The sequence below is a fragment of the Moschus berezovskii genome, chromosome 3 (assembly GCF_049115385.1).
Source record: "Moschus berezovskii isolate FMDL1 chromosome 3, NW_MosBer_1.0, whole genome shotgun sequence".
Lineage (NCBI taxonomy): Eukaryota > Metazoa > Chordata > Mammalia > Artiodactyla > Moschidae > Moschus > Moschus berezovskii.
The window spans coordinates 87935728-88007816 of record NC_142462.1 but is presented as its reverse complement, the minus strand read 5'-3'; positions in this window follow the sequence as shown (position 1 = coordinate 88007816).

Genomic DNA, 72089 nt, shown 5'->3' with positions numbered 1-72089 from the left:
ATGTAGTGCTAGCACACACTTAATAGGCCACAATAATAGTGTAAGCCTAACTTTTATATGCAGTGGGAAACCAAAAATTTCATGTGACTCCCTTTATTGTGGTACTTGCTTTATTGTGGTGGTCTGGAACTGAACCCACAATGTCTACAAGGTATGCCTGTATTATTTTAAAATCATACATATGTATTTTATATAAATACATATGCATATGCTTTACTTTACAGTAAAGCAAGTGAAAATAAAACTTTGAAAGATCAGATTCAGTAGTTAGGTAGTTGCTGTTACCCTTTGCAGGTCCCTTATAGCTGTAAATCGTAACTAGCCAAATATTTTAGACATTAAATATTTCCAGAGAAGCTGAAATGAAAGTCATTTCTCAAACACCTCAGTTTTTCTGTTTTTGCTGCCAAGTTCAGACCAGACACAGGGATAACAAATATGGACTCTGTCAAGTAAGTTCACCTAAAGTGTTTATAAGACCAAAATTCGAACAGCAAAAACAAAGAAGTGCTCACTCAGCCAGATTTCCTCAGCAGATCTACTTCTGGCAAAGTTATGGAGCCAGTGAATTGTCTCAGGCACATGGTTTTTGCAGTCCTCAGTCCCTTCACACACATACATACACCTGTCTGTCCTTTTGTCCTTTGCCTTTTTGATCTGTAAGTTCCACCCCTGAACAATGATCAATCCTGATTTCTCCATGCATGATGAAAAAAAGCCTGATAAAATAATTCACAGTGGAATGTGAAAAAGGAGGGATTAGTCTATATTTCCAGAAGCTGTCTACATTTTACAAGGGCAATGGTAAGGGGAAAGTTATCACAAAGAAGAATCAGCCATGGTGATAGACTATTAGGGGAGATTTTGGATGAGCTTTTTACATCAAATTAAGATGGCATTACCCAAGTTTTCTTGCAGTGAGCAGACCCAAGACCTTCTGCCCTGGAAGGCTTTGTCTATTCTAGGCAAGGGGACTTCTGAAGGCAGGAAGAAGTCTTTAACTTTATCCCTGTGGCCTCCAAACCAGAAACCACAATTCAAAGATGAAAGCTAATCTTCACAGCAGAAAATTTTTTTCTTAGCTGCTGCCACTGACAAAAGCAAGAAGTCAGCCTCAGCAGAGGCCACAATGGGAAAACATCCAAGCACTGCTGGCTCTTCTGACCAGGCTGAGCAATGCCTGGAAATGCCTGCATCTTTAGTCGTGTTTGAGGATGGAAATTTATTGGTCTAGTAGGAAACAGGTTTGGGAAGAGCTACCTGAAGTTAGATTCAGGCTCAGCTATAACTGAAGCTGTTTTCCTGAGGATGCTACCTTCAATCTATTCTTCTCTGGGGTTGATGTTCATACTTCCACAAATGTGACCTTACTTTCTGATCTGCCTCGTTGAGTCCTGGTTTATGACTGCCGTCTTGGATTCCAAATCCCTTTTGGTTTTGCATTTGTCCTGGAATTTTCATTTTCTAAGAAGATATAAATAGTAGTAACTGCATTAATGTATCTTTCTACTAGATTGGATGCAAGGTTGAATATACCTATACTTTTATCTCCAGCTTCTGCCATGGTCCCATCTGGGAGTGGAGGAGTTACATGATTAGTGAGCAGAGTTCTCACATTATGGCCTGGTTAAAGCAGAACACAATCGGTGATAAACGTCTCTCTAATCTCTAGCTTTCCCACGTGAAACACTTCTTTTGTGAGACAGCATGCAGGATAGTGGCTGACAGACCAGTTTGGTCAGACACCAGTTGTTAAAAACAACGTCCTCTCTCTCATTTCAGTGATATGGTGAGGGAAGCATTCTGGGCCATCTGGTCTATCAGTTTGTGATTCCTTGGTCAGCACCACATGCTGTGAGGCACAAGAAGCCATAAGGCCATTAGCGTAGATCTTACACTTGATAAGTGGTTGAACTGGTACACAAACCCGGATGTATTTATCTTGAAAACTCTTGCTCTTAAACATACTACAGAACACTCCCTCATTTTCACTAAAGACAATGGCAAAAGACTCAGCCTCTCTGTTTATTCCATGTTTCTTTCTTCCCAGGTAAAATTCATATTCTTGTGGTTAGTTACACCATCATTTCAAGTTCACAGGTCCAAGCCTACTGGTGTCTTGATTGGTTTAGAGCTGAAACTCTGGGCATTAGTGTAGTTACAATATCCCAGTAATTCTAGGAACAAATTCCTAGTTCTCCTAGTAATATCTTCTGACAACTCCTTCGCTAGTCTTTGATTAGCTTAGTCTTCACCTAAGCAATATTTTAATGGACTCACAGCTTTTCTCAAGCCCTCAGCCCTATACTTACCCTTCTTTCCAAAGGTGACATTGTATTCTATAACATTTTTGGAGGATATTAAGGGGCTTGACTATGGATTTTTCAATCTTTATCAAGCTCTCCCTCCCACCTAGTCTATTAACAGCCACCTTAACTCGATCTTCTCTGCTTTTGTCTCCCAAAGACCTGACTCCCTCGCTTATCACTATACTCTTTTGCCTTCAATCTATCCTATTCTACTGTCTCATTTCTTCTTGTTTTTAAACTTCATAAAGTCTCCCTCATCAAAACAAACACAGAAACAAGTAAAAACCTTAAAACTTAAACCATTTCCTTAACAGTATACTTTTACCCTTGACTCAGTCCACTTCTCTTGTAAGTTGAAGATCCTGAAAAAGTAGAATATATTTCCTCACTAAATTTTTTAATTGCCCAGTCTCACCTCAGAGTCTCATAATAAGCTTCTCCCTCACTAAAACCCTAAAACTCCTCCAGAAAAAGACACCAACTTTCTCTTCATTGATATTTCAATTAAAAAATAATTATCTTTTGCTACTACAGAACTTGATTATCTGCATAATTTGATTCATTCTACTATTATACTTCTTGGAATATTTATCCCAAATGTTTTTCAAAATGCCTCTCATCTTTTATATCTTCTGTTCTCAGGCTCTCAATCCTTAATCTTTCTCTTGTTTCTCCTCTTATACTCTCTTTACACCATGCTGTTAGCTTAGTGCTAACATTTCATTCAAATTTTTAAACAAAACTTTCCATGGGTTCCCTGTTGGCACAGGGTCAATTCTGGGCTACCTAGATGGTAGACACAGCTCTCCATGGTGTGCATGCTGAGGTTAGAAGTGCACAGAAGCATCTTCTCTTCCCTGCTGAGGTGAAATTTGAACATGCATAAACCAGCGGCAAGGTGATGTAATCCCATCCAATTTCCACAGATAATATCCAGGGTAGAAATGTTTCCAAACCACAGCTGAAAGACACATGTGGTTTTATTCGGCATGAAATTCAGCAAGTAATTAATACTCAACTCTGTCATGCTCCTGGAAGCAGGGTTTCTCTTGGGGCTATGGAGAGTGAGAGTGAGACCCTTGCCCTGGTCTATATGGACTCCCTCTCTCCTACCAGGGCAGGCTAAAACCTCTCATACCTGTTGCTGTGTAATCACACACCTGTGTGGCTGCTTCTTGGGGTGCTTGGAGGAGTGTCAGCTTTCTGGATGATTACACAGAGAGCACCCAGAATCAAGTCTATTTTAGGAATTATCTGAGGCTATTTCTGCTGAAACTCCAATAATTTGGCCACCTCATGCGACGAGTTGACTCACTGGAAAAGAGTCTGATGCTGGGAGGGATTGGGGGTGGGAGGAGACGGGGATGACAGAGAATGAGATGGCTGGATGGCATCACTGACTCGATGGACATGAGTTTGGGTGAACTCCGGGAGTTGGTGATGGACAGGGAGGCCTGGCGTGCTGTGATTCATGGGGTCGCAGAGAGTTGGACATGACTGAGTGACTGAACTGAACTGAACTGAACTGAGGCTATTTCTGAGGCTGATTTTCCTGTCAACACTGCCCAGCAACTATACACAGCTAAAGACATCTAGGAAAAAAAAAAATCTAACTAAGGTGTTATACTATTGGGTTGGCCAAAAAGTTCATTATGGTTTTCCATAAGATGGCATGGAAAAATCCAAATGAACTTTTTGGCCAACCCAATATTCTAAAAGACTCAGATGCTAGAAGACTTAAAGACTAGCTGAAGGGAACCATAGGACCAAACTACAGGAGTGGTCAGGCTTCAGCAAAATGAATGTAAAAATACCTCATCTGGAAACCTCCCTTCAAGAGCATTTTTATAAACATTTGCCCCATAACCAGTAAGGAGTTTTCCTTTTTCTTCAGTGCTTTCCTTTGCTCTTCTCCTGACGGACATATTCACTTCCTATTTGATCATGCCTTGAATCTGTCTTCAATTCTGCCTGATAACAGACATCAATGGCTTTAAAACTTTTTTGCCTTTCCATCATATCTTGTTTTTTTAATATTTTGGGGACCTCTTTGAGAAACAAGGAAAATCTACAGGCTGAATGTATACATACATATATGACAGATGTTTTTCAAATACCTAGAGCTGCTGTTTGATGAATAAATTCAAATTGATATAAAATGTCTTAATTTCTGAATTCACATTAGCATTTTGCTCTTGTACAGTTTCTCAGTCATTCGATACTAATTTTGCAACCTTAAACGGGGAAGAAGTATCTGATAATTTTTGATGTTTATAAAGCATTTTGAATTGGAGCCATTTAAAAGTCATAAAGTATAATATATTTATATGCTAAAATACTGCAGTGTTACCAAAAAATATAAAAATATGTGTACCTTTTGGATTTGTATAGATAAAATTCTAGAATGATAGTAAACATTAGTTAGTTACTCTAACTAACTAATGTTTACTAACTAACTAAGTATAATTGGGGATAGAAGTAGGAGCTTATACTCTAAATTTTATATTCTTTATAAACAGATATTACTTTTGTGGTTAAAAGTAAAAAAAAAAAAAACACTACAGGATTTCTCTTCAGGAAGAAAAATGTACCTACAATTGAAATTTTGCTTATAATTCAGAGAGTTTATGAACCAACCTCGTCCCATCAAGGCACATTTGTATCCCTCATTGGGCTTATTAGGCTTTCAGATGACAAGTTTCACGTATCTAAAGAGAGCTCTTAAGCATCATTTTCTCTTCTCTATCTACAACTTGACTTATGTAAGTCTTTCCTCAATTTTCATGTTTCTCTCCCAAATTGAATCCATTTATTTCCCTCTTTGGGAATGTGCTAAACTGAGTTTGGCTCTATAGGTCTGGTATCACGTATGCCCAGTAGGATAGGTGATTACCTCCTCTTTATCAGAAGAGCAGTACAGGAAATGTAGACTCTAGCACTTGCTTCCTCAGCACTTCCATAGCAGATGCACACAGAGTGTGCTGGTAGTTAAAATTCTGAGGCTGTTTCTTGATATACTAAGTTGTATTTCTATCAAGCTCCATTCGTTGGGTCTACAGGTACACCCTATGGCCAGACCCAGTCAACTATCACCCAGTGGAGCAGATTAGAAGAGGCCAGGACCTGGAATTAGAATTCCGCATGGGAATGACGGAGGTGTTGTGTTGGAGCCAACTGACAATTTTGGAGATGGTCCAGGTTAGCTGCCACCACACGGCACCTTGCATTAGAGCATCCATTGTTACAGATGGGTGGCTGATGCAGAGACTATGATGTAATCTCAGCCAACCCCTGGAACTAATTGCAAAGTGCATTCATTCATTCTTTCATTGAATGAATCAGCTTTCACTGCGCTCCTACTAAGTTATAGGCTCTGCTAGTGCTTGGAACATAATGATGAGAAAAATAGTTATGGCTCTACCTTCCTGGAACTTCCCATCTAGCGGGTGATTCAGATATGATGGTGTAACCGTTAAACAATGAAGGTAAAAACAAAGTTTTAGAGAGGACCTAAGAGAAGGCAATGGCACCCCACTCCAGTACTCTTGCCTGGAAAATCCCATGGAAGGAGGAGCCTGATAGGCTGCAGTCCATGGGGTCATTAAGAGTCGGGCACAACTGAGCAACTTCACTTTCACATTTCACTTTCATGCACTGGAGAAGGAAATGGCAACTCACTCCAGTATTCTTGCCTGGAGAATCCCAGGGACAGAGGAGCCTAGTGGACTGCCATCTGTCGGGTCGCACAGAGTCGGACACGACTGAAGTGACTTGGCGGCAGCAGCAGCAGCAAGGGGTCAAGAAAGGCTTCTAAGTGCAGTGACATTAATGCTGATTTGTAGAGGCAAATATGTGCTTGCCAGGTGGTATGTGTGTGTGTCTGCATGTGTGCTGTGGTGTAGGGGTGTCAGTGTGGAAAGGACCAATTTAAGAGTGGACACTTGGGAGAAAATCAGTGGTGAGGAGCAGCAGAGAACAAATCATCAAGAGATGTTACAAGAGAGGTTGGAAGGGCCCACAAGGGCCTTTTACATTATTTTAAGAACTTTACACTTTATTCCAAAGGGTTTTAATCAGGGCATGATCAAAACTGATGTGGGTCCTGGAGTAGTGCCAGTGGAAGTCTGAGCATTTGTCAGTTTGTAGCAAGGCCATTCTTGTGAGCTGGCTGGGGAACCCCTGTAGTTGGCAGACAGTGTCCCAGAGAGTGAACAAGGTCCAGGCCTGCCCTAGGGGCCAGCTGACAACTTGGGGGGTGAGACCAGAGCACAGAAGATGTTTATTAAGCCTCTGACACCTTGTCTCTCATCTAGACCTTTGCCCCTTGTGCCCTTAGAGTGGCAAAGACTGTTCGTCTCTGAGCCTCCTTTCTTTCCGATTTGTCCTTAGCAGAGGAGCAGGGATAAGGATGAGGAGCAGGGATAAGAATGGGCTCAAGGCCATAAGGAGGACCCGGAATAAATAAGTGTGCTAATCACTTTTGCCAAATCTCAGGTTTCCCTGATGGCCCAGAGGGTAAAGAATCTGCCTGCAATGAGGGAGACTGAGGTTCATCCCTGAGTCAAGAAGATCTCCTGAACAAGGAAGTGACAACCCACTCCAGTATTCCTGTGCACGGCAGAATCCCATGCACAGAGGACCCTGGCGGGCTACAGTCCATGGGGTCACAAAGAATCGACATGACTGAAGTGACTTAACACACACCCAGGGCTATGCAGCATCCAGGTCTCCCTAAGTTCAGTTCACTTCAGTTCAGTCACTCAGTATGTCCGACTCTCCGCGACCCCATGAACCACAGCACGCCAAGCCTCCCTGTCCATCACCAACTCCTGGAGTTCACTCAAACTCGTGTCCACAGAGTCGGTGATGCCATCCAGTCATCTCATTCTCTGTCGTCCCCTTCTCCTCCTGCCCCCAATCCTTCCCAGCATCAGAGTCGTTTCCAGTGAGTCAACTCGTCACATGAGGTGGCCAAAATATTGGAGTTTCAGTTTTACCATCAGTCCTTCCAATGAACACCCAGGACTGATCTCCTTTTGGATGGACTGGTTGGATCTCCTTGCAGTCCAAGGGACTCACAAGAGTCTTCTCCAACACCACAGTTCAAAAGCATCAATTCTTCGGCGATCAGCTTTCTTCACAGTCCAACTCTCACATCCATACATGACCACTGAAAAAACCATAGCCTTGACTAGACGGACCTTTGTTGGCAAAGCAATGTCTCTGCTTTTTAATATGCTATCTAGGTTGGTCATAACTTTCCTTCTAAGGAGTAAGCGTCTTTTAATTTCATGGCTACAATCACCATCTGCAGTGATTTTGGAGCCCCCAAAAATAAAGTCTGACACTGTTTCCACTGTTTCCCCATCTATTTGCCATGAAGTGATGGGACCAGATGCCATGATCTTAGTTTTCTGAATGTTGAGCTTCAAGCCAACTTTTTCACTCTCCTCTTTCACTTTCATCAAGAGGCTTTTTAATTCCTCTTCACTTTCTGCCATAAGGGTGGTGTCATCTGCATATCTGAGGTTATTGATATTTCTCCCGGCAATCTTGATTCCAGCTTGTGCTTCCTCCAGCCCAGCGTTCCTTATGATGTACTCTGCTGCTGCTGCTGCTGCTAAGTCACTTCAGTTGTGTCCGACTCTGTGTGACCCCATAGACGGAAGCCCACCAGGCTCCCCCGTCCCTGGGATTCTCCAGGCAAGAACACTGGAGTGGGTTGCCATTTCTTTCTCCAATGTGTGAAAGTGAAAAGTGAAAGTGAAGTCGCTCAGTTGTGTCTGACCCTTAGTGACCCCATGGACTACAGCCCACCAGGCTCCTCCATCCATGGTGTTTTCTAGGCAAGAGTACTGGATGCATATAAGTTAAATAAGCAAGGTGACAATATACAACCTTGATGTACTCCTTTTCCTATTGGAACCAGTCTGTTGTTCCATGTCCAGTTCTAACTGTTGCTTCCTGACCTGCATACAGGTTTCTCAAAAAGTCAGGTCAGGTGGTCTGGTATTCCCATCTCTTTCAGAATTTTCCACAGTTTATTGTGATCCACACAGTCAAAGACTTTGGCATTGTCAATGAAGTTTTTCTGAAACTCTCTTGCTTTTTCCATGATGCAGCAGATGTTGGCAACTTGATCTCTGGTTCCTCTACCTTTTCTGAAACCTGCTTGAACATCTGGAAGTTCACGGTTCACGTATTGCTGAAGCCTGACTTGGGGAATTTTGAGCATGACTTTACTAGTGTGTGAGATGAGTGCAATTGTGCGGTAGTTTGAGCATTCTTTGGCATTGCCTTTCTTTGGGATTGCAATGAAGACTGACCTTTTCCAGTCCTGTGGTCTCTGATGAGTTTTCCAAATTTTCTGGCATATTAAGTGAAACACTTTCACAGCATCATCTTTCAGGATTTGAAATAGCTCAACTGGAATTCCATCACCTCCAGTAGCTTTGTTCGTAGTGATGCTTTCTAAGGCCCTCTAGACTTCACATTCTAAGATGTCTGGCTCTAGGTGAGTGATCACACCATCATGATTACCTTGGTCATGAAACTTTTTTGTACAGTTCTTCTGTATTCTTGCCACCTCTTCTTAATATCTTCTGCTTCTGTTAGGTCCATACTATTTCTGTCCTTTATTGAGCTCACCTTTGCATGAAATGTTCCCTTGGAATCTCTAATTTTCTTGAAGAGTTCTCTAGTCTTTCCTGTTCTGTTGTTTTCCTCTATTTCTTTGCATTGATCGCTGAGGAAGGCTTTCTTATCTCTCCTTGCTATATTTTGGAGCTCTGCATTCAGATGTTTATATCTTTCCTTTTCTCCTTTGCTTTTAGCTTCTCTTCTTTTCACAGCTATTTGTAAGGCCTCCCCAGACAGCCATTTTGCTTTTTTGCATTTCTTTTCCATGGGGATGGTCTTGGTCCCTGTCTCCTGTACAATGTCACGAACCTCCGTCCATAGTTCATCAGGCACTCTGTCTATCAGATCTAGTCCCTTAAATCTATTTCTCACTCCCACTGTATAGTCATAAGGGATTTGATTTAGGTTATATCTGAATGGTCTAGAGGTTTTCCCTACTTTCTTCAATTTAAGTCTAAATTTGGCAATAAGGGGTTCATGATCTGAGCCACAGTCAGCTCCTGGTCTTGTTTTTGCTGACTGTATAGAGTGTCTCCATCTTTGGCTGCGAAGATATTAATCAATTTGATTTCAGTATTGACCATCTGGTGATGTCCATATGTAGAGTCTTCTCTTGTGTTGTTGAAAGAGGGTGTTTGCTATGACCAGTGCATTCTCTTGGCAAAACTTTATTAGCCTTTGCTCTGCTTCATTTCGTGCTCCAAGGCCAAATTTGCCTGTTACTCCAGGTGTTTCTTGACTTCCTACGTTTGCATTCCAGTCCCCTATAATGAAAAGGACATCTTTTGGGGGTGTTAGTTCTAAAAGGTCTTGTAGGTCTTCATAGAACCATTCAGCTTCAGCTTCTTCAGTGTTACCGGTTGGGGCATAGGCTTGGATTACTGTAATAGTGAATAGTTTGCCTTGGAAACAAACAGAGATCATTCTGTCGTTTTTGAGATTGCATCCAAGTACTGCTTTTCGGACTCTTTTGTTGACCATGATGATTACTCCATTTCTTCTCTGAGCGCAGAAGCTACCAACCACGCACAGAAGCGTGGCCGAGAGGAGCTACCCCACATCCAGGGTCAGGGCCGGCAGCCGAGAGAAGTAACCCCATGTCCAAGTGGCAGCAGCTGTGCTGGCGCAGGAGGGCCTAGAGGAGCTACTCCTCGTTCAAAGTCAGGAGGGGCAACCGTGAGGAGATACCCTTCGTCCAAAGTAAGGTACAGCAGCTGCACTTTGCTGGAGCAGCCGTGAAGAGATACCCCACAACCAAGGTAAGAGAAACCCAAATCATAATCATAGAAAACTAGCTGATCTGATCACACAGACCACAGCCCTGTCTAACTCAATGAAACCAAGCCATGCCATGTGGGGCCACCCAAGACGGGCGGGTCATGGTGGAGAGGTCTGACAGAATGTGGTCCACTGGAGAAGGGAATGGCAAACCACTTCAGTATACTTGCCTTGAGAACCCCATGAACAGTATCAAAAGGCAAAATGATAGGATACTGAATGAAGAATTCCCCAGGTCGGTAGATGCCCAGTATGCTGCTGGAGATCAGTGGAGAAATGACTCCAGAAAGAATGAAGGGATGGAGCCAAAGGAAAAACAATATCCAGTTGTGGATGTGACTGGTGATAGAAGCAAGGTCCGAGGCTGTAAAGAGCAATATTGCATCAGTTCAGTTCAGTTCAGTTCAGTCACTCAGTCGTGTCCGACTCTTTGCGACCCCATGAATCACAAAACTCCAGGCCTCCCTGTCTATCACCAACTCCTGGAGTTCACTCAAACTCATGTCCATTGAATCGGTGATGCCATCCAGCCATCTCATTCTCTGTCATCCCCTTGTCCTCCTGCCCCCAGCATCAGAGTCTTTTCCAGTGAGTCAACTCTTCTCATGAGGTGGCCAAAGTATTGCAGTTTCAGCTTTAGCATCAGTCCTTCCAATGAACACCCAGGACTGATCTCCTTTAGAATGGACTGGTTGGATCTCCTTGCAGTCCAAGGGACTCTCAAGAGTCTTCTCCAACACCACAGTTCAAAAGCATCAATTCTTCGGCGATCAGCACATAGGAACCTGAAATGTTAGGTCCATGAATCAGGGCAAATTGGAAGTGGTCAAACAGGAGATTGCAAGAATGAACGTAGACATTCTAGAATTCAGTGAACTAAAATGGACTTGAATGGGTGAATTTAACTCAGATGACCAGCTCTCCCTAAAATTTCTCAGATCCTCACAGAGAACCTGAAACTGGAAGTCTTCCTGAAACATCTGGGTTTCAGGGCCGTGCGTGGCCCACCTTCTCTTCCGGGTGTGTTGGCCCTGCCTCCTTGGTTTCAGCCTTTCTGAGAGGCTGTCTGGGTGGTTGTATGAGGCCAGGAGCGGCTCAGTCTCTGCCTTCCTGATTATATTCCCAGGGAAAGGACTCAACTGTTAAGTAAACGGACAGTCTCGTAGGAGCAGAAGAAACAGGTGGGGCTTGTCTCTTAAGAAAACTTCTCGTTAAAACAACAAACTTTTGATGTCTGTTTAAAGCCCACTAGACACGATATGCACAAAGGAAGAGCCATTTGCGCTTCTGGCATGTGCGTTCCTAGAAGGTGGTGTCTGCAGCCTGTGCTTCAGACCTCTGGTCCCAGCCTCGAGGGGATGCAGTGAGCAGCACTCCTTTCATCCTGGGAAATAACCTGCTTACCAGGCATCCAGGCCCAGCTCTCCTGATGAAACTTGTTCTAAGAACAACATCTGCTCCTAGGGGTGAAACTGAGGGTCACAGGGGCCCGCAGCCTGCCTCCTTGGTTTCAGCCTTTCTCTGGGGTGACCTTTTGCTGACCCCTCCCCCTAGGGGCAAAATCCAGGCGAGGCAGCTGCTGGTTCATTCTCGGTAGTAATAGGACCCCTTCTAAATGCTTATCAGCGTGCCAGGCGCTGAATGTGAGCTCTGGAAATTACTTTCGCTGAAAGATCCCTGGTGCCTGCCCCTGCATTTGGTTTCCAAAAGCTCTGACACCACTGGGTGCTTTACTGTGCTTTCTTTTTGTGGTCAGCTTGTAAGTCCTGGATGACACTGATTCCAGGGCTTTCTGAGGACTTGTATACTGCCTGTTTATGAGCCAAGCTGGAAAGCTCAGCCTTTCCGGGGGAAGATTCCCACCCGGCCTTATGTGGGTGAGTGTCAGAGGGCATCCGGGATTAGTTGAGCCTAAAAGCTGGAGGAACGATTGTCGGGTTGTTGAAAGGGCTGATGGGATGCATCTGAGGCTGGGAAGAAAAGCCCAAGGGTTGCTATCTATCCCTCAAGGCCGAGGTTACAAAGAACAGGAGCCAAACTTTGAATTGAATCCAGCAACCCTTGAGCATTTCACCACACCAAGCCCCTCACTTGGGCAATCCACCTCCCTCTGCTTGGAGAATTTACTTTTCCTTGTCTCATATATCAAAGCAATTGGCAAAATCTAGTTGGTTCACTCACTAGTAGATATTTATTTTTGGTGAGAGATAGAATCATGAAATAGATACCTCCCATGTCTTAAAGAAGCATGATTATAAAAGAACAGAAACAGACTCTCAAGGTTGGAAAGGTCTGAAGGGTTCTCTAGGCCAGCCAGTCCTGGGAGCTCAGATCTCCTGGCTTCTCTCCTTATTGGGCAGACTTCAAGCCCAAAAAGAAGGCCCCTGGTGACTCACTGTGCCTTAAGTGAAAGGCATTGGTTCCTCTTCCAAGGAGCAGCTCATCATTTTATCAAGCTCAGCGTCCTCTGTCCCTCCTAGCACTGTCTCCAGCGCCTTCAATCATGTCTCTATGATGTGGTCCATGGAGGAAACTCATCTACTCCTAGGCTGTGCTTGCGAGACTGATTATTTTTAGGTCTAATGTCATCATCCTATTTTCAGTCTTTAATAACTTCATATTTTATATTCACTCCAATATTTTGCTCTAAATCAGTGGTTGACAATAGTGGCCTATGTGCTAAATCAGACCCACCCCCTGTTTTATATTGCCGACCATCTCACAGTCATTTTTATATTTGTAACTATTTTGGTAAAAAAAGAAAAATATTTTAATGACACATGGAAATTATGTCAAAGTACCTGCATAATATCCTCAATTTTACCTCTTGGATCACAAAGCCTAAAATATTTACTGTGTGTCCATTTACAGGAAAAATTTGCCAAATCCTTATCTAGATTTTTAATTCTAGAATTAAACATAGACTAACCCACCCCTTTTACACAAGGGCTCCATTCTTATAAGGATAATGTTTTATTTCATTTATGAAATCTGAAATGAATAGTCCTGTACAGATGTGAGAGTTGGTCCATAAAGAAAACTGAGCACAAAGAACTGATGCTTTCAAGTTGTGGTGATGGAGAAGACTCTAGAGAGTCCCTTGGACAGCAAGAAGATCAAACTAGTCAATCCTAAAGGAAATCAACCCTGAATATTCATTGAAAGGACTGTTGCTGAAGTTAAAGTTCTAATCATTGGCCACCTGATGTGAAGGGCCGATTCACTGGAAAAACCCTGATGCTGGGAAAGACTGAAGGCAAAAGGAGAAGGCGGAGGCAGAGAATGAGATGGTTAGATAGCATCACCGACTCAATGGACACGAATCTGGGCACACTCCGGAAGATGGAGGAGGACAGAGGAGCCTGGCATGACACAACTTAGCAACTGAACAACAACAAAATGGATACAGAGTAGAATGAGGTTAAGAATAGTTTTGGGTCCTGCCATGTACTGCTAATGCCTCCTCCAGGTAATACCAATCATAGCCAATGGACCCCTCTAGTTCAGTTCTTTACAAATTTGTCTTGTGTCCAAGGATATCAAGAAAGCCATGTCAGTTTTCTTGTTTACATCCAGAAATAACAAATGCACTGGTATATCTCTTGTTTCAATAAGAAGTTCTTTCAATCAGGACTGCAGTTAGTCTCACATAACTTATTTTTGGATACTAGTCTCCTTTTCTAACATAAAAGATTTGGCACAAAATTTTTCTAGGATTTCATGGTACGCTCTCTGACCTGAGCTTGAGAAACCTGTCTGAACTGGTAGGGTACTGCTGGCTACCATAACAGGTAAGCTCTACAATTCTCAGAGGATTAATGAAATAAAAGTTAATTTCATTCTCAGAGTAGTTATGATTCTTATAATGTCTATGTCATGGGTTAGGGACTTAATTCCTCGTGTCTCTGTTGTCCACCAGGGCTTCCAACAGAAAGAGAGCTGAGAAGGTACACCTGCTCCTTAACTTTCTGTCACCTTTACCCATGTCACCTTTATATGACTTGGGTGACAACCAGTCACCTCACTTTACCAAATGGGAGTGTTGCTCCAATCTCTTCCAGACACACTCTAAGCTATGGAAATGGAAAGAAAATCTTTGGTGGGCAGCTGGTCATGTCTGCATATATTTCCTGTCTTTCCTTCTGAAAATTGTAACTCTATTTGCAATTATCCATATCTCTCTTTTCTCTCATTTTTTTTTTTGTCCTTGAGAATTGCTAACATGGCATCCAAACAATTTTTAGAAAGTTCTGTTAAAATTACTTCACTCATTCATTTACTCTTTCTATTTTTTATTTTTTATTGGAGTGTAGTTGCTTTACAATGTTGTGTTAGTTTTTACTGTACAACAAAGTGAACCAGTATATCCCTCTCTTTTTTGGATTTCCTTCCCGTTTAGGTCACCATGGAGCACTGCTAGAATTCTCTGAGCTAAACAGTAGGTTCTCATTAGTAAACTATTTTATATATAATATCAATACTGTATATATGTTGATCTCAATCTCTTAATTCACCCCACCCCTCCTTTCCTCTCTTGGTGTTCATATATTTGTTCTCTATATCTGTGTCTCTATTTTGCAAATAAGATCATCTATATAATTTTTCTAGATTCCATATATATTCGTTAACATATGATATTTGGTTTTTGCTAAGTGATTCTCTTTTGGTTTGTTTCTTACTCATTCAGGTTTTAAGATCATTCTCTTTAAGATCAATTTAGTGAAGATATTTAACAGCAAGTGTTATAAAGCCAACTTAAATTAGCACAAGCAAACAAAAAAGAAAATACTAGGGTATATATCTTGAAACAATAAACAGAAGAAACTGTAACATTGGGGGTTGGAACCAGGATGAAATATATCCTGGTCTCTTTCTCCCTCCATCTGCTTCTTCCCTTGTCCATCTGACTTCACTCCAGCAACCCCCATCATAGCCCCAAAAGCTTCTTACCTAATTACATTAAGCAATTTTGGTTCTGATAGGCTGGACCTGAGACACCTGCCAGTTCTAGACCAATCATGTCCCCTGAAATGGGACTAGAGTAATGGGTCAAGCCCAGGCTGGTTCTATATGGCCATTCCCCTGCTCCTTACCACTCCATCCTGACTGTGGATGGCTAAAGATCAGGGTAATGGAAATGCTTGTCAGGCAAACAGAAACAATTCCCATTCTCTATGAAGAGACTATGGGAATAAACTAAGAGATGAGGGTTCCTCTGTTATCTGTATCATACCAGGGCCACACACATCCTACCCTAACACTCGGGTTTTTGGTTTGTTTGTTTGTTTTTTAAGTTGTTCAGTTTCATCTTTTTGTTTTTGCTGTTGTCCATCCTAAAGGAAATCAGTCCTGAATATTTGTTGGAAGGACTGATGCTGAAACTCCAATACTTTGGCCACCTGATGCAAAGAACTAACTCATCTGAAAAGACGCTGATGCTGGGAAAGATTGAAGGTGGGAGGAGAAGGGAATGACAGAGGATGAGATGGTTGGATAGCATCACCGACTCAATGGACATGAGTTTAAATAAACTCCAGGAGTTGGTGATGGACAGGGAGGCCTGGCATGCTGCAGTCCACGGGGTCACAAAGAGTCAGACACGACTGAGTGACTGAACTGAACTGAAAAAAAATGTTTACTGAAAACAAAGAAAAGTATATTACATAAGATGATTGAGACATGAATAGAGCGCTAACAAGTTTGGAGGCAAGAGAGATGCTTCGTGATATCTGGATTCAACTTGAAGGCTGTATAGGATTTCAACTGGCAGCATGAGGGAGGGCAGTGAGGAGCTGGGCCGGCATTCCAGGCCAACTAAAGGTTCTGAGAAAACCCTCAGGGGTGATCCGTATTAGAAAGGGTGTCAGGCTGATGGGCAGAGTGGAAGAGTTCCAAAGAGTGTTTTGAGAACAAGGAGTTTCTGGGTTTGGCTGAGTCCTGTGAAGGCCAGAGTATCAGAATACATCAATTCTGGTCTGTCTGTGTGAGAAACAGTCCCGTTTCCTTATCGTTTCTCATTGTAGATTCCGTTTCCCTCATTAAATTTCCAGCTCCTTGAATCCCGGGGGAAAGAAGCTCCTTTATAGAAAGTCAGCTGTGTGCTGATGTTTTTTTAAGTCTTCATAAATCATGTGAGCTCTTTCATAAATCACATGGAGCTGCTTTCGCGGTGCAGCTGCACTGCACTGATACTTCAGGGTAATGCTTCTATTTGTCCCAAGCAAAACTATCAAACTTGGGCAGTCCCAGATCCTCTCTGCTTCTTGATGGTACCTCTCCCCCTTGCCCTCCCTTTGCCTGAAGGCCTCTTACTGTCTTCACTCCCTTTCCCACTCACCACACACCTATGAAAACAGGAAAGACTCTGTTATCGGTCACTTACCCTTGATGATGGATTGATTAATTGCACTTTAACTGAAATCTAGTCACACAAGTATAACCTGTACTTTCAACTGTTCATTTGCATTTTAATCCTTTTATCTTCCAATGTGGAATGAAAGGCTATTTTCTGTTACAAGGCTTAAACTAGCTCACAGTTAGATGGTAGTGGTAAAGGAAAAAGAAGGAAAAGACCAGAAATAAGGAGGGGAAAAGGGACCAGTTGAAAAGCAGAAGATATGCAAGAGATTGAAGAGGCATATGAACTGATATAGAGTATAGTTGATAAATCAGATGCTCATTAAATATTCATTGAATAAGTGCTCGTGGAATGCGTAAATGGTTGAGTACTAGATTCAGAGAAATAGATTAGAAGAATTTTCTCTTCCAATTGGACAGAAAAATTCCTCAGGGCTGGGAAATGTCACTTATTTTTCTTAATCCCATGGCATCTACGATATACTACCCTACTCAGTAAGTAGTAGAGATATTTGTTTTTGTTGTTAAGTCACTAAGTTGTGCCCAACTCTTTGCAACCCCATGGACTATAACATGCCAGGCTCCTCTGTTCTCTACTATCTCCTGGAGTTTGTTCAAATTCATGTCCGTTGAATTGGTGATGCTGTCTAACCATCTCATCCTCTGTCATCCCCTTCTCCTTTTGCCTTCAATCTTTTCCAGCATCAAGGTCTTACTTAATACTTAATAAATACATGTCATTTGAGGTGTTATATATATATTTAGCATACACTGCCAGAAAAGAAGTCTCTCAATAAAATAATTTCACAAAACCCCTAAACCTCAATCTTTTACTTCTAGACACTTGGCTTTTCAATCAATTAGATACTCCTCTTTAGTTCACTGGTTGACCTCTCTGGACCTGGTTGTCTCGTCTGCTAAACAAGGAGTTGAAGTTGATCAGCAAATTTGAACCTGTACTCTATGTAACCCTAGAGGTTTTGAAAGCACGCCCAAAGCAATCATGAAGTAGACAGGTGCAAGGAAAAAATCAGATGGTTAGGGCAGAAAGCCCTCCACCATAGTTCTGCCTCAGTTACCTCCTCCCCACCCCTACCACCTGCAGTGGCTCCATGTCAAGGAAAGCAGACCTGCTCTTACCTTTTAATACTTTAGCGTTCTGAGTAAATATTTATTGGGGGGATGAGAAAAGTTTTAAGACCACTGCACTTGATCTTTAAAATCATCATTTCCTTAACTTTTTCATTTATTATTTTTAGGATATTTTTCCTAGCAGTAGTGCCTAATTAGAGCAGCTTCTCAACTTTTTAAGATTAATATCTTTAAAATTAGGAATTCAAAGCAATTACAGTTTCACGGCATTTGCCAAATACCTTCACATACTAGATGTTAGAGTGAAAATAGATTTAGACATAATGTTGAAATTACTATTGGGACATTTTGAAGCGCTTTCCAAAATAGTTGCAAAATCCTCATGCTATCTTCAAAATATTCACTGAATGGACAGATATTAAAATTAATTCTTTAAAACATCTCTTTTTCTAACCAGAATGCTGAATCAGATTTTGTGAATTCCTAGAGGGGAGGTGGTTTCCAACTAATGATTTCTCTGGTGAGTTGTAATAGAAAAATATAAAATGTCATGCCAATGAAAAAGAGAGCAGAAATAAATTATCAATTGGATAATGATTGGTGGATTAACTAGCTTATGAAAATACAGGAATAAAAGGAAAATATAGTCCAACCACTGGCTTGATGATAACCATAATCAAGATGTTCATATGTTTAACCTAAACTAATATCTGTTCACAAATACAAGGTGGAAGAGCTGGGTCAGCATATTACATGAATAGCGCTTCCCAGGTGGCTCAGTCAGTGGTAAAGAATCCATTTGCCAATGCAGGAGATGCAAGAGATACAGGTTTGACTCCTGGATTGAGAAGATCCCCTAGAGGAGGAAATGGCAACCCACTCCAGTATTCTTGCCTGGAAAATTCCATGGACAGAGGAGCATGGTGGCTATAATCCACTTGATGACAAAGTCGGACACGACTGAGCACACACACACACACACACACATATGCACACACACATTACAAGAATTGCAAGTGATTTTAGAATTCACAGACACCTCCATGCCAGGGAGGAATTATTGGAAGCCAAGCTTTAAGTAATTAATGTAGGTATGCAATTATATTGGAGAAGGAAATGGCAACCCACTCCAGTACTCTTGCCTGGGAAATCCCATGGGCAGAGGAGCCTGGTAGGCTGCAGTCCATGGGGTTGCTAAGAGTCGGACACGACTGAGCGACTTCACTTTCATTTTTCACTTTCATGCATTGGAGAAGGAAATGGCAACCCACTCCAATGTTCTTGCCTGGAGAATCCCAGGGACGGGGAAGCCTGGTGGGCTGCTGTCTATGGGGTCGCACAGAGTTGGACACGACTGAAGCGACTTAGCAGCAGCAGCAGCATGCAATTATATGTGTGGTTGTGTTCTTACAGTTTATCACATAAAGCTAACAAACAGAAAGTTTGTACTTCCTGACTTCCTTGAGGTGAGATGGCATCATGTGACTTGTTCTGGCCAAAATCTGAATTGGGGCAGTAATGAGCTAAGCACTTAATTGCTAAGGCAAGACCTTCCAAAGCAGTCTTTCAACCCATCTTGACTCTCAGCAACTGGGTCCCTGTGTGCCCATAATGACCATGATGGTTGTGTAGTTGTGTAACATGAATGAAAAATAAACCATTGTGGTTTAGCCATTGATATGTGAGAGTTCATCAGTGAAGCCTAGTCTGATAAAATATGTGAAAGAGAAACCTGTTTCAACCAGGAAATAGTCTTTCTCTTCCAGGCACATTGGGAAATTTGGATGAGACCAGACCATAGGCAAGAATTTGTGGGATAATGTAGCACATCCCTTCTGAAAAAAAAGTATAAAACTGCACTGATTTCTCAGGCTCCCATGGAATACTTAAATACTCTCTGGGAGACAAAAAGAACCTATTTTAATTGAAAGCATATGACTTTTCTTCTCCCATCTTGAAGTTTTTAAGTGGCATGTGTCATGTTTTCTTGAAAACAAAACCAATTGAGGTAGGAAAAAAAAAATCCCCGTAATGTTTCTCATTTGAACAGGATTCAGACGTTTTTCCATAAAACTTTATTTTTCCAATTTTTCCAACTAAGATTTTTAAAAATTTTGCAATAAATGCTACAAAAAGAAAAAAATTCTTTAGAGAATCTGACTCTCACAGTCTTTGTGTCTTCAAATACAACACAGGTACGTATTGATGTGATGGACAACACATCAGCACATGATTTTTTCTAGGCAATTTTGGTGGGTCTTAATATGATTAAAAAGCTGAGCTAATAGCTGATGGACGAGGTCGAATCCCCTTCAGAGAATGGCAGAGGAAAGTTCTTTCCCGGAATGAGTCACACGGTCCTCACAGCGGCTGAGTTCAACGGTTCCTGTTAGTCAGAGTGCCAGGGTTTATTCCCCCCACTCTTTGTTTTTACAGCAATATTAATTCCATTCCTATGAACTGAGGTTTGGACAAGTTCCTCCTTGATTTTTAAAAACATATTAGTAGTGAATCAGGATGGGCCCCAAAATAAGAAAACACACACACGCAAAACTTCTGCATGATTCCACTTATATTAGGTCATAAATTCATCCATTTCTTATGCTTTATCCTTCTTTTCCATCATGTAGTCTTACCAGAAAAAAAAAAAAAAAGAGTGGAATATTCTCAAATATGTCCTCTAATTAACCAATTAGTCCCTGAAAGTTTCATTGGTAAAGCAGAATGAGACTTAAGTAATTTATTTGAGAGGTACCCCTCAGGAATTTTTTAAGTTCATTGCCCTCCTCCCCTTCAAATGCTCACAAATGCCAAGGACAATCTGTATTTTTTGTGTGTTTGTTTGTGTTAGTCACTCAGTCGTGTTGACTCTTTGCGACTCTGTGGACTGTAGCCTGCCAGGCTCCTCTGTCCATGAATTCTCCAGCCAAGAATACTAGAGTGGGTTGCCATTTCTTTCTCCAGGGTATCTTCCTGACCCAGGAATCGAACCCGGATCTCCTGCATTGCAGGCAGATTCTTTACCATCTATGCTATTAGAGAAGCCCAGTATTTCATGGTCTCACTCAAAAAGTAAGAAAGCAAGGCATTTAATATTCATGGATACTTAATTAATGTTGGTAATTATTAAGCATATCTCTCTAAAATATAGTTTTTGAAACCATAATACATATAATTTTAGTTCTGAACTGAGATGTATTTTCCACATTTAACCATGGAATTTTATAAATTACCCTTTTAACAGTTAAACTTCACAAGGTTTTGAAAATTCAGGTTGATGATAAACACAATGGCCTAATATAGTCCACTTACAATAATTGATGGTAAGTTATCAGTTTATAAATTGAAAAGCAGACATTTTTGCTTGAGGGTGATAGTATTCTTATATCGCTTAGGCTTTTTCTGTTCACAGATTGTGAAACTGATATTAGAACCTGTATCTCCTGAATTCAAATGGTTTCTTTGAAAAATAGTACAAAACAAACATGGTTACAAAAGGGGATGGTGACAGGAAGAGATAAATTAGGAATCTAGGACTTCCCAGGTAGCAGCAGTGGTAAAGAACCCACCTGCCAATGCAGGAGACATAAGAGACGTGGGTTCGATCCCTGTGTTGGGAAGATATCCTGGAGGAGGGCATGGCAACCCACTCCACTATTCTTGCCTGGAGAATCCCATGAACACTGGAGCCTGGTGGGCTACAGTCCATAGGGTCGCATAGAGTCAGACACAATTGAAGTGACTTAGCATGCATGCACATATATAAAATGGGGAAACAACAAGGACCTATAACATAAAACACAGAACTCTACTCATTATCTTGTAATAATTTATAATGGAAAAAAATCTGAAAAAGACTGTATATATGTATAATTGAATCACTTTACTGTATACTTGAAACTAACACAACATTGTAAATTCAGTTCAGTTCAGTTCAGTCACTCAGTCGTGTCCGACTCTTTGCGACCCCATGAATCACAGCACGCCAGGCCTCCCTGTCCATCACCAACTCCCGGAGTTCACTCAAACTCATGTCCATCGAGTCGGTGATGACATCCAGCCACCTCATTCTGTCGTCCCCGTCTCCTCCCACCCCCAATCCCTCCTAGCATCAGACTCTTTTCCAGTAAGTCAACTCGTCGCATGAGGTGACCAAAGTATTGGAGTTTCAGCTTTAGCATCAGTCCTTCCAATGAACACCCAGAATTAATCTCCTCTAGAATGGACTGGTTGGATCTCCTTGCAGTCCAAGGGACTCTCAATAGTCTTCTCCAGCACCACAGTTCAAAAGCATCAGTTCTTCGGCGATCAGCTTTCTTCACAGTCCAGCTCTCACATCCATACATGACCACGGGAAAAACCATAACCTTGACTAGACGGACCTTAGTTGGCAAAGTAACGTCTCTGCTTTTTAATATACTATCTAGGTTGGTCATAACTTTCCTTCCAAGGAGTAAGCGTCTTTTAATTTCAAGGCTGCAATCAGCATCTGCAGTGACTTTGAAGCCCAAAAAAATAAAGTCTGACACTGTTTCCACAGTTTCCCCATCTATTTCCCATGAAGTTATGGGACCAGATGCCATGATCTTCATTTTCTGAATGTCAAGCTTCAAGCCAAACTTTTCACTCTCCTCTTTCACTTTCATCAAGAGACTTTTGAGTTCGTCTTCACTTTCTGCCATAAGGGTGGTGTCATCTGCATATCTGAGGTTATTGATATTTCTGCCGGCAATCTTAAAAAATGCATAGTTAAAAAAAAGAAAATAGGTGCTTTGGTGAGTTAACTGCTTGTTTGTTTTACTTAAATACATGTTTTTAATGCAGTTGGAGAGCTGAGTAGGTAAATATGGGGAAGGGAAAACTTAAGAAATCAAGGAATGATTTTCTGCAAATAGAAAAATCTTTTTTTTAGAAACATGATTTTTAAAAATAATTTTATTTATTTATTTATTTTTGGCTGTGCTGGGTCTTCATTAGTGCATGGGCTTTTCTCTAGTTGTAGAGAGCTGGGGCTACTCTCTAGTTGTGGTGCATGGGCTTCTCATTCTGGTGGCTTCTCTTGTAAAGCCTGGGCTCTAGGGCATGCGGGCTTCAGTAGTTGCGGTGCATGGGCTCAGCAGTTGCAGTTCCCAGGCAGTAGTTGTAGTGCCCGGGTTTAGTTGTCCCATGGCATGTAGGATCTTCCTAGACCAGGGATCGGACTCGTGTCTCCTGCATTGGCAGGTGGATACTTTACTACTGAGCCACGAGGAAAAACTAGGAAAATCGTACTAGAGAAAGGAGAAGACAGGAGAGACCTCAAGTGAAATACTCAAGTTTTGTTTCCATTTCCCCCATCCGCACACCCAGAAGGATCCTGATCTCATTGACCTGCAGCCACAAGTTAAACACTCAGACACAGAGTGGAGTCTGAGCATCTCCAGTGCTGACACCCAGAGGAAGGCCAGAGATACCGGAAGAGACATGGAGGCCCACCAGCTTCTGCAGCTCTAGCCAACATGTTAGACAGAATTCCGCCATGACACAAACTGCAAAGTCTGAAATAGGGCTGCATGTGCCTTGAGCTTTCTTAAAGGAAAAGGAATGGGTTTTCCAGGACAAAGTTGCCCAGGAATTCTCTGTCTGTGGAAAACATACATATATACATTTTTTTCAACACATAAATCTTTTGTTACATATACATATATATATATATGAATTTCCTAATTAAACATTTTAATATCTTCTCATGTTGAGTTCCAGTCATGTAATTTAGATATTTTGTGAGCGTCTGGAGACAGAAATATGCCCCACGTAGCAATATTCCATGAAACTAGCTGGAGAAAATCATGACATGGAAACATGAAAGAGATCCAGCCTTATTCCTAGTCATCTGGTTAAATGAACTTTCCCTAATAGACTTCAAGCATCCCAAATAGACTCCATCCTAGATGGAGCAGCCAGGATCACAGAATGAGTGGTTTCAGGCATTTTGAGATTAAAATTCACCTTTTGTTTTCAGTCAACATGACTTCAGGATTATCATCTAGCATCCTCTTCCCTGCCTTTATATCCCTAAAGCATAATATTTCTATTCAGCTCACTGCAGATTTTAATCTTCTGGACCAGCATGATGGAACCACCCCTCAGGGAAGGTGGAGGGAGGGCAGTCTACAGGAGCACAGACATTTCCAATAAAGGGAGTTAGTCCACATGGATCAGGCCTCCTCTCTCTTCTTGGGAAAATGTGGGGACACTGGCAAAGCCCTACTATTTTGTACAACAGGAGAGCTAGCTGAAAATGAATGGTCTCCTCTGGGAAAACTTTCCTTCTGTAGTTGTTGGAGCCCAATGAGAAATGTTTTTCTTTCTTTAAGATTTCCAACCTCCCTACTTGGTCTCATTGCTGCCAAGTTGCACACAAACATGCCTTTGAATCCAGACTTTTGCTGGCCCCTCTGGCTTCATCCTGATTTCTTCTTCTGGTTAGGGTTCCACGCTGGGCCTGGTGCTCACACAGTATTGCACACGGGGAAATTGCCTAATAAATCACAGGGATCATGGGCTTCTTGTATAAATGGGGGTTTTCTTCATATATCTTCTACCTGGTGCAAAATGCATTGAGGGACTGATTTTCTATGAGTCATTGTACAATTTTATGCATTTGCAAGAACCGAGGTCTTTAATAAATCAGACCTTTGGAGTCCTTGGAGTATTTTTCTTTATACCACGGACCTGAACATTTTGTATGGTTTGTGGTCATTTGTTTTTTTAATATTCTGGTTGGTTTTCAGTTTGCTTGGTGGTGTTGGCTGCAGACGCGTAATTCCTGCTTGAGTTGAATTTTCCACTCAGAGCAATTTTATAGCTCTCCAGTGTTCACAGAGACCAGAACGGACATGTCTGCCAATTTGACCAACTTCATTGACAGACTCAGAATCTTAAGTGTGGGCCAAATAATGGGCGTGATTCATATCTTACAAGCACCCCCATTGATTAGCCCAGGATCTGATGCTGGCCTTGTGTGAATAACATTCTCCAGCCTTCTCATCAGGGTGTCTTGGAGTATGCAAGGCCCTATCCCACACAGAACACAAATGTTATCCCTCATTTCCAGCACGTATTCTCAGGGTCAATAAAATCCTTTGGGAGAGATGCAGTATCCACACAATCCTGAATATCGTTCTCCCTGATTATGTATGAAGTAAAGGAACACTGAGTGTTCAGAACTGAAGCAAAATTGTCACTCAGCACACCAACAGACTGGTTTCATGAAGGAAAACAGTACTGTAGCTGTTCTATTTCATGGGAAGGTGACATGATTTTAGAAAGCTTTTCTCATTCTATTTTTTGTTAGTTTTTTTTTTTTAAAGGTCATTGCCACCTCCAGATTTCCTGCCATTACTTTAGAGGATGTCCCCCTGAAACACAAGTGTTTAGGGGATGCTTACTATCCAATGTTTTGCTAAGAACGAAGGAATACATACATTTGAGTGAAAGTCACTCAGTCATTTCCGACTCTTTGTGACCCCATGGACTATACAGTCCATGGAATTCTCCAGGCCAGAATACTGGAGAGTGTAGCCTTTCCCTTCTCCAGGGTATCTTCCCAATCCAGGAATCAAACTGGGGTCTCCTGCATTGCAGGCGGATTCTTTACCAACTGAGCTATCAGGGAAGCCATTACATACATTTGCTGCTGCTGCTGCTGCTGCTGCTAAGTCACTTCAGTCGTGTCCGACTCTGTGTGACCCCATAGACGGAAGCCCACCAGGCTCCCCCGTCCCTGGGATTCTCCAGGCAAGAACACTGGAGTGGGTTGCCATTTCCTTCTCCAATGTGTGAAAGTGAAAAGTGAAAGTGAAGTCGCTCAGTCGTATCCGACCCTTAGCAACCCCATGGACTGCAGCCTACCAGGCTCCTCCATCCATGGGATTTTCTAGGCAAGAGTACTGGAGTGGCTTGCCATTGCCTTCTCTGATACATACATTTAATGTAAGGCAATTCCTGTCTTCTAGAAGCTTATATTCTAGGTGAAAAACATGAGGTCACCACATAGAACAGTATAAAAACAATGCAGAGTAGTATTTATGACTTATTTATTCACAGCAGAAGTTCTTTTTCTATAGCATATTTAGCACACACATCCAAAACACTTGAGATAGCTTCCAGTGTTAAAATACATATGATACAAAACATTAAAAAATAAACCAGAAAGATCAGAAACAGTTCAGACAAAAAAATATTTGACTAAGAGCCCTCAAGTACAACAAGAATCCCTTACTATTGAAGCAGAAAGTAAAATCCAAACAGACTTTGATGTCCTCATTAGGTAAACCAAAGAATGAACTCTTTCTTGATACGAAACGTAATGAATTTATTTGAATAAATTCAAAATATAAGTTGACACTGTCAACAAGATATCAGAACCTCACAGGATCACTTGGGAATTGGCTGTGATTAATAAGAGATTATTTAAGGAAATGCTGCAGAGAACCAAATTAGGGCAAGTGTGTGGGTGGCAATGCAGATGATTTTAAAAATTAAGAGTATTCAAAATTAAATACAGTTAATCACAGATTGAGAAAGGAACCTCCTTTTCAATGTTCTTTCAGTCAGACCATCTCAGCTTGTTGTCGTTAACTCCAATGCTCACTAATGTCTGCTAACTTTCCCTTTTAAAAAAAGAAATGGCAACCTCAGGCTAATTGCTTTCACTAGGTAGAAGTATCCAGTGATGATGTTGAACATGATTTTGGTTTTGGTTTATTTATTTATTTTCATGGTTTTCTATTTGTATGAAATGATATGCGTTTTCTACTTATGATTAAAAATATAACATTTCCCCTTAATTTTTTAAGTGAGACTTTTCACCTATCTTGTTGGTATAAATTCAGAAGTCTAACACCTACAAGCATTGAGGATGGTATGAATTCTGTAATGATTGGTGGCAGAATAAATTGATGTGACTGCTTTGGAAAACAGGTTGGCATTGCCTCCTTAAATGGAATATTTGCTGCTTTAATGAGTCACCATCCCAGCCTGTAGTTTATATCCAAGATACATTTTAGCACTTGAATGCAAGTGATATGCAGAATAAGGTTCACAGCAGTCCTCTGAACACTAAGGAAATCACGAACTCCACCAAATACCCAATGGCAAAAAAAGTAGATGAATAAATGGTGGTGAATTCACATAACAGAATATTACATAACAGTAAAACTGAATGAATTACCACGACTGAGAATAATAGAGATAAATCTGAGTTATACAAAATGGAAAAAAAAGCAAGACTCAAAATTTTGCATACAGTTAATTTTTTTTAAGGTTAAAAACAATTAGAGTAAAGCATGCACGTTTTAGATCTACATATCGATGAAATGAGACTATATAGAAAAGGAATGATGACCACAAGATTCAAGATGCTTTCCCTTGGGTCAATAAGTAGGTGGATAGGTTGTGGAAAGGGGTCATATAGACATCCTGGCTTTTGTTTGGGGTGGTGGTTTACAGACATGTATTACATAGTCAAAGAAATTAAACAACTAACAAAATAAGGAAATGTAAGCTTTGATGATGAAAGTCTGTCAAGAACAACAAAAATAACAAAAAATGATGAACTCAATTCTGTGTATTTCAGGTCCAATTGGAAATGCAAGGAAGAGGATTTAAGGAAAGATACTAAGCAAAATAAGGTTCAGGTGTGAAGCAGGATACAACTGACTGAAATTTGAAAAATGCTGCAATAAAAGAAGTTCCTTCCCAGGCAGGCTGGTTTTGGTAGTTCAAATGACTGAACATTATAAGTCAGGTTAAGGGGTGATTTGGAAAGCATATAAGTTGAAAATGAAGTTACCTACAGGGCCCAAAGGAAGCAAAGAATGTATGGCAGCATGGGAACCATGGAGAAAACAGGATGGTCAACGAAGGATCTAGCAAGGAAGCTCAAAGCATCTGGGGCTGTGATGTGGTCAGGGAGGAGGCAGCTCTAGTCAGTGCCACGTGGAACACTTTTTGATATTTGAGACCTGACATATCTATTTCTTGAAGTGTCCAGCTGAAGGTCTGTCTGTGGTACTTACTGGTAACCTACCTTTTTTCAGAAAGAATCGAGGATGGCTTGCAATATTATCTGAAATACATTTGGCTAATGTAGGAGAGGAATAAAAGAGTTTTTAAAAGGGGGAAAAAGCCAAACTGGAGTCAGCAACACTCCTAATACAAAAGAAAAAAAAGTGCCAGCCAGAGAGTTGTCCAGTGCACTTGCCACATAACACATGGAGGAATCAGCAACGCTACCTTTATTTGTACTTTCACAGGATTCAGAGTCCATTTTTGAATGCTGTATTGCAGCATTTCCTCAAACGAAGGCAAGTAGAATTCATGATCCTCTGGAAAAGCTTTCTTGAGAGAGACCAGCACACACACTGGCTTTTGGTAACCTAATTTATGAGTAAGTAAAGGAACTGCAAAAATGGATGGAGCGTATAAACCTTACATGATGTCTACTAAATAATAGTTTCCACAGTATTTTGGCAGGAACTCTATGAGGATCAGCTTTTGAACTGTGCCTGAAGTGTATGTTCATTTTAAATGGGGAGCTCCATGTGCTTCAGATTTGGGATGGACAAGTGGAAGAGCTGACCTGGTGATGCTAACATGGAAAAATATGGTTTATATGCCAGTCCAGGCTGAACGCTGTCCATTTCTAATAATAAGGGAAGGGTAGGATGTGGTCTTTAAGGATAGGTCTTTAAGTAGTGGAATAACAAGAAAACATTGGTGGTTGGAGAAGGTTAACCAAGGAAGGAGTTATAGGCTTTATGGGGCTGGACATTGGAAGTATGAAGCCAGTTAAGAACTTAGGTAGCAGCTGGAGCCCCAAAGTTACCTCTCAGATGGTAGCCCATCTTTGTATGCCTCCTTCTTTCTGAGTGAGTATCCCAGCACTGTATGGGTATCTGTGTTGCTGTGTACAATTTCAGCTGATTTAATTCCCTAACGTAACTCTGTTTAGTTGTCTAGGGAAATAACAATCATTTATAATAAACCCTTTCTACAAACACTAGTCCAGAAGCTAAAGAGTACACAAGATGTGGCAGGCACAAAAAAGAAATCGATATTGAGGGATAAGTTTCAAAATTCCGTATTTTTGGTTTCCATTTGGAACAGATTTAAGCAGCATAAGAGCTGAGATTTCTGGCTGAACCATTACAAAGATATCACACAGTTTCTCTTGAAAAGTGAATAAAGTTGAGATATCAATAAATCAATCTGAGGTATCCTTAAGTTCCTAAAGATGAGGAATGAAGCCAACAGGAATCCCTAAAATACACAGAGTGTGCCCCCAAATCAAGGCCCCTCTTGACTTTGGTACCTTGCATCCTCTGGTAGTTCTGTTGTGCATTCACCACCACATTCTATTGGATGGTCCCCACTTTCCCCCTTTGTTAAATCACAGCAAACCTTCAAATCAGATCCTTCTTGCAGAAAGGAAGAAAGCCAAACAAACCAAGATAGATGTGAGTGGCTAAATGGAGGCCTGCCGTGGAGCATCAGTCCATCAGGGCAAGTGCATCCAGTGAAGATAGGAGGAAATGGAGAAATAGATGGTTAGATAGAGAAAGATGAGCCCAGCGCTACTGAAGTTTCTGGTCAGCTCCTGAGTTTTTGTGCTAGTGGAGTGTGAAAAATGAAAAGTATAGATGTTTCCATAAGTTGAACTTCCATGCCATGCCAAAGTCACACAAGTTTCCATGCACCTGTAAGTTAGTTACTGATGGACAGTCCCCAGGCTTACAAGATCTTTGAGGCCGTTGGCTCAGGTAGAGGAGCTGGGAGCTGGGTTCCCAGAAGTGAAGAAGGATGGAAAGGAAGAGAAAGAAATATATCAATTTCCTTCTGACAAAAAGATTTCTTTAACATTAAAGTTAAAGCTAAAAATGTCTTAGATCTTAAGAGATCATGTCCAATTAAAAACCTGATTCTACAGTATTCAATAAAAAATTTAAGTCCACTTAAAATGTAGCTTTTATTACCTTTACTAGAATATATTAAGTTGAACCACAAAAAATATTCTACCATTTTTGACCTACCAAGCCAGACTTCATATGGTTTCAGTTCAGTTCAGTTCAGTTCAGTCGCTCAGTCATGTCCGACTCTCCGCGACCCCATGAATCACAGCACGCCAGGCCTCCCTGTCCATCACCAACTCCCGGAGTACACTCAAACTCACGTCCACAGAGTCGGTGATGCCATCCAGCCATCTCATTCTCCGTCGTCCCCTTCTCCTCCCGCCCCCAACCTTTCCCAGCATCAGAGTCTTTTCCAGTGAGTCAACTCGTGGCATGAGGTGGCCAAAGTATTGCAGTTTCAGCTTTAGCATCAGTCCCTCCAATGAACATCCAGGATTGATTTAGTCTGATACAATTATCAGGAAGGAAGGAGTGAGGTAGGGAAGGAAGGAAAGAGGATATGGGGGAAAGGGAGGAAATACAATATGCTCCCTTTCTTACTGGATTATTCGGGGAGTAAATGACTGATTATATACACAGTGTTTTCAGCTTTTTGGAAATGCACTGCTTAAATCTCAAGTTATTTTATTGTCACCTTCAGAATAATCAGCTGTATCCACGGGGGCTCTGATGCATGTTTAGGGATGTCACGCTTCTTCTACAGACTGGTGGTTATCTAGTTAAGAGATTTATAAACTGGAAAGAAAAAGAAAAGGCAACAAACCCAACAAGAAGGCAGCTCAGTGCATGCGGAAGATGATTACACGGGAAGTGAGAAGAGACAGGGGAGCCTGAGACACGCTCAACACAGTCCCTGTGGGGCTGCTCCAGGCCAGCTCAGGAAGGAGTCCCGAAGTCGGCCGGCTCATTAATCATGGCGGTAGCCCCGGGTGGGAGACAGAAAGCGCGTTTCCTTTGCACAGAGGCAGGGAGTGGGGTGGGGACCATCCTCTGCTCCTTCTGTGATCTCTCCCTACGCAGCCACAGGAAGACCTCCTAGTGCGCCCTTTGAGGCAACAGTAGGGTCTTCCAGGTGAGAGTCCCGCCCCCTGGGCTGCTGCGGAGGAGGCCCCCGCCTCCCTGAGTCATTTCTCCCCAACCCCCTGGCTCCACATCTCTGAAAAGAGGCTAGGGCGTCAGCGGTCCCCGGACCAGAAAGAAAACCGAGCCAGCAAGCGGGTATTCCTTTCACAAAGACTTCTGAGGGTTTTGTCATTGCAGTTGTTTTAGTAAATTATGCAGGGACTTTCTTTAAATGGTTAACTTCTCCCCTCTTCCTTGTCAAGTGAGTGAATTTCTTACCTTCTTGGAACAAAATTGAGAATTCCCCTTTGCTGTTTCGTTCTGCTCTAGGGAAATGCACACCACCCACGTGGCACAATTTCAGGAAAGTTGGGAAGACCCCTTTACCCCAAGAGTCCCCTTAACTTGTTCCCACAGTGCCTGCCTATACACACAGCTCCAAAACCAATACAGAGTCTTTGAACATTCACTCTTTTCACCTCTGCATATGTGTAAAGGATTTCTCGATAAAACTTTCCACGTGAAAAAAGGAGACCCATAGTTTTAAATGTGTATGCATGTACTCATGCACACAATCATTCTTTAAAGAAGAATGAAAACATAGTGTGTAAATGAGATCTGAGTGAATTTCCTGTAAAGCTTACCTAAAACCAAGAGACAATGCAGAGAGGGGACACAGAAAGCAGGGATTAGTCTAACTCATTAATAAATAGTTTGAGAAGGTCATCAAAGTACAGTGAATATGGGAGTCACAAATATAATTGCTCTTCAGCCCATTGTAATTCAGTTTTTAATTTTCTTCTTACTGAGTTTTGAGCATTCTTTATATATTCTGCATACAAATTGTTTATCAGATTTGTGATTGCAAATATACCTAATCTAACCTTGTGTTTTCAGTCTCTTAACCATTTCTTTTAACAGAATAACAGTATTTAACTTCAGTGATATCCAGTTTATCAACATTTCCTTCTATGGGCAGTACTGTGTTGTCATGTCTAAGAAAGCTTTGCCTAATACAAAGTCATAAAAATTTTTTTGTCTGTGTTTTCTTCTGGACGTATCCTAATTTTAGCTGTATCTTGGATCTATTTTGAGGTGACTCTTGTATAAGATGTGAAGTTTAGGTTAAAGTTCTCTTTCTTTACTTATTTATTCATTTTCCATGTGAATACCCATGTGTTCCAACATCAGTTATTGAAAGATTGCCATTTCCCAAATGAATTGCTTTTGCACCTTTGTCAAAAATTAACTAGCCATATTTATGTGGGTCTATTCTGCACTCTTTATTTTCTTCCACTAATCTCTATGTCTGTCTCTTCATCAATATCACACTACTTTAATTACTATAGCTTTTCAGTAAATCTTAAAATTTTATAATATATTTTCTCCAACTTTATCTTCTTTTCCAAAACTGTTTTAACAGCTATTCTAAGTCACTTTCTTGTACATATAAATTTTGGTATACACTAACTCAGTGGACATGAGTTTGAGTAAGTTCTGAGTGCTGGTGATGGACAGGGAAGCCTGACGCGCTGCAGTCCAGAGGGTTGCAAAGAGTTTGGACATGACTGAGTGACTGAACTGAACTGATGCCTATATCTACAAAAAATTCTACTGGGATTTTGATTGGGCTTGTGTTAAATCTATAGATCAATTTTGGGAAAATTGATATCTTTACTATATTGATTCTTTCAATTCATAAATATCATTATAAATAAATAGCTATTTTAGTAGCTGTTAGAGTCAGTAGCTCTATTAGAGCTGTTTAGTTCTTACTTGATTCCTTTCATCAGCACTTGGTAGTTTTCAGATTATAGATGGCATGTATGTTTGGTTAAATTCATCTTTAAGTATTTCATTTCTGAATTTATTTCACATATATTGTTATGAAAAATTTTGATTTCCATATACACTTCTAGTGTTCAGAAATATATTTCTATATACTTCAAAATATTGATCTTTGTATGTTGAACTTGTATTCTGCAACTTGGCCAAACCCACTTATTAATTCAAGAAGTTATTTTCTTATTCCTTGGCATTGTCTACATATACAATCATATTGTCTAAATAGACACAGATATATTTTTCCCTTTCCCATCCGTAAACCTTTTCTTTCTTTCCCCCTTCCTTTCTTCCTTCCTTCCTTCTTTCTGTCCTTGATTTTTTCCTTTTTGCTTTATTGCTCTAAGTAACACTCTAGGATGATACTGAATCGGAGATTTGATAGTAAGGAATTAACAAAATGGCAATTCTAAGTTCTACCTATTGAATAAATGAAGCTTTAAATGGAAATAGATTAAAACTTCTCCAGTCAAAAAGACACAGAGTGACTGAATCCTTTTTAAAGGAAAACAGACTTTAATAATATGCTGCCTTTAAGAAACTCACTTTAAGGGCACACATAGGCTGAAAGCATAGGCTGAAAGTGAAGAAATGGAAAAAGATAAATAAATGATCACACACATGTACATACTCACAGAACTACATCATTAAATTCACAATTAGCCCTGGGAAGGAAATAAAGAGAATGGCATAGAGTACCTAATCAGCACAGAGGGCTGTGGAAAGCTTCCTAAAGAAGTGATATTTAAGTCGAGGCTTAATGGTGAGTAGGAATTTTGTGGGTGAAGAGGAGTGAGAAGGAGCATTCCTGACAGATATGATCCCATGGGTTGGAGATTTTAAGATGCAAAGGAACTTTCCTTGGGCAAAGAACAAATGTTGGTATTGTAGAGCACTTGGAAAGGGGGTAGAAGGAGAGAAGAGGAGGCCAGTATGAGTTGAGCAAGGTGTGCAGACCTGCCTCATGTAGAGCCTGAAAAGGATGGTCCCTAATCTACACCAGGCCATCTAGATTGCCTGGGGTCTCCTTCTGAGAAGAAGCAGATGGAGGAAAGCAGGCCCCAGTACTTCTGAAGACTGAACAGAAAGGAATGATCAGAAAGACCAGGATGATATATTATATGTGTTTCCTTCACCATCTCCCCTGATTCTACAACCAGAAGGGTCTCTGGTGGGAATGAAGGAAAGACAGAAAAAGAAAAGAAACTTGTATACATGGATGGACCTAGAGACAGACGTACAGAGTAAAGTAAGTCAGAAAAACAAATATCATATATTAACACATACATGTGGAATCTAGAAAAATGGTATAGGTGATCTTGTTTGCAAAGCAGAAATAGAGACATGGATGTAGAGTACAAACATATGGACACCAAAAGGAGAGGAGCAGGATGAGTTGGAACATTGGAATTGACATATATACCCTACTCTATATGAATTAGATAACTAATGAAAACCAACTGTATAGGAAGGAAACTCTGCTCAGTGCTCTGTGGTGACCTAAATGGGAAGGAAATCCAAAGAAGAGGGGATATATCTACACGTACGTACACTTGCTTCAATTTACTGTGTAGCAGAGACTAACACAACATTATAAAGCAACTCTACTCCAATAAAAATTAATTTAAAAAAGAAAGAAAAGACAAAAGAAACTTGTATGTAACCATTGTCTCTTACTGCATTGTTTGCCTAAGAACTGTAGAGACTAAACTCTCAAATTTGAGAAGTTACTTAGAAGTTTTTTTTCTGGCATAATGCATTCATTATAAAGGTGTGCGATGAACAGTTGTGAGGTCCAGAGGAATTATGAGTACAAAATAGCCAAACAAGTTCATGGCAGCAAGGCTGGGACAGAGCCCAGAACCCCTCATGTTTGCCATGTGTGATGAAAGCATAAGTGTTGATGTTGACATCTTTGCAGTCCAAGCCCCCTTTTACTTCTCTAACTCAACTCACACTGCATAGGAGACAGAGGGCTCTTTGTCAGCATGATCTTTCTGCATGTAGCCATGTTGATAGTTCTTCAAAATCAATTCCCTAGTGTCAATCACCTCTGATCTCCAAAACCAATGGGTGGGATTAAATCAGTTCTAGAATGCTCCTGGAACTTACAACTTATATTCAAATGAGGTCATATTTAACTGAATCCATTTTAAAATATTGTTTTCACATTTTAATGCTAAATCTCCTACATTTCCTGTCTCTCAACTCTGTTCACACTGAACATACTGATACAGGAAGTGTTTGGTTTTTTCTTTAAAACAACATGAAGAGCCTCAGCTTTACAATCAGCTTGACACATGTGAATACACTCGTAATGAAAAGTCAACTCTGTAGAACAATGCCAAGAGCTGGGCAGATTTTCTGAAAGTGGGCCTTTATCTGAAAATGAGGCAAGAGTCAGAGGTCTGCTTCCTGGGAACCTCATTCTCTGAAGCAAAAGGCCAGAAAGACTGGTTGTAAATCGAAATTAGCCAAGAGGAATTGCAGTTCCTCCCACTGTTGACCAGAGGAGAAAGCAAATAAGCCACTCACAAGGGAACGGCCTACAACCTCTTCTGCACCAGTCTGCGGGGTGTTCCTCTCTTGTCCCCCCCACTTCCTACTCCCTTACTCCAGACACTGCTGTCCACACAAGTCCCAAAGACATTGTGAATTTTGATTTCACTGATGGCTTGCTTTGGGTGGTGTCAAATATGAGCACTCATGTCAAGATGCAACTAGAAAGAATATTCCAGAACAAGCTGAGCTACTTCAGCATTTCAAGACGTTTTGTCTGGAGAGGAAAGAGCATAGGACAGATAACACAGCTGCTTACAGATATCTTAAGGACCACCAAGTGAAGCAGGGTGAGGCTTAATTAGTGTGGCTCCAGCAAACAGAATTGTATTGGACTGGAGTTAAAACCAGCTGTTTTGCTCTCTTGCCTCAGTGAAAACAACTGTCACACTGTGAAAGTGAATTTGCCACACGTTGAGATTGCCACCTGGAAGTAACATGTAAGCTGGGGTAGGTAATCACTTGGCCAAGATGATTCCCTCTTCCCTTTCAGAGAGTTATTTTGCCATCTGTGAAAATAATATAACATCATTGCTAATCTCATCATTATAGTCATTAATTAGACTATTAGTTTTCTTCTATGATTTAAAGCCCACTGTAATAGTTATTACTATTTTATTACACCCAGATTCCACAGAACTTTCAAAAAAATATGGCTCCAACTCTAAGGGAAAACAAATACATACAGGAGGAATTCCATTTTGTCATACTATTGGAACCCTTGTGTTCCAGTAGATAAAGGACACCTTCCTTTAAACCTCCACACTCTAATATTCACATGTTCAGACTTTTATGGAAATCCCTCATGGCTCAGATGGTAAAGAGTCTGCTACAATGCAGGAGACTTGGGTTCAATTGCTGGGTTGGGAATATTCCCCAGGAGAAGGGAATGGCTTCCCACTCCAGTACTCTTGCCTGGAGAATTCCATGGACAGAGGAACCTGGTGGGCTACAGTCCGTGAAATAGAAAGAATTGGACATGACTGAGCAACTAACACACTTTTAGACTTTTATATTCTTTGATTTTTCATCCCAGGATCTCTCACTTCCAAACCAAGCTGTGCATGGAAATAGTCAATAGTTGCCACTCTTCTTTCTCAATAACTGTCAGAATGTTTTCTGTTAAACATTAGAGGTGAGAGGAATTAAATAGTGTGCAGAAAAGATGAGCTGTAAATTCGCCTTTTTTTAGCTACATCCTAATTTTTAGCTACCAGCCGCTAAACAGCAAAAGATCAGAAAGCCAACAAAGATGACCCACAGTGACTCTACCTGAGATGTGTGTTTCTCTCAGGGTCGGAGGGTTGGAAAGATGAGTGGACCTTTAATTTGCACAGTAGGAGAGGGAGAACTTCAAAAACTCCCCGTCTTTCTCCTGTGTCTGGACCTCTGCCAGAGCCAGGCATATTTTAGTTCCTTCTGGGAAAACCACCTTCTCCCCTGCAACAGAAAAACAAATCAACCCCAGCATTTAGACCAGCGGATGGCTTCCAGGGAAAACATAAATGATCCACCTGCTGAAGCAAGGAGATGACATGGAGTTGGCTGTATTTGCAGATGACTCATGCTGATGACTTCCTTGTGGTTGTCACTGTGCAGCTTCTCATGCCCCTCTAATTGCTGGGTGGACAGCTCAGCAGGACCATGTAGCCCTTACTGTCTGTGCCTCTGATCTGTCTCTGCCCTGACCCTTGAGCCCTTCTGTGGTGTGGCTCTGACCTCATTTCCCAGTAGCCACAATGATTAACCCACTTCCTCCCTCAAGCTGGCACTGGTGAATGTTTGTTGCGATGAACTTGAATCCAAGGAAACAGATGAAGATGGTAGTCTGTCTAGTTGTCTTTTAAGACACAGGTAGGCAGGTTTGTTTAGAACTAGTCCATTTTTAGAGTATTGCTGGGAAAGTCTAGCTAATTCTAATGTGCCTGCACTAAGTTGCTTTGCCTAGATTCATAGAACCTCCAGGTTGATAAAAGAGATCTTAAAGGTTATCCAGTCATACAGATCCTCTGAATACATTTATGTGTTTTCCTCCTGGGCAGCAGTGGTTCTTAACTCTTATCAAAGGCACATATTCCATCCCCATTTCACAAGGAGAAATACAGATTTCTAAATTAATTCTAGATCATGGATGAAAATTCCTTTTCTTTCCTTTTTTCTTATGTGTATTTTTTACTTACTAAGTTAAAAAAGGAAAAGTTCTATGAATATAACTATTAAGTATTATATAGTCATCTTTACTGACATTATTTTTAGAAATAATAGGCATTTGAATTACCTCTTTTTAAATTAAATCATTCAAAGAATACTAAGTCCATACACAGTATAGCATTCTGTATATATACTGCATACACATTTAGTGCTAGATCAATAAACAGCCTTACTGACTATGTACCGTGTCTGACCTTATTTTACTGAAAAGGACTATTAAGGACAGAGGAAAGGGGACACAGGAAGGGGTTAACAGGAAAGCCTGTTAAAGAAGAAGCATAAATGGAGACTGAGGGAGAAACAAAGACCAAGGAAGAAAGAACAAAAGGGGGGAGTAAGAGAAAGACAACAAAATGAAAATAGAGTCACAGATGTATAAAAACTTATGGTTACCAGGGGTAAGGAGGGGGAGGGATAAATGGAGATTGGGATTGACAGATGCATACTAAATAGATAACTAATAAGTACCTACCTGGAACAGCAAATGGCAACCCACTCTAGTATTCTTGCCTGGAAAATCTCATGGACAGAGGAACCTGGCAGGCTACAGTCCATGAGGTCACAAAGAGTTGGATGCAACTGAGCAACTATCACTTTCACTAAGTACCTACTGTATAGCATACGGAACTCTACTCAATACTCTGTAATGACCTATCAGGGGAAAGAAGCTAAAAAGAGAGTTGGTATATGTATATGTACAACTGATTCACTTTCTTTTCAAATCAGAAAATTGATCTGTTCAAAGCATCTTTATAGTGATTTGATTTCTTGAATAGTCTGGACTTCAAATATTCTTTCTCATTGTGACTATGAGCAAACCATGTCAGACCATATATTCTTATTTCCTCACACATAAAAACATAGTCTATTTTTGTCTCAACATTCATGGGACAGAAATTGCTCAGGCTGACTGACAAATGTGGCTGTTGGGACAGTGCACACTTCTGAAAGTCCTCTAAGCCAAGCCTGTACTTGGGTGACCTTATCTCCACTGTGAGTTCAGCCCTCCAAATGAAATCAGTTTGTGGAATTCTCATTTGGTTTTCATTTTCATGCCCTATTCCTCTGTCCTTCATCCCTATCAACCAACTAGCATCTTCTAAGCCCTAAGCCACTTAACATACTCTACTCTGGCATTTCAGACCACACTTTGAAACACCAATTTGGATGCATGGCATCTTAGAGTAAATTGTTCATTGATACATCAGCTGCATTAAAAAGTCCATAGAAGTCAAGGTAGGTCTAAAGTCTAGATGAATGCAATATCTGTTTTGGACAGTTCAGACATTCAAAGTTCATAAAATAGAACAAATATCATAGTCTGACCCTGTCAGATTTCTCCACTGCTGTGATGAGCATAAACCATTTACTGGAAAAATTGATATGCTTTTATCGTTATTATTTTCAAAATTGTGCCTTTGGTGAAACTGACTTGGGACAGAATACAAAATTAAAGCTAGTTTAAAATGCATAAAACATAGAATGGTAATACTAATTAAACAACTTAATCCCTCCCCTCCTCCAGGGTAATCCAACACAAAATTTCATGGGAGTATTCCAGTTGAGAAATCCCAAGGAGTTCTAGCCCTCATATGGTAAATGTTATTACTCCATTGTAACTCAGCTTCTACACCATCTTTGCAATTTGTAAAATGTAATAATAAAAAAAAAAGTTAGCTCCTCAAACTGGGTGCTTCATAAGGATGCTCTCAGACTGCTCATCATCCCCTCTTAAATGTGGGTATGTGAGCAAAGAGGGGCTGATTTTAGTCCTTGCTGCTTCCTTGAAATCTCTCACTTGCCAGGGAGATTTTGAACACAGGGTTGTATCTAGAGAGACAGGGTTGTATCTGGGAAAGACAAGTAGCAGAGACTAAAAACGAAAACATTAAAGAAATGGACAGGTGTGTTTCAGAGAATTATGTTTAGAAATAAGGGTGTAGATTTGAATGCATGCTATGGTTGGAAAGAAACAGGGAAAATATTTCTGGGCACACACCTAAGTGGGTTGACAGCTTATAAAATCATCATTTATAGATCATTAATAAACTGCCAATATACGTAAGACAGCAAAATCACATCTAGCCCTAAAAAAGTTAATAATAAATCTGAAATATAGTGAACAGAAATATGAAAATTAACAAAATACTTTCTAAGTAGTTATTTAATCCAAACTATGGCAAACTATTTTTAAAACAATGAAATAGACACATCAAATTTGAGACGTGGCAAAATAGATCACTTTTAATTTTTAAATAATGGTTTTAATTAAACAGAAAAATTAAAATATATGAAATACAGATTGAACTTAAAGAACAAAATGAAAAAAAAAGAAATAAGGGTGTAGTGAAGAACAGATACAGGTGGGTTCTTCTAGTTCTCAGTGGCCATACCTGATTTTATGTAATTGACTTTTATGTTATGACTGTACAGCCATAGCTTTTTTTTTTTTAAGTGGTCAAGCTCATTTATTTATTTTTATTTTTTATTGGAGTATAATTGCTTTAAAATGTTGTATTAGTTTTGATGTACAATGAAGTGAATCACCTATATGTATATGTATACATATATCCCCTCCCTCGTGGACTTCCCTCCCACCAACCCCCATTGCATCCATCTAGGTCTTCACAGATCTCTAAGCTAAGCTCCCTGTGTTATAAAGCAGCTGCCCACTAGCTATCTATTTTACACATGAGAATGTATATATGTCAATCCTAATCTCCCAGTCCATCCCACCCTACCCTTCCCTGCCTGTGTCCACATGCCCGTTCTCTACATCTGCATCTCTATTCCTGCCCTGTAAATAGGTTCATCTGTACCATTTTTCTAGATTCCACATATAGGTGTTAATATAAAATATTTGTTTTTCTCTTACTTCACTGTGTATGACTCTCAGTCCATGCCCCGAATTATAGTTTTCTCAGGGCATATGCCCTGTAGTGGGATCATTGGATCATATAGTAGTTCTATTTTTAGTTTATTCAGGAACCTCCATACTGTTCTTCCTAGTGGTTATTCAGTTCAGTTCAGTTCAGTTCAGTCGCTCAGTCATGTCCGACTCTCCATGACCCCATGAATCACAGCACGCCAGGCCTCCCTGTCCATCACCAACTCCTGGAGTTCACTCAAACTCATGTCCACAGAGTCGGTGATGCCATCCAGCCATCTGCCTACACTGATAATAGGAATGGAAATTGGTACCATTCCTATTATCAGTGTAGGCAGGTTCCCTTTTCTCCACACCCTCTCCAGCATTTATTGTTTGTAAATTTTTTGATGAAGGCCATTCTGACTAGTGTGAAGTGGTACCTCATTGTAGTTTTGACTTGCATTTCTTTAATAATTAGTGATGTTGAGCATCTTTTCATGTGCCTCTTGGTTATTTATATGTTTTCAACTGTGAAATTAAATTAGAATTGTGAAGTTTTATAATTAAAATTTAATTGTGAAATTTCATCATGAAAATGTAATTGTAAAATTGAAATTGTGTATATTTCAAAATATTCGATGTATTGTATATGTCTGTGTGTATACTTACTGTGTATACACATTATACATGTACATATAATATGTATATATAATACACAGCAAACACCTGTGTATCCGACAGCCAGCTAAAAAATTAAATATTGAATATTCACTGAAATATATCCATATCCTTCCCTGGACCCTGAGCTCTTTCTCCTCCACACACACAGAGAAGAACCTCAATTGTGGCTGGGTATTCAGAATATTCCCATAAACATTATTCAGAGAAGATTGCTTTGCATGTTTGTTTATTTATTTAAACTCCTATGTGGATTTCCATGAGCATTTATTTATTTTTTTGATTCGAGGCCAGCTTCTGTGATTGACCCATCATTTTCCAGGGTAACATTTCTTGCTACCAAATGACTAGGTATTAAGGACTGATTTGATCTGGAGTTAAGGAAACAAAAGAAAAGCATATTTCCTACCAGCTATGCAAAACTCCATGAGGGTAAGAATGACAATTTTTTCCTAGGGTCCCATCATATTTCCAGTTTGTAATGCTAATGCCTGGCATATAGCTGTTGCTCAGTGAATACCTGTCAAGTGAAGAGGTAAACAAGTAAGACAGGAAGAAAGGAGTCAGGCTGTTTGCACTGCCTGATGCTGGTGTAGTTTAAGTGCTGAAATCAGACCTTCATTGCAAAAATGTATTAATGGCAGGGAGTGATTTCAGTAGAGGAAATCTGCAATGCATTTTGGGGGTGTAACCAGAGACACCATGCAACTTTTACAATTTTCTAAATGCTAGTAAAACGTAGCCAGGCGGGGCCTCAGTCCATTATCCTGGCATTGAAGAGAGACGGAGGAATTGTTAGGCAAGAGGTTAAATTCTCTTGTTTGAATGATTTGATTTTCTTGAAATACAAGGTCACATATGGCCAATTTCATTCTCTCTATTCATAAAGAGGTCCAGATCAAAACCACTGAATGGAACCCAAATTTCACAGTTCTCGTCTCTCCAGGCCCAAATCAGAAGCTCAGAGGCATCAACAACTGATGATTTTCATGACAAGCTCCAGTCTTGGCATAATGGGGTCCCTCAGTTAGCTTTAAGGCCTTTCATTTGAGATATAACAGCTCTGTTGTCAGCAGCATTCGGTGACATCACAGTCATAAAACTCAGCAACAGCAAGCAAATTGTCTTGGTGTTGAAGTGGGAATTCTGTTGCGGCCAGCCCCACAGCCATCCTGTGTTCTTTGTTTAAACTCAGTCCTCATGCCAGGCTGGCTGTACCCATGGGCTCTGACAAATGTGCAGGCCGCACATTTGTCACTGCTGTTCCAACTAAGAAACACCACTTGGACTTGACCTTGGGCCTCCACCATCCTCTTTCACTCTGGCCTTCAGGATCAGTAGCTCAGAGGCTTATAATCTATATGAGGGCCTTTGATGAGTGCTCAAGGAAAGCAGATAGGAAGTGTCACCACCAGAAATGTTTCCCTTTGTATGTTGAAAGGCATTTCAAGCTTCATTCAGTTCAGTTCAGTCACTCAGTCATGCCTGACTCTTTGTGACCCATGGACTACAGCATGCCAGGTTTCCCGGTCCATCACCAACTCCCAGAGCTTGCTCAAATTCATGTCCTTCAAGTCAGTGATGCCATCCAATCATCTCATCCTCTGTCATCCCCTTCTCCTCCCACCTTCAATCTTTCCCAGCATCAGGGTCTTTTCCAATGAGTCAGTTCTTCACATTAGGCAGCCAAAGTATTGGAGTTTCAGCTTCAGCATCAGTTCTTCCAATGAAAATTCAGGACTGATCTTCTTTAGGATGGACTGGTTGGATCTCCTTGCAGTCCAAGGGACTCACAGGAGTCTTCTCCAACACCACAGTTCAAAAGCATCTATTCTTCAGTGCTCAGCTTTCTTTATGGTCCAACTCTAACATCCACACATGACTAGTGGAAAAAGCATAGCTTTGATTATATGGACCTTTGTTGGCAAAGTAATGTCTCTGCTTTTTCATATGCTGTCTAGGTTGGTCATAGCTTTTCTTCCAAAGAGCAAGCATCTTCTAATTTCATGGCTGCAGTCACCATGTGCAGTGATTTTGGAGCCAGAGAAAATAAAGTCTGTCACTGTTTCCATCATTTCCCCATTTATTTGCCATAAAGTGGCAGCTTCATTAGATTCTTCTTAAAATCTGAATGCTCTGGGATTGACATATATATATACTACTAAATATAAAATGGACTTCCCTGGTGGCTCAGACATTAAAAATCTGCCTGCAATGAGGGAGACCTGGGTTTAATCCATGGATTGGGAAGATGCCCTGGAGGAGGGCACGGCAACCCACTCCAGTATTCTTACCTGGAGAATCCCCATGGACAGAGAAGCCTCGTGGGCTCCAGTCTATGGGATCACAAAGAGTTGGAAACAACTGAGCAACTAAGAACAGCACATATAAAATAGCTAGTGAGAATCTACTGTACAGCCCAGAGAACTTTACTCAGTGCTCTGTGATGACCTAAATGAGAAGGAAATCCAAAAAAAGAGGGGATATATGTATCCATATAGCTGGTTCACTTTGCTGTACAGCAGAGACTAACACAAAATTTTCAAGCAAATATACTCCAATACATTTTTTAAAAAATAATAAAAACAAAATAAAATCTTACAAATATAAAAAATGATTAAAAAAAATCTGAATACTTCCAAGAAAGGTCAATCATCTGTCTGTGGGAGGAAGCATGCATGCTGTTGTCCCACCCTCAGCTCCTTCTCTTATAGCTGACCGGATGCCCACCCTCCGTGGGACCCACCCCAACCACAGGCCAAATGCCGAGGCCCACGTCCTCAGCTACTAGGCTCTCTCAGGCACAGAGCATGTGCACCGAGGCCTGTGCAGCCTCAGCAGACGTGGAGGGCAGAGGCAATGCAGAGGGAGGCCCGGGCTTAGCTATCCACCATCTGTGCTGAACTAAGAGAGGAAAATTGTTCACTCACCCCCCATTTGCTTCAAATGTTATTAAAAGTCATCAAGAGGAGAAATCAGTGTAGCAAAACTGAACCGTTGTAGAGACAGAATGTTGCTATAAACATCTGCAGGAAAGAACTAACATACCAGTCTTCCTAGGCAAGACACAGCCATGAAAATGGCTTTAGCAGGTGAATCTATGAAGTCACATCCTCAGAAAGCGGCAGCTCAACTTTCAGATATCCTAAAGGAAGGAGGATGCTTTGTGCCTCTCCTGGCCACGCTCAAACCTGGGCATTTCCAATGAATCAAATCTACTTGTGTTCTGTCTCCTCAGTATCTTGGAAAATTAAAAATAAACCTCAGGATCTAGGAATCTTATTCTCTTAGAGAAGCTCAAAGTGTTCCTTAAAGTCCCCTGAATTGATCATTGTTTCTGTACCTAGCTTGCTTCTCCAAAGTTTTGCAGAGCAGTGGAGCCATTCAATATTCCTGCCCTTGGGGTACCATTTCCTCCTTATTAACCAGGTAGGGTTCCTGAGTGTAGCCTTCAAAATCTGGTTTGGTCTCCACTGTGTTCAAGTCATTCTCCATTTCCTCAACTAAAGTGGGCCAAGAGCTTTATTTTCCTCACAGGGGTATTATGACTTTTAATTGCTCTTCCAAGGGATCCTGAAGTCCTTTTAGAGTCACCTCTACTAGCTGTCTGCTCTGCGTCCCACAGCCTGATCTGCTCTGCTTGGTACATGGACCAAAGCTGACTTTGGCTGTCTAAGGAGCCCGTGGGGCATCTTTCCAGGTGTCATCCTGTTTAGCCCCTTGTTTAAATCTATGAACTTCCCAGAGTAAGCTGACCTCACCAGCCCTTCTTGAAAAGTCTTAATGACAGCTTCTCTAAACTAGTTCAACAGGAATAAATCCTCCCACTCCTCCTGAATATCACTTTATTACTCCCTGAGCCTCTGCTCTGAGCTCTGAGAGGAAGCTTTTGACCATCAGGCTTGTTTGGCAACTGTTTCTCAGGGTGGGTTCCGTGGAACACTCCTTTCACAGAATATTAATAGGTGTCACAGGCTACAAACCTGCTCCACCTTCACATGTACATACCTACACCTATACACTGTGCTGTGCTGTGCTTAGTCGATCAGTGGTGTCCAACTCTTTGCAACCCCATGCCTCCTCTCTCCATGGAATTCCCCAGGCAAGAATACTAGGGAGGGTTGCAATGCACTCTTCCAGACACATACACTACACACATGTAAGCATCATGCAGCTGTGCAGGCTGCATGCAATACAAACACACATCCCTTATTGTACACACTTATACCCCACATACTGTCTGTGTGGTGATCAATTTAGTATAGAAGACCCAGATCAATATAAACCAATACTCTGTATCAACTCATCAGATCCTTAATATAACAAGGTGCATCATAAACATTTAAAATAGTGTTTCAGTATTAAGTATTTCCCAGCTTATTCAAACAGTTGTTTCTTTGTGGAGAGCACCTAAAATGGATGAGTGTACCATGGAAAGCAGTTTGTAAAAAATTCTATTAGAAGAATGAGAAGACCACTAACACACCTAAAACTGGAATGATAGCAATGATCAGTTTTAATAATATTAAAAGCAAAGATTTTCAAAAGTACTGAGAGATTAGGTCAGAGGTGGGCAAACTATGGACCACAAGCCAAATCTATCCTGTGATCTGCTTTTGTACAGCCATCCAGCTAAGAATGCTTTAGTTTTTTAAAGGGTTGTAAAAATAAAAAAATAATATTAAAAATTATATAATAATATAAAAAAGGAAATAAAAAAAATAATAGCCAGGATATGGAAGCAACCTAGATGTCCATTGGCAGACGAATGGATAAGAAAGCTGTGGTACATATACACAATGGAATATTCAGTTCAGTTCAGTTCAGTCGCTCAGTCGTGTCCGACTCTCCACGACCCCATGAATCACAGCACGCCAGGCCTCCCTGTCCATCACCAACTCCCGGAGTTCACTCAAACTCATGTCCACAGAGTCGGTGATGCCATCCAGCCATCTCATTCTCGGTCGTCCCCTTCTCCTCCTGCCCCCAACCTTTCCCAGCATCAGAGTCTTATTACTCAGCCATTAAAAAGAATACATTTGAATCAGTTCTAATAAGGTGGATGAAACTGGAGCCTATTATACAGAGTGAAGTAAGCCAGAAAGAAAAATACCAATACAGTATACTAATGCATATATATGGAATTTAGAAAGATGGTAATGATAACCCTGTATGCAAGACAGCAAAAGAGACACAGATGTATAGAAGAGTCTTTTGGACTCTGTGGGAGAGGGTGAGGGTGGGATGGTTTGGGAGAATGGCATTGAAACATGTATATTATGTATATAATATGTGACATATTATAAACATGTATATGTAAAATGGATCACCAGTCCAGGTTCAATGCATGATACAGGGTGCTCGGGGCTGGTGCACTGGGATGACCCAGAGGGATGGGATGGGGAGGGAGGTGGGAGGGAGGTTCAGGATGGGGAACACATGTACACCTGTGAAGGATTCATGTCAATGTATGGCAAAACCAATACAATATTGTAAAGTAATTAGCCTCCAAAAAATTAATTATTTAATTAATTTTTTAAAATAGTCAAAACAAAGTAAGACAAACAAAAAAAAAAAAAGTACAAAAAGGATCATATGTGGCCCACAGAAAATGTTTGCCATAGCCATTAGCCACCTGTTATTTAAATTTAGTTAAAATTATGGAAAATTAAAAACTCAGTTTCTCAGTTCCATTCAGTTCGGTTCAGTCACTCAGTCGTGTCCGACTCTCCGCGACCCCATAAATCACAGCATGCCAGGCCTCCCTGTCCATCACCAACTCCCGGAGTTCACTCAAACTCATGTCCACAGAGTCGGTGATGCCATCCAGCCATCTCATTCTCTGTCATCCCCTTCTCCTCCAGCCCCCAATCTTTCCCAGCATCAGAGTCTTTTCCAGTAAGTCAACTCGTCGCATGAGGTGGCCAAAGTATTGCAGCTTCAGCTTTAGCATCAGTCCTTCCAATGAACACCCAGGATCAATCTCCTTTAGAATGGACTGGTTGAATCTCCTTGCAATCCAAGGGACTCTCAAGAGTCTTCTCCAGCACCACAGTTCAAAAGCATCAATTCTTCTGCCATCAGCTCTCTTCACAGTCCAACTCTCACATCCATACATGACCACGGGAAAAACCATAGCCTTGACTAGACGGACCTTTGTTGGCAAAGTAATGTCTCTGCTTTTTAATATACTATCTAGGTTGGTCATAACTTTCCTTCCAAGGAGTAAGCGTCTTTTAATTTCAAGGCTGAAATCAGCATCTGCAGTGATTTTGGAGCCCAAAAAATAAAGTCTGACACTGTTTCCACTGTTTTTCCATCTATTTCCCATGAAGTGATGGGACCAGATGCCATGATCTTTGTTTTCTGAATGTTGAGCTTCAAGCCAACCTTGTCACTCTCCTCTTTCACTTTCATCACGAGGCTTTTGAGTTCCTCTTCACTTTCTGCCATAAGGGTGGTGTCATCTGCATATCTGAGGTTATTGGTATTTCTCCCAGCAATCTTGATTCCAGCTTGTGCTTCTTTCAGCCCAGCGTTCCTCATGATGTACTCTGCATAGAAGTTAAATAAGCAGGGTGACAATATACAGCCTTGACGTACACCTTTTCCTATTTGGAACCAGTCTGTTGTTCCATGCACAGTTCTGAATGTTGCTTCCTGACCTGTATACAAGTTTCTCAAGAGGCAGGTCAGGTGGTCTGGGATTCCCATCTCTTTCAGAATTTTCCACAGTTTATTGTGATCCACACAGTCAAAGGTTTTGGCATAGTCAATGAAGCAGAAATAGATGTTTCTCTGGAACTCTCTTGCTTTCTCCATGATCCAGCGGATGTTGGAAATTTGATCTCTGGTTCCTCTGCCTTTTCTAAAACCTGCTTGAACATCTGGGAGTTCACGCTTCACATATTGCTGAAGCCTGGCTTGGAGAATTTTGAGCATGACTTTACTAGCGTGTGAGATGAGTGCAATTGTGCGGTAGTTTGAGCCTTCTTTGGCATTGCCTTTCTTTGGGATTGGAATGAAGACTGACCTTTTCCAGTCCTGTGGCCACTGCTGAGTTTTCCAAATTTGCTGGCATATTGAGTGCAGCACTTTCATAGCATCATCTTTCAAGATTTGAAAGAGCTCAACTGGAATTCCATCACCTCCACTAGCTTTGTTTGTAGTGATGCTTTCTAAGGCCCACTTGACTTCACATTCCAAGATGTCTGGCTTTAGGTTAGTGATCACGTTATCGTGACTATCTTGGTCATGAAGATCTTTTTTGTACAGTTTTTCTGTGTATTCTTGCCACCTCTTCTTAATATCTTCTGCTTCTTTTAGGTCCATACCATTTCTGTCCTTTATCGAGCCCATCTTTGCATGAAATGTTCCCTTGGTATCTCTAATTTTCTTGAAGAGATCTCTTATTTTTCCTATTCTGTTGTTTTCCTCTATTTCTTTGCATTGATTACTGAGGAAGGCTTTCTTATCTCTCCTTGCTATTCTTTGGAACTCTGCATCAGATGCTTATATCTTTCCTTTTCTCTTTTGCTTTTAGCTTCTCTTCTTTTCACAGCTATTTGTAAGGCCTCCTCAGACAGCCATTTTGCTTTTTTTCATTTCTTTTCCATTAGCAGCTATATTTCAAGTGCTCAATTTCTACATGTAGTTAAAAACTGCCATATTGAAAAATGCAGGTAGAGAACATTCTTCTTACAGCAGAAAGATCTACATCATGGTATCGTCAAGGTTTGAGGGAACATTGTGTTTATTTCTAAAATAAAATTTCTTTCGTGTTGCTTTGGTTAAGGAATTTGACTAAAGTGGTGTGGAGAATGAGTCTTGCAAAAACAAGTCAGCTGATTTCTGATGGATTTCCAGTTAAGTAATTTTATCACTTGTATATTGATTACTTTCAGCTCCCAGAAACTATATCTGTGGCAACCTCACCATGCTCCCAGGCCCCAAGGCAAGTAGTGGGTGGCAGGAAGATTCTACCCAGGTACTCTTTGCATGGTGTCCAGCCTGGATTTTATTTTGGCTTGCCTCCTATTTCCTTCAAGTTCCTGTTAGCCTCTCTATGTCTCTTTGTTTCTTGAATTTCCCTTCCTTCTTTCTTTCCTAGTAAAATATAGTAATTTTCACTTTATTGATCAGACCAAATTGCTCCTCACCTCTTCCTTGGCTTTTGCCTGTATTTACATATCTAAAGACTCATAAATATACTCTGCTAAACAAAGTGTCATCTACTGAATTACCCTTTAGCAATAAGGAAGAATTGGCAAAAGCCTTGAAATCTCCTTTCTTTTCATTTTTCCAACCAATATTCATAACTGGATGGAGTAGTACCAACGTTTAGTTCCTTACAGATATATATTATGTTTCACTCACTAAAAGGTCAAGGGCAGAGTTTTTGTTTAAATGGCATTTCCCCTTGCTATGCTACAAGAATGTGTGCTTTGTAGGGGCAAGGAGAGCACAAGGAGAAGGAAGATGGTCAATACCACCAAATGTCATGGATATAAAAGAAGATAAAGACTATACCAGACCATATTATGGGGCCGCTGAGAATTTCTTTAATCTATTTCAGTACAGTGTTGACTGTTGAAAAATGGGTAGATGTGAGTATAAACTATAATTTTAAGGAAATTTAAGGATGAAAGAAGATAAAAGGGCAGAATATTCAAGGAAATCTTATTATTTTAAGATAAGAACAGATTGAAATATGTAGACTCCAGGGGAGAAATCAATTGTATGAAGGAGGAAAAAACTACACTGTGAGAAGTCAAATATGGGCAGATGTAGGGTCAGAATTTATACCATATATATGATTCAGTGAACACTAACCAGCTCACTAAAACAAAATCCTAATCCCAAACCAAGGATTACCTGGGGATTCTGCATAAGAAATAGAAAATTGTCCTATAGGGACACATCTATAACTCAGGGCCCATCAATAGCAACTCTTCCAATTCACAAAGGACAAAATTGGGAAAAATAAAAAATAAAGACTAATAATCAAAATAAAAAATTAAAGCACATGAAGCCATAAATAACCACAAGAGAAAATTTGCAGATACAATTAAGGCGAGTATTGGGGCTCTACAATCTAGAAATGATAGAAAAACCTTTACAAAAATCTTTATAATGTTAATAAAATAGGTCTGTTTAAAATGAATTAACAAACATCAAAAGCTTCTTCACAGCAAAGGAAACTATAAGTAAGGTGAAAAGACAGCCTTCAGAATGGGAGAAAATAATAGCAAATGAAGCAACTGATAAAGGATTAATCTCCAAAATATAGAAGCAGCTCCTGAAGCTCAATTCCAGAAAAATAAATGACCCAATCAAAAAATGGGCCAAAGAACTAAACAGACATTTCTCCAAAGAAGACATAAAGATGGCTAACAAACACATGAAAAAATGCTCAACATCCCTCATAATCAGAGAAATGCAAATCAAAACCACAATGAGATACCATTTCACACTAGTCAGAATGACTGCTATCCAAAAATCCACATGCAATAAATGCTGGAGAGGATGTGGAGAGAAGGGAACCCTCTTACACTGTTGGTGGGAATGCAAACTAGTACAGCCACTATGGAGAACAGTGTGGAGATTCCTCAAAAAACTGGAAATAGAACTGCCATATGATCCAGCAATCGCATTCCTGGGCATAAACACCGAGGAAACCAGAATTGAAAGAGACACATGTACTCCAATGTTCATTGCAGCACTGTTTATAATAGCCAGGACATGGAAGCAACCTAGATGTCCATCTGCAGATGAATGGATAAGAAAGCTTTGGTACATATATACAATGGAGTATTACTCAGCCATTAAAAAGAATGCATTTGAATCAGTTCTAATGAGGTGGATGAAACTGGAGCCTATTATACAGAGTGAAGTAAGCCAGAAAGAAAAACACCAATACAGTATACTAACGCATATATATGGAATTTAGAAAGATGCAAATGATAACCCTGTGTACGAGACAACAAAAGAGACACAGATGTATAGAACAGTCTTTGGGACTCTGAAGGAGAGGGTGAGGGTGGGATGATTTGGGAGAATGGCATTGAAACATGTATGTTGTCATATGTGAAACGAATCACCAGTTCAGGGTCGATGCATGATACAGGATGCTCGGGGCTAGTGCACGGGGATGACCCAGAGGGAGGATAAAGGGAGGAGGGAGGTGGGAGGGGGGTTCAGGAGGGGGAATTCATGTACACCCGGGGCGGATTCATGTCAATGTATGGCAAAACCAACCAATATAATATTGTAAAATAATTAGCCTCCAATAAAAAAGAAAAAAAAAGAAAATGAATTAACAAAAAAGATAGTAATAGAAGCAATAGAAACCAGAAAAAGTAAAGGATGTCTAAAAATGAAATATATAGCTATTCAGCTCAAAATTCATTGAAGAGATTAAATAGACAAATAAGCATAACTTTTTTAAAAAAGAATTTTAAACTGGAAGCTCAGTTTGAAAAGTGCAGGCAGAAAATACAATGGAGTCATAAAAAGTGAGGAATATATGAAAGAGAGATTAAAAGATATTGAAGTGATTTCTGTTTCCAGCCAAGATGGAATAACAGGAACCGGAGTGACTCTCCCAACTGAAATAGCTTTTTTAAAAAGGACAAAATATAGAAAATCTGAAATACATGAAATGACAGATGTCAACACACTGCTCATCAGGCAAAGAAGAAAAGGGATTCCTAAAATTATGGAAAAAAATGAAGTGAGTTCTTCTTTGATCCAACTGACTGCTTTCGAGAGTCCCCAGATCGTGGCACAAGCAAGGGAACCTGTGTATAGCATAGTGGAATCCCTTACCAGGGAGAAAAAGTGGATAGAATATACAGGACAGAGTACTAAGAGAAGAGGGAATCACGGAGAGAGGATTTTGGAGATATGCAAAGGGTACCCCCACACACAAGTATTTGTCTGAGTGCTGATCAACTTATGCACGTAAGGGAAATACCCAAGGCCAGAGAAAAAAACACCTGGAAAGAACAGAGGTAACAATAACCTGACCAGGAAAAATGCCTAGTCTAGTCTAGACCAACCAGCTGATTTCATTATTCATGGGACATTGGATAGAGTGCCTGAAAGATCTTGCATCACTAATGGGACAAACTAGCCCTAGATGAAGGGCTTCTCTGATCCTGTCTAATAAATCTTAAAAGCAAGACCCCAAAGAAGTTGTTTTCCAGTAAATTGCTTTCCACCCTCCCAAAAGCCCAAGAATATATATTTCTAGAAATACAAAGATGACCTACATCCAACAAGATAAAATTTATAATATCTGGAATCTCATAAAAAATAACCAAACATACAAAGAAACAGGGAAATCCAGTACTTAATGAGGCGATAAGTCAATCAATTAAAACCAACCCAGAATTGGCAGAAATGTGAAAATTAGCACACACAAAAAAAGACATTGAAATAACTGTAATTCACATGTTCAAAAGATAAGTGGAGAAGTAGGCTTCTATAGATGAAAATAGCAATGAGAAAAAATACATGATGGGGATTATGGACAACTAGACATTGCAGGATAAAGTGATTAGTAAAATTGAAAGCCTAGTAATAAAAACTTTTCAAATCAAATACAGAGAAAACGAGAATTTAAAAAATTTACAGGACTTTAATAGGTAGTGGAAGTAGAAAAACTGCAAGCATGTAACTGAAGTCCTGGTCGAAGAAGGAAATGTGAAGGAAAAAGAACATTTGACTGAAGTTTTTCAAAAATGATGAAAACTATAAACCCATAGTTCCGAGAAGTTTAACAAACCTCAAGCTTAAGAAACATGAAGAAAACTATACCAAGGCACATCATAATTAATTTGCTCAAAAGCAGTGAAAAAAAAGAGAAAAATCTTTAAAGCGGGCAGAGGAAAGAATGATAGATTGCATGCTGCTGCTGCTAAGTTGCTTCAGTCATGTCTGACTCTGTGCGACCCCATAGACAGCAGCCAACCAGGCTCTGCCGTCCCAGAGATTCTCCAGGCAAGAACACTGGAGTGGGTTGCCATTTCCTTCTCCAATCCATGAAAGTGAAAAGTGAAAGTGAAGTTGCTCAAGGAACAAAAACAGATGACAGCTGATTTCTTGTTAGGAACAATGCAAACAAGTAGTCATAACAGCTACGTTTTAAAAATACTAAAAGAAATAGAGTTGCCAACTGAGAATCATATAAATAATGGAACAACCAGAAAGAAGGTAAGTAAGGAAACAGAGAAATTAATACAATAAACCAACTAGATCTAACAGTTATACAGAAGTCTGCCTAACAACAATAGCACGTACATTCTTCTCAAACGTACATGGGACATTGTTCAGGATAGATCATCTGTTAGGCCATCATTTAAAACTCAGTAGATTTTGAAACTGAAATAGCATATAAAGGATCTTCTTTGACTGCAACATAATAAAGTTAGGAATCAACAACAGAAGTAAAACTGGAAAATTAACTAATTTGTGAAAAAGAAACAACTGACTCTTAACAACCGATTAATCAAACAAGAAATCACAAGGAAAATTAGAAATACTCAAAGACAAATTAAAACAAAAATACAGCATATCAGGACTTAGAAAGATATTTATAGCTATAAATGCTTAATAAGATCTCAAACCAATAACCGAACTTTACAACTGAGGACGTAGAAAAAGAAAACCAAACTCAAGGCTAGATTCTTCTTCTAGTTGAAATAATAAAGGAAATAATAAAAATCAGAGCAGAAATAAATGAAATAGAATAGAAAAGCAATAGAGAAAATCAACAAAAACAAAAGCTGTTTCCTTGAAAAGGAAAACAAAATTTACAAACCATTAGCTAGATAGGCTAATTAAAAAAGAGTCTACTCAAATTACTAAAATTAAGGAAAATGGAAATGGGGGCATGGTTACTAATTTTTCAGAAATAAAAAGGATTATAACAGAGTATTATGAACAATTATACACTAACATATTGGCTAACTTAGGTGAAGTGAAAAAAATCCTAGAAACACAAACCTACCAAAAGAAAGTCATAAGAAACAAATCTGACCTATGACTAGTAAGGAGATTGAATCAATAATCAAAAATCTTCTGACAAAGAAAAGCTCTGGGCCTGATCATTCACTGTTAAATGCTACAAGACATTTAAAGCAGAACTAACAACAAAATTTCTCAAACTTCTGCAAAAAAATTGAAGAGGAGGGAGCTCTTCATAACTTATTCCATGAGACTGGCATTACCCTGGTACCAAAGCTAGACAGAGACGCTACAGGAAAGAAAAGCACAGAGTAATTTCACTGATAACCACTGATGCAAAAAATCCACAACAAACTACTCACGTATCAAACTGAGCAGCATGGCTTACCTACCAAGAACAAATGGGATTTATTTCTGGAATGCAAAAGTATTTAACCATTCAAAAAAGTGTTATCAAGGCAATACACCACATTAACAAAATAAAGGGAGGAAAAACACATGGTCATCTTAATTGATGCAGAAAAGGCATTTAACAAAATTTAACAGCCTTTTGTGATTAAAAAACACTCAGCAAACTAGGAATAGAAGGAACTACCTCAACATAATAAAAGTCATATATGAAAACCCCACAATGAACATCATACTCAATGGTCAAATACTGAAACCTTTTCCTCTAAGATCAAGAACAAGACAGGATGCCTACTTTCACCATTCAGAATTAAAACTGTTTGTAGATGACCTAATATTGTATATAGAAAACAGTAAAGATTACACACACCCAAAACTGTTAGAACCAATAAATGAATTCAAGAAAATAGCAGGATACAAAGTCAACACTCAAAAATCTGTTGCATTTATATACAGGAAAACTGAACAATCTGAAAAGAAATTAGAAAAACAACTAATGACAATTTCATCAAAAGAATAATATACTTAAGAATTAATTTAACAAAGAACATGAATACTTGTATAAAGAAAACTACAAAACATTGTTGAAAGAAATTTTAAAAGGCATACATAATTGGAAACACAACACATTGGAAGACTTTAGTATTAAGTTGCTAATACTACCCAAAATAATCTGTAGACTCAATGCAATCTCTATCAAAACCCCAATGATGTTTTTGCAAAAATACCAAAACCCATTCCAAAATTCCCATGGAATTTCAAGGGACTGCCTCCCAACAAAAAGCCAAGACAATCTTGGAAAAGAATAAACCTGAAGATCTCACTATTGTCAAACTTACTACAAAGCTGCAGTACTCAAAACAGTGTAGTATTGGCTTACAAGCATATGTATAGACCAATTGAAAGAACACAGAGCCCAGGAATAAGGCCTTACATATATAGCCAAATGGTTTTTGACAAGGATGCTAAGACCTTTCAGTGGAGAAAGGATAGTTTTTAAACAAACAGTGCTGGGAAAATATACTCATATATGAGAGAATGGAGTTGGACCCACTTACTGAACACCATATACAAAAAAAAAAAAAAAAAAACCTAAATGTAAAAGCTACCATTATAAAACTCTTAGAAGAAGACACTGAGTAAATCATTTATGACCCTGGATTTAGCAGTGGTTTTTTTTTAAACAAGACACCAAAAGCATAGGCAATAAATCAGATTTCATGAAAATTGTTAAATTTTGTGTATCATAAGATAATATCAACAGAGTAAAAGTGTGACATTCTGTGATGGGAGATGTTTGAAAATCACATATCTGATAAAGGATTAACCTTCAGTATATTTAGAAAACTCCTAAACTCAGCAACAAAAAAACCAAACAAGCCAATTCAAACTTGAGCAAAGGGCTTGAATACACTCTTCTTCAAAGAAGATACAGAAATGGTTGATAAGTAAATATCAGTAAAAAGATGCCCAACTTCACTAATCATTAGGAAAATGGAAATAAAAACTATAATGAGATATCCCCTCACAGCCATTAGGATGGCTATTGTCAAAAAAACAAACAAAAATAACAATAACAAGGAAGCAGAGAAATTAGAACCTTTGCATGGCGTTGGTGGGAATGTAAAATAGTCCAGCTGCTATGCTGCTACTGCTGCTATGGACAATAGTATTGTGGTCCCTCAAAAAGTTAAGAATTAGCGTATGATACAGCAGTTTCACTTAGGTGTATATATCCAAAGAATTGAAAGCAAAGTCTCTAAGAGATATTTTCATAAAGGTGTGTCATAGCAGCATTATTCACAATAGCGAAAACACAGAAGCAATTGAAATGTCCATTGAAGGATGAATGGATAAACAAAAGGTGGGAAATTCTGCAACATAGACAAACCTGAGGACATTATGGTAAGTGAAATAAGCCAGTCACTAAAGGACAAATATTAAAAGATCCCACTTACATGAGATACTTCAATTCAGTTCAGTTCAGTCACTCAGTCGTGTCCAACTCTCCACGACCCCATGAATCACAGCACGCCAGGCCTCCCTGTCCATCACCAACTCCCGGAGTTCACTCAAACTCATGTCCACAGAGTCAGTGATGCCATCCGGCCATCTCATTCTCCGTCGTCCCCTTCTCCTCCCGCCCCCAACCTTTCCCAGCATCAGAGTCTTTTCCAGTGAGTCAACTCATCGCATGAGGTGGCCAAAGTATTGCAGTTTCAGTTTTAGCATCAGTCCCTCCAATGACACTTAGAGTAGGTCAAATCATGGAGACAGAAAGTGCCAAAGAATGGTGGTTGCCAGACATTGCTAAAGGGGTATGAAAGGGGACAGGAGGTTATTGCTGAATAAAAACAGAGTTTCAGATTTATAAGATGAAAAGAGTTATGTAGATGGGTAGTGGTGATGGTTGCATACTATTAATGTATTTAAAACCATGAACACATAAAAATCAATAAGATAGTGCACTTTATTTTCTCTGTATTTTACCACAATTTTATTTGCTTGCACTCCAAAATCACTGCAGATGGTGACTGCAGCCATGAAATTAAAAGACGTTTGCTCCTTGGAAGAAAAGCTATGACAAACATAGACAGCATATTATAAAGCAGAGACATTACTTTGCCAAAAAGGTCCATTTAGTCAAAGCTATGGTTTTTCCAGTAGTCATGTATGGATGTGAGAGTTGGACCATAAAGAAGGCTGAACACTGAAGAACTGATGCTTTTGAACTGTGGTGTTGGAGAAGACTCTTGAGAATTCCTTGGACTGCAAGGAGATCAAACCAGTCAATCCTAAAGGAAATCAGTCCTGAAGATTCATTGGAAGAACTCAGGCTGAAGCTGAAGCTCCAATATTTTGGCCACCTGATGCGAAGAGATGACTCACGGGAAAAGACCCTGATGCTGGGGAAGATTGAAAGCGGGAGGAGAAGAGGACGACAGAGGATGAGATGGTTGGATGGCATTACTGACTCGATGGACATGAGTTTGAGCAAGCTCTGAGAGTTGGTGAAGGACAGGGAAGCCTGGCATGCTGGAGTCTATGGGGTCACAAAGAGTCAGGCATGACTGAGCAACTGAACAATTTTACCACAATTTAAAAGAAAAAAAAAATGAAAGGAAAATGAAAGCTCCAGTGGCTTCTTTTTACCTTCAAACTAATCTCCCAAATGTATAGCGAGGCTTTTCCTAATCTTGTCCCAAATTATCCTTTCCTGGTTCATGCTCCACCACATCTGCCCACACACCAAAACCTCAATCAACAAACCCACTGAGGATGTTGTAGTTCACATAGACTGTGCTTGTGCATTCGCCAGTGGTAAAGGGCCTAGCTGCACATGCATGCATCTTTGCACACACAATTTTTCCACCTGGATTTCTTACCTTTGAGTTATCACTCTAACATTAATTGGTGGTTAAATTTGCATTGATTCTTGGTAGTTACCAGATATCTGCCTGCAGATAGAAAACTTTGGGTTTTTCTTTCAAATATCTGCCACCACTTTCCAGAAAAACTTACTTAGAACTCTTTGACTATACTTTTACTTTAGAGAGAGAAAATTAGTGAATTCACTATTTGTAGAAGTTCTGAGTTGGCCATCCTGGAAGCTGTGGTCCTTCTGCTTTTTTCTTCACTGAAGATGGAAGACCTCCCCCAAGGAGGGCTACCACCTCACCACAGTGTGTCCAAACCTTGGCTGAGAATACAGTCGAGCTAGCAGCTCCTTGATTCAGACAGTGTGGTTAAATGTTTTCTAAAAAACAAAACAAAACAAAAACAGTAATCGTATGACTTAATCATTGAATGTGAATCTTGGATTTTCATAAATGCCTTAATTTGAAGCATTAGCACAAAGTGATAAAGGGCACAGTCTTTTGATTCAGAGTTGTAGGTTCAAACCCCAACTCTCCAATTTACTAACTGAGTGACCTTGGCAATTTGCTTAATCCCACTTTACTTCTACTTCCTGAGAAATGGGGATGATTATAGTACTATCATATGGCTCTGCAGGAATTTTAAATTTTCTAACATATGTAAAATAAAATATTTGAACAAATAGAAAACTGCTGCTCATGCATTGAACACTCAAGAAATATTTCCCTCTTTTGCATTTATAATGACTAACTCACATACTGTTCAATTCACCTGGTAAAAGTATATATAAATTCAATAGTTTTTAGTAAACTTATGTGAGCATCACATAAATATTCTAAATATTTCCAGTAGAATAATAATTACCTTGCAGAAATGCTGGTGATCAGTGGCTGCTCTGAATTATAAGTAGAGAGGAGACAAAATGAGGCAGGGAATTAAGAATAGGAAAAATAAAGAACTAACAAAGCTGAGGGGTATGCTACTGCTTTATATGCAGTTGACAAAAAAGGAAATCATGATATAAAGATAATCTGTAATTACTGACTTTATTCCCCACATTGTACAGTTCACACCTGTGACTCATTTATTTTGCAGTTTTACGTCTACCTTTTAATCTCCCCCACCAATTTCTTTTCTTGCCCTACATCACCCCACCCCGGGCAATGGCCAGTTTGTTCTCTGTATCAATGATTCTGTTACTGTTTTGTTAATTTCAGTTTCTTCAGATAAGTATCCAGGAGTGGAATTGCTGGATCATACAGTATTTCTATTTTTAATTTTTTGAGGAATCCATAAGATTTCTATAATTTAATAATTATGTATCTTTATATCTTTGTAAAGTGACATAACTAAAATTATGGTGATCATTTTGAAATGCATAGAAATATCAAATTGCTATGCTATACAACAGGAATTAATATAATATTATAGGTCAGTTATACTTCAAAAACAAGCAGAAAACAAACTCACAGAAAAAGAGATCAAATTGTGGATACCAGAGGTGAGGTGAAAGAAGTAAAAGTGTTACTTACTCAATCGTGTCTGACTCTTTGTGACCCCATTGTAGCCTACCAGGCTCCTCTGTCCATAAGATTCACCAGGCAAGAATACTGGAATGGGTTGCCATTCTCTTCTCCAGAAGATCTTTCCAACCCAGTGATCAAACCCAGGTTTCCCGCATTACAGTCAGACTCTTTACCCTCTGAGCCACTCAGGAGGTGGGGGAGGGAAAATTGGATGAAGGCCATCAAAAGGTACAAACTTTCAGTTATAAGATAAATAAGTACTAGGGATGTAATGTACAGCACAATAAATACAATTAACACCTTTGCACATTATGTGTACATATTGTTAAAAGAACAAATCTTAAGAGTTATCATCACAAGGAAAAAGATTTTCTTTAATTTTATATCTATATGAGATGAAAGATATTCAATAAACTTATGTGTGCTCATCATTTCATAATGTATGTAAGTCAAGCCTTATGATGTACACCTTATACTTAACCCTGTTTTATGTCAATCATTATCTTAAGAAAATTAGAAGACAAAATAAAAAAGAAAATCACATTTGAGATCCTGAATTACCCAAATTAGCCAGTGGTGCTGATCCAAATCACCTCTCAGCTTTCCCCCTCAATCTGAACTGAGTAACCTAGAGTTAACTGAGAATTAAAAGCAGCAATATATATGGGACTTCCCTGGTGATTCAGTGGTTAACAATCCATGCTTCCAATGCAGGGGCCCAGGAACTAGATCATAAATGCTACAACTAAGAGTTCACATGCCACAACTAAAGATACCATGTGCCAGGATTAAGACCTAGTACAGCCACATAAATAAGTAAAACTGTTTTAAGTATATCTCTTATAAAAAACAAAGCAGGGATACACAAAATTTTTTGTATTTACCATGGTGAGGAAATATGAATCTTTCAGAACTACTACTCCCAAAAGTGACAGGAACTTGTAGCTCTGGGGAAAAAAATTTAAAAACCCAAACAAACAAACAACATTAATAGTATTCAGTTCAGTTCAGTTCAGTCGCTCAGTCGTGTCCGACTCTTTGCAACCCCATGAATCACAGCACGCCAGGCCTCCCTGTCCATAACCAACTCCCGGAGTTCACTCAAACTTATGTCCATCGAGTCGGACATAAGATGCCATCCAGCCATCTCATTGTCTGTCGTTCCCATCTCCTCCCACCCCCAATCCCTCCTAGCATCAGACTCTTGACAAATCCTTTTCTCAACTGAGTGCCCATTTCTCCAGTCAAGGGAAGACTCTTTTTTTACTTCACCTCCTAGAATTTTCCTTCTGCTTACTTTCTTTTATTCTAATCATTTTCCTTCTCATTTCTGTTCTTCATATTAAATGCTTTTCTCATGTCATTTAGGATATGAAACAGCCCTATATCAGTAGATGAAATTCATGGCACCTAATATCCTTATATTCACCCTTCTCCCACATCTAAAGACTTAGGATCAAGGATTTTAGAGAACAAACTCACAAGAAATAGAAAGCATTTGGGGGGGTCCAGAAAAAACTCTATCTTCAGCATGTCACTCTGATGCAGAGCCAAGATCCAGAGCTTTCCTATTCCCAAAGCTGGGGTTAGGGGGATGCTATCTGGAGACCCAGTTGGGCCAGTACTGACCCCCTGACTTCAAAATGAGGTAGTGTGTCTTTATTGAGGTTATTTTTTTTTCTTTTTTCTTTTTTAGCCTTTTTTTTCTTTTTTTTTTTTTTTTATTGGAGGCTAATTACTTTACAATATTATATTGGTTGATTTTGCCATACATTGACATGAATCCACCCCAGGTGTACATGTGTTCCCCTTCTTGAACCCCCCTCCCACCTCCCTCCTCCCCTTATCCTCCCTCTGGGTCATCCCCGTGTACCAGCCCTGACCATCCTGTATCATGCATCCAACCTGGACTGGTGATTCGTTTCACATATGATAATATACATGTTTCAATGCCATTCTCCCAAATCATCTCACCCTCACCCTCTCCCACAGAGTCCCAAAGACTGTTCTATACACCTGTGTCTCTTTTGCTGTCTCATATACAGGGTTATCATTTCCATCTTTCTAAATTCCATATATATGTGTTAGTATACTGTATTATTGAGGTTATTTTTCAATACCTCCTATTCTCTTAATTTTTTCCCTTGCTAAACTATAGTTTGAAGACACCCAGCTGCATCTAGAGTGGTGGGGAGGGCTGTTCACTAATTTGCTCCTAGTCTACCTCATCTTGGGTTCACCATTTAGCACTGAAATTACTGTGGTCTGGCTAACCCTGAGAATCCTACCACCAGAACTTTGCCTGTCAGCGAAAGAGGAGACCGTTCAACATGAAAACCATAGACACTTTTGTCTCTTGAGGGAAGTCAAGACCATCTCTCTCCTCTAATTCATTTCTCTTCACCCTCAAGGCGGGGAGTTGATGATCTGGTTTGGTCAAGTTCAAAGACCTGACATCAAGCCATGTTTCTAGCGGTGGAGCTAACAGTGGTTTCCGAGCAAATGTTGGGTGTGGGCTTTCTTCTTCAGAGAGAAAAGCTCGGTTTCCCTGAGGGCTGCCCCTGCTGCACACAAGACCTGCCCTAGGACCAGAGGCACAAGAAGGCTCCACCCAGAGGTTGCTTGAGGATACCTCATCTGAAGTGTAGCAAGAAGAGAAAGGAAATATTCACACGCTTCCCTGTTTCTTGTACCTCAGATCAATAACTGGAGAGAATCATAAGGTATGTCAGGCAGGATGCCATTAGAGAAACAAGAGCCTTGCCTGGCAAATCTGTCTTATAATTTATCAGTCAATCTGGAACATTTTGAGAGCAAAGTAGGCTGTTATTAACAGTTAATTGAGGAAAACAAGTATAAATGGGACTATCCCAGATAAACCAGATGTATGAGCATTGTAACTATAGATGTTTCAGGTAAGGAGGGTTTTTGTACAGGGAAGAATGGCTTTACCTCCACCAGAGTCACTGGAGGAGCAAAGGTCAGAGATAGGGCTCCTGGAGCCAGACCCAAAGCTGCAGTGAATCTTAGAAATTGCTGGGCCAGCAGCTACCAGTGATCTCAGCTGCCAAAGCAGGTGGTTGTTGAGATCGTCCTCTGGCCATGTAATTACTACATGTCCTCCAGAATGATGGCTTCTTCTGGCTTGCCTTCCAGACCTTACATGAGAGACAGTCGCCGGCAGACTAAGTGGGATCTTGCAAAGTGACCATGGAAGAGCCAGACAGAGATGCCAGACTGACGTCAGCTGAGCCAGCACTGATGAAGAAATGTTAAATCTCTGAAGGGATTTACATCATTTACAGGGGAAATGATCATTACAGGAGAAATGCCATCATTTACAAACAGTCCATCTGGAGAGATGCAAGACAGGGATGAAGAACTTTAAGTCATTGTAGATTGGCTTTGAAGTCTGAGGGAAAGCAAAACTAAATGGGAAGAAAAGAAAGAGCGATTAGGGCAGCTAACCCTCCAGGAAGACTTGAGGGAGAGAGAAATGTGAAGAAGGATTTAAATTTCCAGCATTTTCATCAAATGAAAAAAAAAAAGGGTTTTAGGATGCTATACATGTGTTGAAGTAATTCAATCTTTTACTATGTCTTCTAGAATATCAGCAAAGGTTTACATTACTCTTTAAGAGTTTGTTTTTTTTTTTTTTTGAGGCAAATTACTTTACATTAATATATTGGTTGATTTTGCCATACATTGACACGATCAGTGTTTTTTCAATGTGATGCAAAACCCAGTCATCCCCCAGCTCATGCAGGTTTCAGCACGGGAGGGTGACTCATGGTTCAGGCAAGTAGAGCTCTACACTATGGTTTGGGGTCAGAGTGTCCCAGCTGAAAAGCAGAGTTTCTCCTTGTGCTACTTGCTGGTCATTTTGCCTCAGGGTCCCAGGGATGGACATTTTTGGTATGGGGCAGGATTAGAGTAATACTTGGCACACATACCTGCACTAAACATGACCCTTAGTTTAACAACACTGTTGTGCCAACTGGGAAGGAAAACCCCACATGAGACTGAAAAAGAAACAAATGAAAAGCTGAAGAATTTAGAAAGATACAGGAAAGGAAAAGAAGGTGACATTTCTTCCCAGCACTTAAACTGCTGTCTCTATGTACTGATTTGTTTGTTTGTCTTACTAACCAGGGTATAAACTCTGCTTTTCTCACTTTCATACCTCAGTAGTCTAACAAGGTGTTGAGACTGGGCAGGATACGTCTGATAGCTATTTGTTAAATAATTATTCAAGGTGCAAAGACCACTAATTTCCTCCCAGTATCAATCTCCACATTCCAGTATAGACTCACCTGAAAGGAAGATATTTCCCAGCTTTTTCTTCCTAATTTTTGCTTATAGGTATGGCCACTCACTAAGTCCCATTTGGAATGTGAATTAACCTGTCCAGCTTTGCAGTGCTACACCAGTCAGCTCTCCAACAACCTCCCAAATGACATGTTGGTTAACATATGTTTATAGGAAAGAGATCCTATGGGAAGGGTCTGACTCAGTTTAATCTCCTGACTCCAAGAAAAGTGAGCACTCACCTGAGCTTTGGTGGCATCTTATGACATGCCTGCCAGGAAGGAGAGGGATTCCTGGAGTGAGGGATCACAGTCACACCTGCAGGAGGGCATTGGTAAGTCCTTCTATTCTATATGGACAGAGAACAATCTATATCCCAACTTCCTTCTTGGAAAGGAAAACCAGGGGTCATAACAAATAGAAAATTGGGTTACAAATATTTCAGAATGCCTCTATACTTACTGAAGTTTGATTTTTGTTTTTTTTCCCCCTGCATTAAAAAAGATAAGCCTACCTTCAGAGGCAGGGATGAAAAGGAGTACCTGAGGACTTTTCCACTCCAGAGCCAATCTTGGGGAGGGAGAGTTATGACCCCCATCCACAAGATAGAGTAGGAACGACTGCCATCGAGTCAAGAGATGTCGGTGAGGGCACGGGATCTGCTCCGAAGCAGAAGGAACAGTGTGTGGGTGATCTGGGCCTGACAGTAAAAAGGCCTGTATCTGACTCCCCTGTGAGGCTATTCCAATCTAGCGAGCTGTGGGAGCAATACTAGCAGAATCAGAATTATCAGACATGTAATATTGCTTCCTCTATTTTAAAATTCTTTGATACAATTATATAAGTTGATTTTGGGTTTCTTAACTGGTTTCCTACCATGCAGCTCCAAAACAGCGTCCTGAAATTGCATGTGTAGACTGATATGTCCCTCCTAGCTCCCAGTTAAATTATCTAGCATTACCATACAATTCTACTCCATAAACAATATATCACATTAGGACTGAGCAGAATTTCAGTAAAATTCAGTTCAGTTCAGTACAGTCGCTCATTCGTGTCCGAATCTTTGCAACCCCATGAATCACAACATGCCAGGCCTCCCTGTCCATCACCAACTCCCGGAGTTCACTCAAACCCACGTCCATCGAGTCGGTGATGCCATCCAGCCATCTCATTCTTTGTCGTCCCCTTCTCCTCCTGCCCCCAATCCGTCCCAGCATCAGAGTCTTTTCCAGTGAGTCAACTCTTCGCATGAGGTGGCCAAAGTATTGGAGTTTCAGCTTCAGCATCAGTCCTTCAAACGAACACCAAGGACTGATCTCCTTTAGAATGGACTGGTTGGATCTCCTTGCAGTCCAAGGGACTCTCAAGAGTCTTCTCCAGCACCACAGTTCAAAAGCATCAATTCTTCGGTGATCAGCCTTCTTCACAGTCCAACTCTCACATCCATACATGACCACGGGAAAAACCATAGCCTTGACTAGATGGACCTTGGTTGGCAAAGTAATGTCTCTGCTTTTTAATATGCTATCTAGGTTGGTCATAACTTTCCTTCCAAGGAGTAAGCGTCTTTTAATTTCATGGCTGCAGTCAGCATCTGCAGTGATTTTGGAGCCCCAAAAAATAAAGTCTGACACTGTTTCCACTGTTTCCCCATCTAAATAGCTGTGAAAAGAAGAGGAGCAAAAAGCAAAGGAGAAAAGGAAAGGTATAAGCGTCTGAATGCAGAGTTCCAAAGAATAGCAAGGAGAGATAAGAAAGCCTTCCTCAGCGATCAATGCAAAGAAATAGAGGAAAACAACAGAATAGAAAAGACAAGAGATCTCAAGAAAATTAGAGATACCAAGGGAACATTTCATGCAAAGATAGGCTCGATAAAGGACAGAAATGGTGTGAACCTAACAGAAGCAGAAGATATTAAGAAGAGATGGCAAGAATACACAGAAGAACTGTACAAAAAAGATCTTCACTACCAAGATAATCGTGATGGTGTGATCACTCACCTAGAGCCAGACATCTTGGAATGTGTAGTCAAGTGGACCTTGGAAAGCATCACTACAAACAAAGCTAGTGGAGGTGATGGAATTCCAGTTGAACTATTTCAAATCCTAAAAGATGATGCTGTAAAAGTGCTGCACTCAATATGCCAGCAAATTTGGAAAACTCAGCAGTGGCCACAGGACTGGAAAAGGTCAGTCTTCATTACAATCCCAAAGAAAGGCAATGCCAAAGAATGCTCCAACTACCGCACAATTGCACTCATCTCACACACTAGTAAAGTCATGCTCAAAATTCTCCAAGCCAGGCTTCAGCAATACATCAACTGTGAACTTCCAGATGTTCAAGCTGGTTTTAGAAAAGTCAGAGGCACCAGAGATTAAATTGTCAACATCCGCTGGATCATGAAAAAGCAAGAGAGTTCCAGAAAAACATATATTTCTGCTTCATTGACTATGCCAAAGCCTTTGACTGTGTGGATCACAATAAACTGTGGAACATTCTGAAAGAGATGGGAATACCAGACCACGTGACCTGCCTCTTGAGAAACCTACATGCAGGTCAGGAAGCAATAGTTAGAACTGGACATGGAACAACAGACTGGTTCCAAATAGGAAAAGGAGTACGTCAAGGCTGTATATTGTTACCCTGCTTATTTAACTCATATGCAGAGTACATCATGAGGAACGCTGGGCTGGAAGAAGCACAAGATGGAATCAAGATTGCCAGGAGAAATATCAACAACCTCAGATATGCAGATGACACCACCCTTATAGCAGAAAGTGAAGAGGAACTAAGAAGCCTCTTGATGAAAGTGAAAGAGGAGAGTGAAAAGGTTGGCTTGAAGTTCAACATTCAGTAAAATTAACTGAGCTTAATTTTGTGGTATGCAAAAGTTGAACTAAGTGAATGCCAATTACTCCAACACCACACTATAGATAACCATTGAGCAATGCCTATGTCTTCATTAACTTAAATTAGAGGCCTGCTACTGGTCTCAAATGTTTTTGTCATTGGCCACGTGGAAATATACTTTTTTGAACTGCTTCTGGAAATAATACCAACTAGTTGTTTTCAAAAGTGCCCCTAACACTGAATAAATTACCATGAACATATTTTTAAAGTAATTGTGGAGCTTCCAAGATGATAAGGGAAATCCCCTAAACTTTCTATTAATCCCCAGCCCCCAAAGAGAAAAAGTAGTGAATGGAGAAACAAAGTAGCAAATAATAAATGACTATAAAAATAAAGACTTCCCCGAGCCAAATACTGATATGAAGAACATAGAATTTAGGAAATTAACATTTGTGTGCCACAAATAGATTAAGCTATAGGATCCTACAAGGTTGTGCTAAGTCACTTCAGTCATGTCTGACTCTTTGCAACCCTATGGATGGTAGTGCCCCAGGCTCCTCTGTCCCTGGGGATTCTCCAGGCAAGACTATTGGAGTGGTTTGCCATGCCCTCCTCCAGGGTATCTTCCTGACCCAGGGATCAAACCTTGTGTCTCTTATATCCCCTGCATTGGCAGGCAGGTTCTTTATCCCTAGTGTCACCTGGGAATATTCTACAAGGTGAGGAAGCTAAATCTGAGTCTTCTGCATTAAGCTGCTGCTGCTGCTGCTGCTAAGTCGCTTCAGTCGTGTCCGACTCTGAAGTTAGGACAATGTAAATAGATGAAAAAGAATTCAATGCAAGTTAAAAGAGAGAGTGGTAGATATTAATAGTATGTGAAAGTGACATGTGTCATTTCATGTAGAACTCTTGGTGCTTAACTCCCCAAGCTCTTTTCTGCTGCTGTAGTAAATTCTGATGTATCAAGTTGGAAAAATCACAGAGTTAAACTATTGTATGTGTTTTGTTTATTTGTTTTTTAGTAGTATGTGTTCTAAACCACTGCCTGGAAGACAACTTCCCTAAGGAGCTTTTTGGACCCACTCAGACTTTGTACAAGAAATTAACTCTTTTAGTCTAAGTCACTGAGAGTGTGGTGTAAATCACTTGGAGTTATTTGTTACCCAGCATTACATAGCCCATTCTGACTGATAAATAGTTGCCCACAAAGAAACGTCCTTTTTCCCCTGTTGCAAATAGGAAAAATAATAATGATTATCATTAATAATTTGCAGTCTTAAGGCTTATCATTAATAATTTGCAATCTTAAGTCTGCTTTCCTGAAAATCTAGAGTTCAAACACACACTGCCTGCATTTAGAAAGATCCAAGGCCAAAAACTTCAATTAAAATGTTAACAGGTTACAAATATAAAATAATATTTTTTCTGAAGAAACTTATCACCATTGCTTCCACAGCTCATGTTCAACCAGATGATAGCTTACAGTAATGTATTTCCTTCCTTTTAAGGAAATAGTACTCCACAAGAAAACTCAGCAGCTAAGAACAAAGATAAGAGCCCCTCAAGGACTATTGAGATGGCTGGATGGCATCACCAACTCTGTGGACATGAGTTTGAGTGAACTCCGGGAGTTGGTGATGGACAGGGAGGCCTGGCGTGCTGTGATTCATGGAGTCGCAGAGTGTCGGACACGACTGAGTGACTGAACTGAACTGAACTGAACTGAACTGAAGGACTATTAATATACAAATGATAAATTACTGAATATAGAGTCAGTATTGCTGGGAGGGATTGGGGGCAGGAAGAGAAGGGGACGACAGAGAATGAGTTGGCTGGATGGCATCACCGGCCCGATGGACATGAGTTTGAGTGAACTCCAGGAGTTGGTGATGGACAGGGAGGCCTGGCGTGCTGTGATTCATGGGGTCCCAAAGAGTCAGACACAACTGAGCGACTGAACTGAATTGAACTGACTGATGTATAAATATTTCAAAATAAATACAGACTGTAAAACATTAGTAAGAAACATAAAATGAACAAAATGGTCAGGCATATCTGTTTAAAATCTTTTAGAAACAGAGACACTTATTTTGTTAAAGGAAAATACCATCAATGGATTAAACAAATGAAATGATGGTAAACTGGAAGGTGGAACTGAATAAATTTACCTGGTTTGTGGCAGAGAGATGGAAAATATAAAAAAAGAAGAGTAAGACATAGAAGATAGAAAGTTAAAAGTTATTCTTTGTAGAATCTTACCCAACTAAGAGAAAGAAAACTAAAGAAACTGACTTCCGGGGAAATAGCAAGCTGGTACTATAGGTGATAGCCTGTTGCTTAAGTTCACTTGTTTATTTGATTAACTAAATTTTTAAAAAATAAATACCTCATTATAATTTGGAAATTTTTCAGTGTCATTGCCACCGTCAGCAAGGATTTATTTATTTCAGCCTTCTTCTACCTCTACAGTTTCATTTCCTGATACTCTAACATTTATCATTTTCCAAACACCTTGGCTTTCTTTTATTTTCTCAAATGCTCCAAATATTTCCCCACCTCAATATTTTTTCTGCTGTTTCTTCTGCCCAAAAATCTTAGTGATACAGGTTTGAGAAAAATGTATCCCTGGAAAGTATAAAATAGCTCCTAAGAACAAGGTCAAACTCAGGCAGTGAGCACACTGACCTTCAGTGTTTAACCGTCGTGTGCCATCTGATTTAATGAGTTTGAGGGCCATACAAGTTCTGGGTATCTGCACAGGTACAAATTGGAGTCAAGTATAAGGTAGAGTCTCATGACATGTTTTCTAGGAGATTCTTGGAAACCTGAGAACAGGAGGGTTTAATATAGAAAACCAAATCCCGATAGGTAAAAAGAGTTCAACATATTATCTCTTCGGATGTTAATTTCCTGTTTAGCTGCAAAGTTCAGATGCAAGTCATGTGGATGACCAACCTTCTGCAAATGCACTGAGGGCTGTGCTGCACAAAAACCCCAACCCAGTGGCTGGGTCAGAGGCTTCCAAGAGAAGCATTGTACTAGTTAGGATGGAAAAGTTAAACAAAACAAAACTTGTGGATAGTGTTAACTGTGTGACCATGAACAGGTGAGAATGGGAAGTTTATAAAAGGAACTGAGCATGTACTGAGTGCCAATGCATCCTAAGTGATTTCCATGTTGCTTACTAGCTACTGGTTGGAGGCTGCCCTCAGCTCCCACAGGCTACCTGCAAATCCTACCACATGGTGCTTGCTTCATCCAGACAGCAGTGCAAGTCTCTAGACTTTCATTTACCTTCCCTCTTACTCAATATGTAAATGAGCAACTGCTTTTGTTTTGTACCAGGTGTGTGATGTGTAGTCCTTGCTCTCGAGAATTTACATAAGAGATTGGACACAGAAACACGCATACAAGTTAGACACTAAATCTATAAGGAAAGTGTTCTAGAATTAGTAACAATGGTTGACAGCTTTGTGAATATACTAAAAACCACTGAAGTGAATACCTTAAAAGGATGAATTTTATGTTATGTGAATTGTATTGAACAAGAGTCAAAAAGACTTAAACTATTCATGAAGTGTACATGCAAAATATAAACAATTCAGACATGCAAGGATTTAGAAAATGTACCATTCATGCACCCATTCTTAAAAAGCTACTAAAGAATAAACACTGGGAAAATAAGAGATTTCACCAAAAAAAGGAGAAGGTGAAATCCAGGAAATACAATAATCAGGTCCCAAGAATAAGAGCTGTGCAGCAGGCTCTGAGGCAGAAACACAAGTACAACTGCTGCCAAAAAAATCCCCCAAAGGATGACTTGAATACACTAGAGACACTCGGCCATAAATCTCAAGCAGTGGTGCGTATGGCATCTCTAATGCCTGGCCCTTCCCTCGCAAAAGCAACATCACTGAAAAGGACTGACATTATTTAGAAGCCTTCATAAAGTTAAACTGGGAAATAAAACACAGTAATTTGGCCTCCTGCCTATAACACTGGGTCACTTGGGGATTCCAGTAAAAAAAATCCAAAACTTTACTCAATCATTATGTGGTAGTTTGGTAAATAAGCTGGTTTTATAATTCTCCTTTTACCTTTAGAAAATGAGGCATATTTGACTTTCAAAGGGACAATGAGAGAGATGCTTCTTACCATTTACAGTAAAGAGATGGTTGTTTAAATGTTAAGCTCCTAAAGTAATAAACAGAGTTAGAGTCACATTTGAAACATTTACATAGTTATTTGCGTTGAAGAAGGAGGAGGAGATAGCAAATAAGTGAACTGAATGCATGTATTTTAGGAGAAAGTAGAAAAGAAATATCTTCAGGTGATAGACAAAACCAGAATTTTATGAAGAAATCTTCTGTTATGGAGGCAACCATAAAAATCATGAAACAGAATTGGTTATACAATTGAGAATGTGAATGTCCTGAATGTCACTGAAGTGTGCATGTAAAAATAGTTAAGATGGTGACTATTATGTTTTGGGCATTTTGCCACAATCAAAAATGTTTTTAAACAGAGAGAGAACAGGTTGCAATTGGTTGGCTCCAGGTTAGAAAGAAGTGGAATTTGAGACTATCACATTGTATTAAAAGTCTCTCTGTACTATTTAGGTTTGTTAGCCATGAGCAGGAGAGTAACATGATGAAAATAACATTCGAGAAAGATTCACCTGAGGGAGGGAAGAGGGATGCATGAGAATGTGAAAAATCTGGAGACAGGGAGACCCACTGAACAGATCTGTTTACAGGAAATCATAGCATGTGGTTGAAAATTACCTGACCATGGGTATGCAGGTGTCTGTGGCAGGAGCAGGACGTATGGGACAAGTTTGGGGACTGATTCCGTTCCGTTCCGTCGCTCAGTCGTGTCCGACTCTATGCGACCCCCGTGGACTGTAGCCTACCAGGCTTCTCTGCCCATGGGATTCTCCAGGCAAGAATACTGGAGTGGGTTACTGTTTCCTTCTCCAGGGGATCTTCCCGACCCAGGGATCGAACACCAGGTCTCCCGCATTGGGGGCAGACGCTTTAACCTCTGAGTAAGTACCACAAATGCTTACCACAGGGTGTAGAAGGGTTTTGCTCCCTGCTAAAATCAAGGCACAGTGGGTTCAAGAAGACACACTTGAGGGCTACTCCTATTCCAATAGCAGCTCTCCAGTCATATTACCCAAGAAATGCCCTCCAAAGTGTCTCTCCATGGACTCAGCAGAGTTGGGCACATAGAATCATCAGATGATAACAGGCAGGGTCAGGTGTTTGTTGAATATGCCTTATGATTAGACAGAAGGAGAATAAACAAATGAAGAAGTGGTAACTGAGCTCACTTGCCCTGCCCAAAGGGTAGTCCTCCTTCAATAACCAGCACTATATTCAGTTTTGGAACACAGCACGGCAGCACCAGCTACCAGGGTAAATTGTCTTTTTAGTCGCTTGGAGCAGAACAAACACCTGAATGCTCCTGCCTGGCAAGAGGCTCCCACTCTCCCAAATCCTGACTCACCCTGGACTACTTCCGAATATGGAGTCAGAGGCAATTAAAGGATATTCCAGTGGAGCAGTGGCACCAGACTGACATATTTCTGGGGAGCCTAAGCCAGGCTTTCCAACCATCCTCCATCGTGCTCCAGAGAGCTCTCCTGCGGTTCCCAGCCTGACTGCTTCCAAGCAGTACCAGGCTAGGCCCCTGGAACTTTTCTCAGCTATTCTCTACAGCTGTGAAGACAGCTCCTTGGGTGAAATCCAGCCTGCTGAATCACTCATTTCCTGTTCTTGATCTCAGAAATTTCTGT